Source organism: Zea mays, chromosome 5 (genome assembly GCF_902167145.1).
Source record: "Zea mays cultivar B73 chromosome 5, Zm-B73-REFERENCE-NAM-5.0, whole genome shotgun sequence".
NCBI classification, from domain to species: domain Eukaryota; kingdom Viridiplantae; phylum Streptophyta; class Magnoliopsida; order Poales; family Poaceae; genus Zea; species Zea mays.
This window is the reverse complement of record NC_050100.1, coordinates 13537211-13608374: the sequence shown is the minus strand read 5'-3', so window position 1 is coordinate 13608374 and position 71164 is coordinate 13537211. Positions and strand designations below refer to the sequence as shown.

At 48.2% G+C, this 71164-nt stretch overlaps 4 protein-coding genes and 1 non-coding gene across 7 annotated transcripts in view; 1 reads left to right on the top strand and 4 right to left on the bottom strand.

Annotated features, from left to right (window-relative positions):
- The window catches only part of LOC103628016 (uncharacterized), a 5333-nt gene extending 1186 nt beyond the window's left edge, over positions 1–4147 (bottom strand). Inside the window, exons 1-5 of the mRNA XM_035958950.1 lie at positions 3142–4147; positions 2840–3046; positions 2656–2725; positions 2426–2541; positions 1271–2285 (exon numbers count right to left, since the gene is read on the bottom strand). Of these exons, the coding sequence (XP_035814843.1) occupies positions 1271–2285; positions 2426–2541; positions 2656–2725; positions 2840–2996 (1358 nt within the window). The 5' untranslated portion in view covers positions 2997–3046; positions 3142–4147. The remainder of the gene's footprint in view (positions 1–1270; positions 2286–2425; positions 2542–2655; positions 2726–2839; positions 3047–3141) is intronic.
- Positions 4148–4710: 563 nt separating this feature from the next.
- LOC109939428 (uncharacterized) lies at positions 4711–8573 on the top strand. The gene has a single exon (XM_020537613.1). The coding sequence runs from the start codon at positions 6241–6243 to the stop codon at positions 8152–8154; it is 1914 nt and encodes a 637-aa protein (XP_020393202.1). The 5' UTR covers positions 4711–6240; the 3' UTR covers positions 8155–8573.
- A 17260-nt stretch (positions 8574–25833) lies between these two features.
- Positions 25834–29053, bottom strand: LOC100276944 (uncharacterized). Of its 2 annotated transcripts, none has more exons than NM_001150634.2 (2): positions 28461–29010; positions 25834–26248 (listed from the first exon to the last, which is right to left on the bottom strand). In NM_001150634.2, the coding sequence occupies exons 1-2, from the start codon at positions 28965–28967 to the stop codon at positions 26243–26245; spliced, it is 513 nt and encodes a 170-aa protein (NP_001144106.2). In that variant the 5' UTR covers positions 28968–29010; the 3' UTR covers positions 25834–26242. The 2 variants fall into 2 exon arrangements, 1 of the variants encoding a protein (NP_001144106.2); XR_004858167.1 differs by having other exon boundaries at positions 25835–26248; positions 26638–29053.
- A 4910-nt stretch (positions 29054–33963) lies between these two features.
- Positions 33964–38472, bottom strand: LOC100285426 (PIF-like orf1). 2 transcript variants are annotated; one of them, XM_008645597.3, is made up of 4 exons: positions 38026–38472; positions 35902–36214; positions 34621–35814; positions 33964–34548 (listed from the first exon to the last, which is right to left on the bottom strand). In XM_008645597.3, the coding sequence occupies exons 1-3, from the start codon at positions 38379–38381 to the stop codon at positions 35083–35085; spliced, it is 1401 nt and encodes a 466-aa protein (XP_008643819.1). In that variant the 5' UTR covers positions 38382–38472; the 3' UTR covers positions 33964–34548; positions 34621–35082. The 2 variants fall into 2 exon arrangements, with proteins under 2 accessions (XP_008643819.1, NP_001151791.2); NM_001158319.2 differs by lacking the exon at positions 33964–34548 and having other exon boundaries at positions 35006–35814; positions 38026–38366.
- A 1729-nt stretch (positions 38473–40201) lies between these two features.
- LOC111589513 (U2 spliceosomal RNA) lies at positions 40202–40390 on the bottom strand. Its single transcript, XR_004849910.1, has one exon. It is a non-coding gene; the product is annotated as a U2 spliceosomal RNA (small nuclear RNA).
- Between the last annotated feature and the right edge of the window lie 30774 nt (positions 40391–71164).

Sequence of the window (71164 nt, the reverse complement as noted above, 5' to 3'; positions counted from 1 at the left end):
TATTGAGTGAATTCCAATTCCTCTAAAATGAAGAGATCCAAACGCCCCGTTAGGTCCCGTTTGTTTCCTTTCATTTTGAGAATTTGGAATCTTACTAATGGAATATGCTATTTTTTTAGAATGTGACATTCCATCACTTTCCAAAGTTATCATATAAGCGTATCTCAAATTCATGGGGTGAGAGATAAAAATTGATTCTATAGATTTACATGGTATTTTTCCGATGTATAACTTATAACACACTCTTATAACACACTCTTCTACTTGCTTCGTTATAACATAAATATAATATATAAATATTTCTCTCATATGATTTAGGATAATATACAAATATATTACATATATAAATATACGAACTTAATTAGTTTTGTATAAATTATAATTATTAAAATAGAATTCGATTCCAACGAAACAAACGGGGCCTTACCGATATCAAATACGATTCCAAGAAAGTAAACTATGAAACGGCCAAAACAGAGAGTTTGTTTTGTCATTTTGTTACTGTTGGAATATAATATAAGTGAATTATTCATCTCTTTCCATCAGCCTAAATTGTAAGGTTGTACTAGTTAGTGCATGCAATTTAATATGCTAGAGGTCACTACTTCAAATCCCCGTCTAAGATCGAAGAGAGGCTCGACGTGAGAGAGAGTATTGAAATATAATATAAGTAAATTATCTACGTCTTTCCATCAACTCAAACTTTTAGGTTTTAATTGATGCATACAACTTAGTAGTTCCACACCTCATTCACAACTCAACTCTCTCGCTACCAATTTGGGATCCTGCAGACAGACCTCAAATTCTCTCCGGGCTAGTTTGGTGGTCAGGGATCACGGGGAGATTGGAGGGGATTGATGAGGGAAATTAGTTTATTTCCCTCTCAATCCCCTCCAATCCCTCCGTGATACCATTGTCACCAAATCAACCCTCCAAGTAGGTAGATCCCCGTACTTTGCTAGTATTTTGTTTGATAGATAGAACATGCCAGCTGCGTGCTGGCATTATATGACACCCCGTACAGCGTTTCTGGTATCAACCTGGCTGTTAGCGTTAGGCAACAGCAAGAGCAATGGTCCTCTGCGTTCATAAATACTCTCCAGTACGTACGTGGCTCTTCCCCCAACTCTTAACTCCCTGATCCCAGCCTAAACCAACCCAACCAAATAGTAAAACATACTACTGAAAATATGCAACCAATAACAAATGTTAAGTTATTTAAGCACAAGATTAAGATAATAACAATTAACAGCAGAGCGCAGAGGCATACCTTTCTCTTTCTGCATTGTAGGAAGAAGACCGTTTGAGCGCCGAGTACCTCTCAGCCGTACCATCTCGTTGCGTCTTCGTCTCAACAAGGCTCCCACTGAAGTATTCCTTCTCCTCCATCCTCACTCCCACCAACCTGCTGGGGTTCTCTGACAGGTAGTCAAGCTCGCCCATCGCCATGGCGCGAGAAACAAACGGGGAGGGGAGCTTCATGCTTGGGAGCCTAGGCTTGTATGCCCGAACAGGTCCGGCGGCGTCTTCGTGGCCTTTCACCGAAAGCGAGCCGCAACTGATGAGCTGCACCAGCACGTTCGCCGGCTTCAGCTTCGGGCAGGCACTGAGCACGACGATATCCTCCTCCTCCTCCTCCTCCTCCTCCTCCTCCTCTTCCTCCTCCTCCTCAAGGATCCTGAAGCTGCTCGTCGCGTTGTCCGCTCGTATCAGCGACTCTAAGCTCGCGGACTTGCCACGGGTCGACGGTGTGCTCGGTGGAGTAGTAGACTGGTGCAGGAGTTCTTCCCTGGACACCCCTGGGAGGTCTGCTGACCTGCAAGGATGGCTCTGCCTCTGCCAGCACTCTGTGACTTCACGAACGACGGCGTCATGGTCTGTGCTCCTCAGACTCTTCTTGCGCAGCTCGGGTGTTCTGCGACCAAGATCATCGGTTTGAGTCGCAGCGTCCATGCAACCGGCGTGCTGCTTGTGAACTCTGAACTCCACTGGGCTCGCAGACCCGCTGGCTGGCGGCTGAGCCCTCTCGTTCCTCTGCTGGGGCTCCAGCTCCTGCTGCGGCATGGTCTCCAAGGAGCGATCCCGGCGCGGAGAGGTGGTGTCGTCGTCCTCGTCTTGTGGAGGCACACAAGGTGACCGCCGGGCCTTGGCTTCTCTAACTGTCACGCTACTGGGAGGGCAGGACGGGTGGGAATGGTCTCTTGGCAATGCCTGCCGTGCGCCCTCTTTCGGCCTGCTCTGTTGCTTCTGGCTGCCGTTACTGACAGTGACAGGGTAAAACGGACCTGAACGGCCAGAAAACACTGATCAGCGAGCAACCGACGCTGTCACGAACTGAGGGCAGGCATTGTGAGCACTGGAGTTTTCTATTCCAAGTTCATTTTTTAAAAAAAAACTTGCGAATTTAGAAGAAGAAAAGGCTCACCTGAAGAGGACTGGTCGACGAGCTCGGAGCCCTTGAGCACGTACTCGCCGTCGGTTGCCGGGACGACGAGGTCATCCTCCGCGAGGTCGTGCCACACGAACCCGTTCTTGTAGCTCCTGCAACCCTTCGACCGGCCGATCAACACGGGAACAAACAACCACCCAAAAAGTTCGCCAATAAAAATCACCTCAAGAAAACTGCCACGGAAACCGAGCAACGCTGTGCATTACCTCTTGCAGGACCACGAGTACATCGCCGCCATGCCCTTGCCGCGCACCACGTTGAGGTGGTTGATGACATCTGGAAACCCGCCGGCCGCCGCCCCATCAGGGAAAAAAACCCGTCGTCGTTAAACAAGCACTACTGGTAGAGAAGCTGGAGGTGCTCCGGCGAGGTCGCGTCGCATCCGCTTACCTCTGAGATAGAGCCGCTCCGGCGAGGCCAGCGGCACCTCGACGAAGTGCGGGTGCTCGAGGTGGCGGCTCCGGGTGAGGTAGTACACCACCGGCACCTTCCGCGACGCCGGCCTCTGGCGCTCGGGGCTCCGCAGCCGCCGTCCTCGGCTCTCCATTCTCGCCCACGCCCAGCTCCCGTCAGTTTCACGCTCCTCTTCGAAAGAAACTGAAGTCGCGTCGGATGCAGGAGAAGGGTAATTAAATAATAAACAAAACAGAAACTGAGACTGAGACCACTGCAGCGAAGCGAAGTGAGGGTACCTCGAGCTGCAAGTCCCGTGGAGCGTCGCGATTAGTGGGCTGGTGCCTCCAAAACCTGCATTCCCACGCGCACGAAGACGACACACCACACCACTCGCGCGCCGGCAATCAGAATTGAATTGGGACGACAAGGGAGTGGTCGGCCAAGATAGAATCGGCAGGCAGGTATAGGCACATGAGGGGACGGGACACAGGGGAACTGCTCCCAACCTTCCCTCTCGTATATTTTCTTGACGCGCTCTGGGTGTCCTACATACAAACAGAGGCCTCTCGGTTGGAGCTTTCCGGCCTGTGAGGGTGGGGCGGGAGGCGTGAGGAGGAGGATGAGAGCGTGCTGCGTGCCGTGCGTGGGAGGAGCACGAGAGGGAGCAAGCAGCGGGGCGGGGAGGACGTGATACTGTTATGTGCGACGAGACGAGCTCAAGACGGCATTGAATCGGGGGCGCGTAATGGCGGGCACGGGCCTGCAAAACGAGAGCTTTTTTCAGGCGAGCAGAAGCAGGGAAGGGATTCGAGGGAATGGGTTTTTTTTTTCCTTCTTCCGAGTGCGGCCCAGGGCCGAGCCCGATGCGGGAGGGATTCGCCGCCGTCCTCTCGACTGCGGCCGCAGCTGCGCCTGGTGAAGCGTCAGGTTAATGGCGGGGAAAAGGGAAAGGGGGTGTGGGACTAGTGGGAGCACGGAGCAGGCAGGGGCTCAAGGTCAAACCTCAAACGGCAGGGTGGCGTGGCGCAGGTCGGAGTGTCGGACAGGTGAATAAGCAGCCGGTACTGCTGGGACGGGGGAGTGACGACTGCCGAAGCAGGCGGTGGGAAGAGAAAAGCGGAGTGGACGGCGGTGGCGCCGGGCGGTTTTGATCAGGGGAGGAGGGAGGTGTACGAGGCGGAGCCGGTGGCATTGATTAGTGGAGATCGGAGACGGCTCGGCGGTGATCAGAGGGCAAGGCATCCAGGACGGGGCTCGAGACCACGGCTTGCAAAGTGCAGACACCGGCCGGGTTCATGGGCCACCCCGCGCGGTTGGCCTTGGCCCCTCGGGTGTTTCTCTCTCTCCTTTTCTTTTGCGTGTGGATCAAGGATTACAAAACCGACGGTTTTCGGCGGTAAACCGCTCGGTAAACCGAAACCGCCAGGGGGCGGTAACGGTTTTCCAGCGGTTTTTTTTTGAATTCAGTCCAAATTTAAAAAATTTGAAAAAATTTATAAAAAAATATATGATAAAAAACTACATGCTTTTCTGAGTAATTTGGTATAAAAGATATTTAAATTCAAATCAGTTTAGCCAACAAAAAAAATAGAAACATATATGGACCCGTTATGGACCCGTTAACCCGTTAACAAAAAAAATCTAAAAACTCATCTCCTCCGCGTCCTCCCCAGCTCCCTCACTTTCCCCATTCACTTACGCTCTCAGCCACACACCGACGCCGCCGCACACGCAAAAATCGCCGCCGCTGCGGCTTTTACCGGCGGCTAAGCGCGGTTAACCGCCGGCCAGGAGCGGTTTACCAGCGGTTTACCGCCCGCTTCGCCGCTACCCCCCATCGTCGCCGCAGATCCCCTCGCCGACGGGTTTCGTCGCAAAACCGGCGGTAAACCGCCCACGGGGAGAGGTAAATCGTGTTTTACCACCGGTAAACCGGTTGTGGTACCAAGATTTAGATATTTAGTGCCTAGATTTGGATTTTAAATGTTTAGGTTTTCAGATTTCATTCATATTTGCGTTAATAACTTAGTTAATAACATAGTTATTGTTAGATTCCGTTCATGGATTTTTTAGTTATAGTATATGTAACTCTGCTTTAGATATTTAGTGCCTAGCTCTGTTTTAGTTATAGTATATGTAACTCATAATATTATTTACTACTAATGTAAATATGATTTGGTATTGTTATTATAGATGTGTTGGCTTATGGTTTATGTATTAATTATGGTTTAGTTATTGTTTCAAGTTATATGATATTTTTGCCACATCTGTAGGAGACATGTCGGATGAAGATAGAGATAGAGAAAGAGATAGAGATAGAGTCTGGTTGCACGGAGAGAAGGTTGGCGCAGGTTTCAAATGCAAGTATTGTAGAGAAACAAAGAGCGGAGGGGGTGGTACCCGATTGAAGGAGCATCTCGCGCATAGAGGGAAGAATGTCAAAAAATGTCCCTCTGTTCCTCCAGACATAAAGGCATACTTCCAGCTTGACATAGATAAGACAAAGGAAAAAAAGAGTTCTAGGTTCAGGCAGCAGCTGAGGGCAGATGAGGCAGCACGAACCCATTTTGGGGACGATGAGTATGAGGATGAACTTAAAGCGGCTCTGCATCAGTCACGTGTGGAGCACGAATTTAGTCAGAGGGCTGGTGCAAGGTATGATAGGGGTGGTGGATCCTCCAGCCAGAGGGTACCTGAACGTGTTAGAGACTACAATCTTGCTCAAGCCTCTGGACTAAGGCAACAGAGGATAGATACTGGTCCCTGGACAAGTAAGGGAAGGAGCTCGAAAGAGATTCTTGGTAGGGCTTGGGCAAAGGCTTGTCATGCCATTGGCATCCCGGGTCGAAAGGTCGATAACCCATATTTTAGGGCCGCAATTATGGAGTCCCAAAAACAAGGTAACAAATAACACAATATATTTTGTTGTATTGGATCTATGTTGTTGACATAATCTTGTTGCCTTAAATGCAGGTGTGGGGGTCAAATTACCAACTGGTCGAGAGATTGATGGCAAGTATCTTGATGAAAATGTTAAGGAGTTTCAGAAGGAGATTGACAAATGGAAGATTGAGTGGAATGAGTTTGGTGCGACTCTAATGTGTGATTCATGGACTGGTCCTACACAAAAGAGCATCATTAACTTTTTGGTGTATTGCAATGGGATGATGTATTTTTTAAAGACTGTTGATGCAACTGGAGAGGTCCAGGACCATAAATTCATAATGCAGGTACGTATGTTGTACATACTCATAGTTGCTTCACCCTTTTTTTACTGGCCACTCATACATATGTTGATGTAGCAGGAGATCAAAAATGTCTTGAAGATTATTGAACCAGAGAATGTTGTCCAAATTGTAACAGATAATGGTTCCAACTTTAAGAAGGCTTGTAAGATGCTGAGCAGAGAAGCCATAGAGTACAAGCATATAGTATGGCAGCCATGTTTAGCACATACCATTAATCTGATGCTAAAGGACATTGGGAAGTGGGCACATCATGAAGCGATGATTCAAAGCGCACAAAGGATCTGTAGTTGGATGTACAACTCATCAAGTTTACACAGTATGATGAAGAAAGCCATCGGAGGTGAGTTAGTGAAATGGAATGCTACCAGATTTGGCACTAACTACATGTTCTTGGAAAGTTTCATGAGAAGGAAGGATAAGTTCATGGTATGGTTTATGTCACCAGAATTCAGGCACTCACGTTACTTCCTAACTGAAATGGGAAGATATGCTTTCGACAACATCACCAATGTTGAATGGTGGGAGAACATGCAATATGTTTTAGATGAAGTTGAACCTCTGTACGTGTTCCTAAGATTTGCTGATCAGGAGAAAAGTCCAACACTTGGTGAGGTGCTCATGCAATACACAAACACCAAACACACATATCAAAGTAAGTTTGAAAATGACAGCGCCCGCTACAAAATGATCATGGATGTGATTGATGCTAGAATGAACACTGTCATGACAGACACATATGTGCAACCAGCTTGTGCCTTGCATCCATATGTGAACTATGTCATGGGGACGACGAGCAATCTCATGACAGATCTTCGTAAGGGTGTTGAAAGGATGTTTGATTCAAATACTGCTGCAATGGCACTCCAAGAGTATGACTTCTTCAAGAGGAAGATTGGAGACTTCTCGAGTGATCTTGCAAGGAGAATGGCCGTTGACCGCGGGACTTCTCCTTCAAGTTGGTGGTCCATGTTTGGATCAGATACGCCAACACTTCAACGTGTTGCTAAGCGGCTGCTATCACAGTGTGTCTCGTCGAGTGGGTGTGAGCGCAACTGGAGTACTTTCGCATTCATCCACACAAAGCTCCGCAACAAACTCGGCTACTTGAAATTGCATGAGCTTGTGTTTGTTAACTACAACCTTCGTCTTCGCATCCAACGAGCAACTGGTACACCAGAGCCTAGTGAGTTTGATCCTGCCTTGGCCTTCATGGATCTATCATTACATAGGCATAATGAAGCCATTAGAGATTGGATGGAAAGAGGAAGATCCAATGCACCTCCAACATTGGATGAAGACTCACCTATCAGTGACACTCCTCTTCCTAGCATGCTTTTTACATCGCTTGTACGTGAACAAGGAGGCACAGAGGAAGTGCAAGAATGGGCCGATGAAACAATTGGTGACACCCACCTTGGTAAGCGGAAGACAAGACTTGGTCCATCAGATAGGAAAGGAAAAAGGGTCAAAATCACCGATCAAATCGAAGAGGAAGACGAGGATGAAGACAGTGATGATAACACAACCGACCCTAGTGCTGGTGATGATGGCAGCCATGGTGATGCTGGATTATATGGTGGAGGGAGTGGTGCAGGAGGGAGTGGTATGGGAGGGAGTGGTGCAGGAGATTGGAGGTCCACTGGAGGAAGTCGGTTCACCCATTCCACACAAGATTCTTACCATGATGCACCTCATTCACAGCGGGAGACAATAAGTGGTCGACGTCGTTCGGTTTCATTTCCTGTCCAAGATGGAATCCGTAGCTCAAGTAGCTCTGGTTCTTCTAACTATCCGACTGGACAAGACCCAGGCTATAACCCTTATGCATGGCAATGGCAACCGAGTCAAGGAACCTATGGACCCCCTCCACCATCAGGCGAAGCACCACCATCGATCATGTATGGGTATGGAAACTATGGACCTCCACCACCACCATATTCAAATTTATCAAATATGTATCCACCAGGACCACAATATGGGTATGGACAAGTTCCTGCTGCACCGGTATGTTCTTTTGCTTTGTGGATAAGTATTTATTTGTCGTTCTTGTTTCCTCACTAATGTATCTCATATCTTTTGTATAGGCCTATCACTATCAGTATGACGGATTGGATCAATATCACGACCCTTCCAACATGCCTGAGTACTATCACTATGACTCGAGCTGAACATGTGAGTATTGTGAAATAAGTCGACCTATGTGTCGTTGCCTCGTTGGAGAGGTGTAAAAGAACTTGTATTTGAGTATTGCGAAGTTCGCTGGATGTTTATTGCATGAGAACTAGAGTTTGTGGTTGCATATGTATGTTGTATGTTATTTTGATGAACTCATGTTGTGTGGATCAATTAATATTTACTGTACAATGTGAATTGAGCAAACTACAAATAAACCCTGCCAAAATTTTCATTTTTTCTGCTAAAAACGGTAAAAACCAGTTTATTTCACGATTAACCGCCGGTTTCTACCGGTTTTTCGCCGGTTTTTCGCCGATAAACCAATTCAAATTCAAACTGATTTGGTTTGGTCAAACCGGTCGGTTTTTACCGGTTTCTACCGGTTTACCGGCGGTAAACCGTTACCGGTGGGGGGCGGTTTTTACCTCCCCACCGGTTTTGTAAACCGTGGTGTGGATACGTCGACTGACTGGTTGGTTGTTGTTAGAGATGGTAATGAGCCTGATCTCCGTTTCCAGCCGGAAATTACTCTGTTATATCTAGTTTGGAAACACTTTTTTCTATTTTCTTAATAAAAATAAACTAATTTTCTTTAAAAAATAGAGAGTTGCCAAAATATCCATTAGGGAGCGGGGATGGGGAAGTTTCTTTCGCCACGAGAATGTAAATGGGGGGAATTATTTTTCCGATGGGTAAACAGGGATGAAGAAGCATTTCTCATCATCAATCCTCCGCGGAGATTCATTAAACCAGTATATGTGTCGGGGACCATAATTAGGGGTACCCTCAAGACTCCTAATTCTCAGCTGGTAACCCCATCAGCATAAAGCTGCTAAGGCTTGATGGGTGCGATTAAGTCAGGGATCAGTCCATTCGAGCGACTCGATCACGCCTCGCCCGAGCCTAGCCTCGGACAAGGCAGCCGACCCCGGAGGATTTCCGTCTCGCCCGAGGCCCCCCTCCAACGGCGGACATATTTCCGGCTCGCCCGAGGCCCTGCCTTCGCTAAGAAGCAACCCTGACTAAATCGCCGCACCGACCGACCAAGTCGCAGGAGCATTTAATGCAAAGGTGACCTGACACCTTTGTCCTGACGCGCGCCCCCCGGCAGAGCCGAAGTGACCGCCGTCACTTCACCGCTCCACTGACCGGCCTGACAGAAGGACAGCGCCGCCTGCGCCACTCCGACCGCAGTGCCACTTGACAGAGTGAGACTGACAGGCAGTCAGGCCCTGCCAAAGGCACCATAGGAAGCTCCGCCCGACCCAGGGCTCGGACTCGGGCTAAGTCCCGGAAGACGGCGAACTCCGCTCCGCCCGACCCAGGGCTCGGACTCGGGCTAAGTCCCGGAAGACGGCAAACTCCGCTCCGCCCGACCCAGGGCTCGGCCTCGGGCTAAGTCCCGGAAGACGACGAACTCCGCTTCGCCCGACCCTAGGGCTCGGACTCGAGCTCAGCCCAGAAGACGACGAACTCCGCTTCGCCCGACCCCAGGGCTCGGACTCCGCCCTGGCCTCTGCCGAACGACCTCCGCCTCGCCCGACCCAGGGGCTCGGACTTAGCCTCGGCCATGGAAGACAGACTTGACCTCGGCTTCGGAGGAGCCTCCACGTCGCCCAACCTAGGGCGCAGGCCAGCCACGTCAACAGGAAGCGCCATCATCACCCTACCCCGAGCTGACTCGGGCCACAGAGAACAAGACCGGTGTCCCATCTGGCTAGCTCCGCCAGATAGGCAATGATGGCGCCCCGCATGCTCTGTGACGACGACGACTCTCAGCTCTCTTACGGAAGCAGGAGGACGTCAGCAAGGACTCAACCGCTCCGACAGCTGTCCCTCCGCCAGGCTCCGTCGCTCCTCCGACGGCCACGACATCACACCAGGTGGGTGCCAAAATCTCTCCGGCTGCCACATCGGCATGTACTTAGGGCGCTAGCTCTCCCCCGCTAGACACGTAGCACTCTGCTACACCCCCATTGTACACCTGGATCCTCTCCTTACGCCTATAAAAGGAAGGACCAGGGCCCTCTTAGAGAAGATTGGCCGCGCGGGGACGAGGACGAGACAGGCGCTCTCTTGGGGCCGCTCGCTTCCCTCTCCCGCGTGGACGCTTGTAACCCCCTACTGCAAGCGCACCCGACCTGGGCGCGGGACGAACACGAAGGCCGCGGGATTCCCACCTCTCTCACGCCGGTCTCCAGCCGCCTCGCTCCTTTCCCCCCTTCGCGCTCGCCCCCACGCTCGACCAATCTGGGCTGGGGCACGCGGCGACACTCACTCGTCGGCCCGAGGGACCCCCCGGTCTCGAAACGCCGACAGTTGGCGCGCCAGGTAGGGGCCTGCTGCGTGTTGACGAACAGCTTCCCGTCAAGCTCCAGATGGGCAGTCTCCAGCAACCTCTCCAACCCGGGACGGTGCTCCGTTTTGGGAGTCTTGAGTTCATGTCCTTCGACGGCAGCTACGACATGATACTCCTTCCACCGCCGCGCGACAACGACAATGGCGGCCGACAGCCCGCCCGCCGGCGGCGGAATCGACGACGTCTTCCCCGCGTGGTGGAAGAACAACATTCGAGCTCGCCCCGTCCTCTCCCCCGCCAACGGAGGAGGAGGCGGGGCAACCAAGGCCAAGCGGGAGGCCGCGCCTCGTCGGCTGTCGAGCGAATCGACGTCCCTAGCGCCCCAACGGGGGGCGCGTCGGGCGTCGACCTCGCGTTTGAGACGAAGGCGAGCGCCGTCTCCCCGCAACACGCCAATCCCGAGCAAGCGGACGACGCCAGCACGCTCGCGGAAGGCTTGCTGGGCGTCACCCTCGTACCTGAGATGACGGTGCAGTCAGTCCCCGACGTGACTTCATCGCCGTTCGTCGACCAAAAGGTACCGATCGATTCCCATCCTACGTCATTTAGATTCAGCCTCAACCCGCCTAGCGACCTTGCTTTGGCGGGCACTCTCGTAGAGGCGAGTTCAAACCCTCTGGGGTTTCGCACGCGGTCGCCTTGGGACCGGCTGACGGACGTCTCGACCTATGGGCCCTCCGGGTCCGAGGAAGACGACGACCCCAGCATCTGTTGGGATTTCTCTGGACTTGGCAACCCTAGTGCCATGCGGGACTTCATGACCGCATGTGACTACTGCCTCTCCGACTGTTCCGACGGTAGCCGCAGCCTCGACGACGAGGACTGCGGCCCAAGCCGCGAATGTTTCCACGTCGATCTAGGGGGGTCCCTCCGAAGGCAATCATCTCGGCATGCCGGAGGACGGTGATCTCCCTAGGCCGGTGCCCCGCGCTGACATCCCGCGGGAGCTAGCTGTGGTCCCCGTTCCGGCGGGGGGTCATGACCCATAGCTCGAGCAAGTCCGCGGGGCGCAGGCCAGGCTCGACGAGGGAGCAGGAGCGCTTGAGCCGATCCGCCGGGACGTCGGGCAGGCATGGGCGGGCCAACCCCCGGCCGGAGAAATACGTCACCTGCCCCAGGGTCTCCAGCTCCGCGTCGCCAACGACGTCAGGGTCAGGCCGCCACCCGCATCCAGTGGGGTCAGTCAGAACCTGGCTGCAGCAGCGATGCTTCTCCGCGCAATGCCGGAGCCATCAACCACCGAGGGTCGGCGAATCCAAGGAGAGCTCAAGAATCTCCTGGAAGGCGCTGCGGTCCGACGGGCCGAGAGCTCTGCCTCCCGAAGGCAAGGATACCCCTCGGAACCTCATGCCGCGACTTCCCGATTCATGCGGGAAGCCTCGGTCTACACCGGGCGCACGCGCAACACCGCGCCTGCGGCCCCGGGCCACCTCGGCAACGAGCACCATCATCGCGACCGTCGGGCCCACCTCGACGAGAGGGTGCGCCGAGGCTATCACCCCAGGCGTGGGGGACGCTACGACAGTGGGGAGGATCGGAGTCCCTCGCCCGAACCACCCGGTCCGCAGGCCTTCAGCCGGGCCATCCGGCGGGCACCGTTCCCGACCCGGTTCCGACCCCCGACTACTATCACAAAGTACTCGGTGGAAACGAGACTGGAATTGTGGCTCGCGGACTACCGCCTGGCCTGCCAGCTGGGTGGAACGGACGACGACAACCTCATCATCCGCAACCTCCCCCTGTTCCTCTCCGACACCGCTCGCGCCTGGTTGGAGCACCTGCCTCCGGGGCAGATCTCCAACTGGGATGACCTGGTCCAAGCCTTCGCCGGCAATTTCCAGGGCACGTATGTGCGCCCCGGGAATTCCTGGGACCTCCGAAGCTGCCGACAGCAGCCGGGAGAGTCTCTCCGGGACTACATCCGGCGATTCTCGAAGCAGCGCACCGAGCTGCCCAACATCACCGACTCGGATGTCATCGGCGCGTTCCTTGCCGGCACCACCTACCGCGACCTGGTGAGCAAGTTGGGTCGCAAGACCCCCACCAGGGCGAGCGAGCTGATGGACATCACCACCAAGTTCGCCTCTGGCCAGGAGGCGGTCGAGGCTATCTTCCGAAAGGACAAGCAGCCCCAGGGCCGCCCACCGGAAGATGCTCCCGAGGCATCTACTCAGCGCGGCGCCAAGAAGAAAGGCAAGAAGAAGTCGCAAGCGAAACGCGACGCCGCCGACGCGGACCTTGTCGCCGCTGCTGAGCACAAGAACCCTCGGAAGCCCCCCGGAGGTGCCAACCTCTTCGACAAGATGCTCAAGGAGCCGTGCCCCTATCATCAGGGGCCCGTCAAGCACACCCTTGAGGAGTGCGTCATGCTTCGGCGCCACTTCCACAGGGCCAGGCCACCCGCGGAGGGTGGCAGGGCCCGCGACGACGACAAGAAGGAAGATCACCAAGCAGGAGAGTTCCCCGAGGTCCGCGACTGCTTCATGATCTACGGTGGGCAAGCGGCGAATGCCTCGGCTCGGCACCGCAAGCAAGAGCGCCGGGAGGTCTGCTCGGTCAAGGTGGCGGCGCCGGTCTATCTAGACTGGTCCGACAAGCCCATCACCTTCGACCAAGACGATCACCCCGACCACGTGCCGAGCCCGGGGAAATACCCGCTCGTCGTCGACCCCGTCATCGGCGACGTCAGGCTCACCAAGGTCCTTATGGACGGGGCAGCAGCCTCAACATCATCTACGCCGAGACCCTCAGGCTCCTACGCGTCGATCTGTCCTCCGTCCGAGCAGGCGCTGCGCCCTTCCACGGGATCATTCCCGAGAAGCGCGTCCAGTCCCTCGGACGACTCGACCTTCCTGTCTGCTTCGGAACGCCCTCCAACTTCCGAAGGGAGACTCTGACGTTCGAGGTGGTCGGGTTCCGAGGAACCTACCACGCGGTACTGGGGAGGCCATGCTACGCGAAGTTCATGGTCGTCCCCAACTACACCTACCTGAAGCTCAAGATGTCGGGCCCCAACGGGGTCATCACCGTCGGCCCCACGTACAAACACGCGTTCGAATGCGATGAGGAGTGCGTGGAGTACGCCGAGGCCCTCGCCGAGTCCGAGGCCCTCATCGCCGACCTGGAAAGCCTCTCCAAAGAGGTGCCAGACTTGAAGCGTCATGCCGGCAACTTCGAGCCAGTGGAGACGGTTAAGGCCGTCCCCCTCGACCCCAGTGGCGACGCCTCCAAGCAGGTCCGGATCGGTTCCGGGCTCGACCCCAAATAGGGAACAGTGCTCGTCGACTTTCTCCGCGCGAACGTCGATGTCTTCGCGTGGAGTCCCTCGGACATGCCCGGCATACCGAGGGATGTCGCCGAGCACTCACTGGATATTCGGGCCGGAGCCCGACCTGTCAAGCAGCCTCTGCGCCGATTCGACGAGGAGAAGCGCAGAGCGATAGGCGAGGAGATCCACAAGCTAATGGCAGCCGGGTTCATCAAAGAGGTATTCCATCCCGAATGGCTTGCCAACCCTGTGCTTGTGAGAAAGAAAGGGGGGAAATGGCGGATGTGTGTAGACTACACTGGTCTCAACAAAGCATGTCCGAAGGTTCCCTACCCTCTGCCTCGCATCGATCAAATCGTGGATTCCACTGTCGGGTGCGAAGCCCTGTCTTTCCTTGACGCCTACTCAGGGTATCACCAAATCAGGATGAAAGAGTCCGACCAGCTCGCGACTTCCTTCATCACGCCCTTCGGCATTTACTGCTATGTCACCATACCGTTCGGTCTGAGGAATGCGGGCGCGACGTACCAGCGGTGCATGAACCATGTGTTCGGTGAACACATCGGTCGCACAATCGAGGCCTACGTCGATGACATCGTAGTCAAGACGAGGAAAGCTTCCGACCTCCTCTCCGACCTTGAAGTGACATTCCGATGTCTCAAGGCGAAAGGCGTCAAGCTCAATCCCGAGAAGTGTGTCTTCGGGGTGCCCCGGGGCATGCTCTTGGGGTTCATCGTCTCCGAGCGGGGCATCGAAGCCAATCCGAAGAAGATTGCAGCCATCACCAGCATGGGTCCCATCAAGGACTCAAAGGGCGTACAGAGGGTCATGGGATGTCTCGCGGCTCTGAGCCGCTTCATCTCACGCCTCGGCGAAAGAGGCCTGCCTCTGTACCGCCTCTTAAGGAAGGCCGAGCGCTTCACTTGGACCCCTGAGGCCGAGGAAGCTCTCGGGAACCTGAAGGCGCTCCTCACAAAGGCGCCTATCTTGGTGCCCCCAGCTGACGGAGAAGCCCTCTTGGTCTACGTCGCCGCGACCACCCAGGTGGTTAGCGCCGCGATTGTGGTCGAGAGACAAGAAGAGGGGCATGCATTGCCCGTTCAGAGGCCAGTTTACTTCGTCAGCGAGGTACTGTCCGAAACCAAGATCCGCTACCCACAAGTTCAGAAGCTGCTGTATGCAGTGATCCTGACGCGGCGGAAGTTGCGACACTACTTCGAGTCTCATCCGGTAACTGTGGTGTCATCCTTCCCCCTGGGGGAGATCATCCAGTGCCGAGAGGCCTCGGGCAGGATTGCAAAGTGGGCAGTGGAAATCATGGGCGAGACAATCTCGTTCGCCCCTCGGAAGGCCATCAAGTCCCAGGTCTTGGCGGACTTCGTAGCCGAATGGGTCGACACCCAGCTACCGACGGCTCCGATCCAACCGGAGCTCTAGACCATGTTTTTCGACGGGTCGCTGATGAAGACGGGAGCCGGCGCGGGCCTACTCTTCATCTCGCCCCTCGGGAAACACCTACGCTATGTGCTACACCTCCACTTCCCGGCGTCCAACAATGTGGCTGAGTACGAGGCTCTGGTCAACGGGTTGCAGATCGCCATCGAGCTAGGGGTCAGGCGCCTCGACGCTCGCGGTGACTCGCAGCTCGTCATCGACCAAGTCATGAAGAACTCCCACTGCCGCGACCCGAAGATGGAGGCCTACTGCGATGAGGTTCGGCGCCTGGAAGACAAGTTCTACGGGCTCGAGCTTAACCACATCGCTCGGCGCTACAACGAGACTGCGGACGAGCTGGCAAAAATAGCCTCGGGGCGAACAACGGTTCCCCCGGACGTCTTCTCCCGGGATCTGCATCAACCCTCCGTCAAGATCGACGACGCGCCCGAGCCTGAGGCGCCCTCGGTCCAGCCCGAGGTGCCCTCGGCACAGCCGGAGGCACCCTCAGCTCGGCCCGAGGCGGCCTCGGTTCAATCCGAGGTACCCTCGGCCTCCGAGGGTGAGGCACTGCGCATCGAGGAGGAGCGGAGCGGGGCCACGCCTGATCGAAATTGGCAGACCCCGTACCTGCAATATCTCCGCCAAGGAGAGCTACCCCTCGACCGAGCCGAGGCTCGGCGGGTAGCGCGACGCGCCAAGTCATTCGTCTTGCTGGGCGATGAGAAGGAGCTCTACCACCGCAGCCCCTCGGGCATCCTCCAGCGATGCATCTCCGTCGCCGAAGGTCAGGAACTCCTGCAAGAGATACACTCGGGGGCTTGCGGCCATCACACAGTGCCTCGAGCCCTTGTCGGGAATGCTTTCCGGCAAGGCTTCTACTGGCCAACGGCGGTGGCTGACGCCACTAGAATTGTCCGCACCTGCGAAGGGTGTCAATTCTATGCGAAGCAAACCCACCTGCCCGCTCAGGCTCTGCAGACGATACCCATCACCTGGCCCTTTGCTGTGTGGGGGCTGGACCTCGTCGGCCCTTTGCAGAAGGCGCCCGGGGGCTACACGCACCTGCTGGTCGCCATCGACAAATTCTCCAAGTGGGTCGAGGTCCGACCTCTGAACTGCATCAGGTCCGAGCAGGCGGTGACGTTCTTCACCAACATCATCCATCGCTTCGGGGTCCCGAACTCCATCATCACCGACAACGGTACCCAGTTCACCGGCAGAAAATTCTTGGACTTCTGTGAGGATCACCACATCCAGGTGGACTGGGCCGCCGTGGCTCATCCCATGTCGAATGGGCAAGTAGAGCGTGCCAACGGCATGATTCTACAAGGGCTCAAGCCTCGGATCTACAACGACCTCAACAAGTTCGGCAAGCGATGGATGAAGGAACTCCCCTCGGTGGTCTGGAGCCTGAGGACAACGCCGAGCCGGGCCACAGGTTTCACGCCGTTCTTCCTGGTCTACGGGGCCGAGGTCGTCTTGCCCACTGACCTGGAGTACGGCTCCCCGAGGACGAGGGCCTACAGCGATCAAAGCAACCAAGCTAGCCGAGAAGACTCGCTGGACCAGCTGGAAGAGGCTCGGGACAAGGCCTTGCTACACTCGGCGCGGTACCAGCAGTCCCTGCGACGCTACCACGCCCGAGGGGTCCGGCCCCGAGACCTCCAGGTGGGCGACCTGGTGCTTCGCCTGCGGCAAGACGCCCGAGGGAGGCACAAGCTCACGCCCCCCTGGGAGGGGCCATTCGTCATCGCCAAAGTTCTGAAGCCCGGAACGTACAAGCTGGCCAACAGTCAAGGCGAGGTCTACGGCAACGCTTGGAACATCCAACAGCTACGTCGCTTCTACCCTTAAGATGTTTTCAAGTTGTTCATATACCTCGCACCCGCGCAATGTTTAGTCATCAAGGAAGGGTCGGCCTTGCCTCGGCAAAGCCCGACCCTCCCTCGGGGGCTAAAAGGGGGGGAACCCCCTCGGCGTTGAAATTTTCCTCGAAAAAAAGAGATCTCTTCTGCCAGAATATCTTTCGAGCTTTCTGACTACTTCGAAAAGTGGATCCTGAAAACGACGGAGTACACGTAAGCAGCCAAGGCTGACCGAGCCGAGGGACTCCTACGCCTCCGGGATACGGATACCTCACTCATCACCTTCTGTGATAAGTAACTCGCGTTCGGATAAAGTGATTCCGCGGACCGAACAAGTCTTCACGTTCGGAAGCTCTTCTGCCGAAGCGATCCTTCGAGCCTTCTCGACTGAGTCGGTGACAGGGCCTCATGGACGGGTGAAAGTGCGCGTAAGCGGCAAGGCCGACCGAGCCGAGGGACTCCCACGCCTCCGGGATACGGATACCTCACTCGTCACCTTCCGCGAGAAGCAACTCTCGCTCGCACAAACATCCCTGTTACCGACAAAAAAGTCCAGATACTCGAAACAAGAGGAAAGGAGACGCAGCTTTACAACACAGCGAGGGTGTGTATATTCTGGCCTCAGCGGCCGCAGAAGGCACACGCTACAAGACACTCTGATCCTGCAGGCTCGGGTCTTGACGCTGGAAGGGGGCAGTAACACCCTCGGCATCGACGACGCCTTCAGCAAGGTCCGACCTAGCCTCGGACGGCGACGCGGTCTAAGGATCCCCATTCTGGAGGACGACGTCATCGTCACGCCCGGACAATCGCTGCCAGGGACTTCTCCGGGAATCCGGCCCGAGCAGGCGGCTCGGCCGGTTACCCCTGGGGCCTCGGCCAACCATCTTCCAAGGGCGCCAGCCCGACCCGAGGCCTCGGCTGATCGACTCCGGCGTCGGTCTCGCTAACGGACAACCCGGCTAGGCTCCGGCCAACCAGGTTTCATTTTCGAGCCAACTTCGCCTCTGTTCATGCTGATATCGCTACCCCTGGCCTCGGCTCGTCGAAGAGCGGCCAAGGGGTCCCTTTAACTGAGCTAGAGGAGCCTCAGACAACAAGGCCGACCGAGCCGAGGGACTCCTACGCCTCCGGGATACGGATACCTCACTCGTCACCTTGACACGGGGCGACTCATGCTTGGTGAAGCGGTTCAGACAACTAACAGGCGAGTCTTAGTGCCCGAAAATGAGGAAAAAACTCGGCTCCGTGCCAAAATTACATACATGTTCAGGCCTCGACAGCCGCAATGAACAAAAAACCCTGGCATTCGAAGTGCCATTACAAACAGAACTCCGGTTCCGTCCCCGCGGGTACAAACAACCCCACAAGATTGGGGAACCCGCGGAGCGATCGCGGGCTGACGGGCGACCCGCCGCCGCCCGATCCGGCAACAGCGACAACCACCCCCGCCCCGGGCGACGAAGCAGCTTCAGCAGCGGCTTCGGGGCAGGTGCTACGGCAGAAGGACTCTCACCCACCGAGGACGAGAGCCAGCCATTCAGGCCGGGAGACAGAGACCCAGGGCTACTGGCGGAGTTGGCAATCTCATCGGTAGAGAAGCCATCTCCGGCTGCCGACGCCTCGAAGCGCGCCGGCAGGTCTTCGCCCTAGCCAGAACCGCCCAGAGCGTGGGTGCTGCCCTCGCGGTATGCGGCGCAACCGTCGTCCGGACGGAGGACGTAGTGCTGCGTCCTGGCTGAGTGACGGCGGCCCGCCTATCCCGGCATGGCTGGAGGAAGTCTCTGCGAAGCTGGAGGATGCCATTCTCCCCCGGACGCCAGGGGAAGAAAAGGGTAACCGACCCACGCGGAGGCAGCCCCCCGACTCGCCTCATCCTCCATCTTGGCCTGGATGACGAAAATCCTTGAGGCTGAGGGGGGGGGGCAGAGGCCGCGACCCGGCTCGCTTTCCCCCACCATCAAGCTGGAGGTCACCATCTTGGGTGACCGCCGGTGGAGGGGTGCAGCCGGGCTGCATGATGAAAATCCTTGAAGCCGATCGATGGCTGAAAGGTACCAACTCCTACGGAGTTGCGTTCCTCCAACGATGAGGCGAAAAGACGGCGGGTATCCCCCATCCGGGGGCTTGGAAGGTGGAGGGACGCGATGCATAAGGGAGCGAGAAGACATGGTCGCCTTCCGAAAGGGGTCGCCCTCCTTTTAAAGGCAACTCTCCCTACTTGCGCCCCCAACCGTCACGGGCTGAGTCTTCTCCAACACGCTCCAAGGCCCTCCCCTGCGGCGCGGGGGCTGGGTCCCGCATGTCATGCAAACCGGCTCAGAGCAGAAGAAGCCAAACCGCCGCGCATGGTGCACACAACCGCCCAGCGGTTACAAGTGACCCTCCACTTTTGCCCAGACCAACGGGCGAAAGAGGCGGGTAGCCATGCAGGCGGCATGCAACCGCGCCAAGTGGACGCGCTTCTCCGACTCCCGACACGCCGGCATGGAGGCCCAGGCCCACGCGTCACGCAACCGGCGCGCCGGATGCTGCATGCAAGCAACTGCACCGCCACTTGCGCCACCACCGCGCCTCCTCGATTGCGGAACCAATACCGCGACTCGAGGCGACCAGGCGCACGACCCAGCAGTGCCAGCCTGACGCGGCGGTCAATGCGGCCAAAAGTGGGCCGGCAGTAATGACGGTGGCAGGCGGGCGGGAGCAGCGGTCACGTCGTCAGCCAAGCTCACGTCCCATCCGGGGGCAGCAAGAGAACCCCCTCTCACGGCGTGAAGACAACGCGCCCGTGATCCGTTCCTCGAACGGCTCGCGCACGCGCAACGGCCGCCCCGCCAACCGCTCGCCCCGTCGCATTAACTCCGCGGCAGGACAGGCGGCGCTTCCGGCGGGAGCAGTGGGCGACGCTTCGCCTCCGCCGTAATGACTGCGACAAAAAAAAGAGGTACGCCGCGTCGTTCGATTTCGTATCCTTTTCCTTTTTTCCTCTTTCTCTATCTCTTGCAGCAGGGACCGGGAAAGGGGGATACCCCGAAAAGGATCCTTCCCCGTGAAGGAACCAGGCTCCGAGCCTCCTTACTGATCAGAGGTTCGAAGGCTGGCCCCCCGAAGGGTTTCAACAGCCGCCTCAGATCGCGTGGGCCCTACACCCACTACTAGTCAGAGGTTCGAAGGCCGGCCCCCCGAAGGGTTCCACGGTCGCCTCAGGCTACTCGGGCTCCGCGCCCATTACTGATCAGGGGTTCGAAGGCTGGCCCCCAAAGGGTTCACAGTCGCCTCAGACGTCGAGCGAGGGATGACCAGGGGTACGTTCGATACATAACCAAGGCTCGGGCTGCGCTCCCGAGGTACCCTAGGACATTTCCGAGACCAGCGGGAGCGATCTTGTAACGGAATCCCATCAGAGGGAGGCATCGAGCCTTCGGACCCCGTCGCCAGGGGACCGGGTCCGGCAGATCACCCGCAGGTACTTTTGGGCGTGCCTCTGGGCCCCTAGCCGACCCCTAACGAACGGGGCACGGACGTCCACTCGGATTACCCGCTTGCAGCTCACCGGAGACACCATGTTCGGCGCCCATCGAGGGTAACATGGCGCTTTCCCCCCCTCCTCCTTGCGGAAAGGCGACGCAGGGGCGTATGTAAAAAAGCCGAGTCTGTCCCTGATCGCCCTCTCGCCCTGTGCGGAGGCTCGGGGGTTGCTCTCGCAAACCCGGCTCCGGCCGAACCGTTGACAGCGTCAACATACCAGCCCGAGAGCTTGGGCCCCGACCGTACACCCGGGCTACGGCCAGTTCGCATGAGGGAACAACCAAACCAGCCGAAGCATTACGCGAGGCATTAAGACCTCGAAGGAGTGAAACCACTCCTCCGAGGCCTCGGGGGCTACACCCGGCGGGTGCGCTCGCGCGCACCCACCGGAACAAAATGCAACCGAGAAAGGCTGGTCCCCTTGCAAAAAAGTGCGACGAAAGCCTCCAAGCGAGTGCTAACACTCCCTTCGAGGCTCGGGGGCTACTGTCGGGGACTATAATAAGGGGTACCCTCAAGACTCCTAATTCTCAGCTGGTAACCCCCATCAGCATAAAGCTGCTAAGGCCTGATGGGTGCGATTAAGTCAGGGATCAGTCCATTCGAGCGACTCGATCACGCCTCGCCCGAGCCTAGCCTCGGACAAGGGCAGCCGACCCCGGAGGATTTCCGTCTCGCCCGAGGTCCCCCTCCAACGGCGGACATATTTCTGGCTCGCCCGAGGCCCTGCCTTCGCTAAGAAGCAACCCTGACTAAATCGCCGCACCGACCGACCAAGTCGCAGGAGCATTTAATGCAAAGGTGACCTGACACCTTTGTCCTGACGCGCGCCCCCCGGCAGAGCCGAAGTGACCGCCGTCACTTCACCGCTCCACTGACCGGCCTGACAGAAGGATCGCGCCGCCTGCGCCACTCCGACCGCAGTGCCACTTGACAGAGTGAGACTGACAGGCAGTCAGGCCCTGCCAAAGGCACCATAGGAAGCTCCGCCCGACCCAGGGCTCGGACTCAGGCTAAGTCCCGGAAGACGGCGAACTCCGCTCCGCCCGACCCAGGGCTCGGACTCGGGCTAAGTCCCGGAAGACGGCGAACTCCGCTCCGCCCGACCCAGGGCTCGGACTCGGGCTAAGTCCCGGAAGACGGCGAACTCCGCTCCGCCCGACCCAGGGCTCGGACTCGGGCTAAGTCCCGGAAGACGACGAACTCCGCTCCGCCCGACCCAGGGCTCGGCCTCGGGCTAAGTCCTGGAAGACGACGAACTCCGCTTCGCCCGACCCTAGGGCTCGGACTCGGGCTCAGCCCCAGAAGACGACGAACTCCGCTTCGCCCGACCCCAGGGCTCGGACTCCGCCCTGGCCTCTGCCGAACGACCTCCGCCTCGTCCGACCCAGGGGCTCGGACTCGGCCTCGGCCATGGAAGACAGGCTTGACCTCGGCTTCGGAGGAGCCTCCACGTCGCCCAACCTAGGGCGCAGGCCAGCCACGTCAACAGGAAGCGCCATCATCACCCTACCCCGAGCTGACTCGGGCCGCAGAGAACAAGACCGGTGTCCCATCTGGCTAGCTCCGCCAGATAGGCAATGATGGCGCCCCACATGCTCTGTGACGACGACGGCTCTCAGCTCTCTTACGGAAGCAGGAGGACGTCAGCAAGGACTCAACCGCTCCGACAGTTGTCCCTCCGCCAGGCTCCGTCGCTCCTCCGACGGCCACGACATCACACCAGCTGGGTGCCAAAATCTCTCCGGCTGCCACATCGGCATGTACTTAGGGCGCTAGCTCTCCCCCGCTAGACACGTAGCACTCTGCTACACCCCCATTGTACACCTGGATCCTCTCCTTACGCCTATAAAAGGAAGGACCAGGGCCCTCTTAGAGAAGGTTGGCCGCGCGGGGACGAGGACGGGACAGGCGCTCTCTTGGGGCCGCTCGCTTCCCTCTCCCGCGTGGACGCTTGTAACCCCCTACTGCAAGCGCACCCGACCTGGGCGCGGGACGAACACGAAGGCCGCGGGATTCCCACCTCTCTCACGCCGGTCTCCGGCCACCTCGCTCCTTTCCCCCCTTCGCGCTCGCCCCCGCGCTCGACCCATCTGGGCTGGGGCACGCGGCGACACTCACTCGTCGGCCCGAGGGACCCCCCGGTCTCGAAACACCGACAATATGACAATGTTATCATGTACTAGTTAATGACAAAAATAAATAATTACAAACAATGACCACATTATATATTTTATATGACATTAATAGTCACACAACAATCAACAACAATGCATCACAAACATCTAACATGTAACAAAAAAATGGTTCAACCATGTAAAACGATAAAAAAACAAAGTGGTTAAGTGGCACATGGACGGGTGGACAGGGCAGCTGGTGTGTTGGTCGTCTGGGTTAGGTGGATGGATGCTTAAAAAGGTTGGGAAATATAGGGTTACTTGTTGGGCTTATTGTCTACTAGGCTACACCTAATTTTTTATTAGGTAAATTTTACACATAGATAATCGTGTTCGGATTCTGCTTTTCTATACCCAGGTCTACCATACCCAACAATGGGGGAAGAACTTCGCCGAAATCCGTACCCATGTAGATTAAAATCTTCTCATACTCTAGCTTAAAAGAAAAAAATCCATATGGATTAATGGGTATCGGATATCCATTGACATCTCTAATTTTAACCAACGGAAGCTTTGCTGGGGTATTGTGCGGTGTTCATTAAATTGAATTGAACTAGATCGAATGGTAAGAATCATCTATTACTTCCTCGGATTTAATATACAATAACTATATTTATTTAATTTTAAGTTTTATAAAATTAGTATGTATATAAAAATTAGATATAACATTAGTTTTTGAATCTAATTGATGCATGTGTGTTGTATATAAAGTAAAGAAACCTTTTATTTTACAACTTTGGACATGACCGTAGTTGCCCTGTTGTTTTAAAGAAACACGTGGTGAATTTTTTTTTGTCTAGTTAGTTACCCTGTTGTTTTGGTATCAACGTAGCTTGAAGCCTGATCCTAGGACCCTTCCAAACTGGTGGCTGAGGGAGAATCGTAAATACAATAATTACCCGACGGACGACCAAGAGCGAACAAACAAATGAGAGGAGAGGGGGGAAAAAACAAGCGAGGAAATACCTGTCTCGCTGCTAACGGTAGTACTGTACTGTACTGAAGTGAACTGCTTCAGCTGTGGGGGAGCAGACAAATCGTACCTGACGAATCGATCAGGCAGAGCGGCCGAGACGTAAAGGCAAACGTGGTACCGATGTCCAACGTCCGTCGCTTCCATGTTTAAAGATAGAAGCAGGCAAGCAGCAGCAGTGGTCAGTTCCGGTACAAGGACCACAGGCACAGGCGCACAGCCAGTGAGTGCTCTTGGCAACATTTCTTGCAATGTCTCAGCTAACCACCGTTACCTGAGAAGGATAAGGTTAATAACCACGCGACGTCTAACCCAAGCCACCCAAGGATTAGCTGCTGAACACGGAGGGCACGGCCACCACCCAAGTCACCCAACAAAGGATTAGCTCTGCCTCTACCTACACTGAGGCTGGTGCCAGTGCGGGCGGCAGCGCGGGCGAGAAGAGGCCGCTGCCGCCCGCGCGCGGGCGATAGGCGGGCGAGAGGCCGGCACCGGGCGATGGCGCTGGCGCCCGGCGAGAGCGGGCGATATCGTCTCGCTCTCGCCCGCGCTGGAGCGTCCGCCCGGGCGAGAGGCGGGCGAGAGGGAGGCGAGGCACTGGCGGGGCGAGAGCCCGGCGAGAGCGACGTGGCGCGATCTGACTGGTCCACGTGTCGCGATCTGATTGGTCCACGTGTGCTAGCCGTTGCAACTAGCCGTTTTTGACCGTTTGGAGTCCAAAAAATTCGAAAAAAATTGCAAAAAAATACAAATTTCATCCCCAATCCCTCTATATATATCCCTACCCGGGTGGAGCTCATTTCACACACCATTTCATCTCATTTCTCTCTTCCAAACTCGCCTTTTCTACTCATCTTCACGTCATGTCTTCCTCGAGCACAAACTCAAGTGAAGGAGCCGAAGGGGGAATGTGCAATGCATTGCAAGCAGCCATGGAGGAGGCTATGCTCAACCTCAATGAAGAGTCGTCGAGCAGGCCCAAGCGTCGTCGACGCTACATCAATCGTGGTCGTGAGTCTGCCCATGTTGAGTGCGCTTTTGGAGTGTTGAAATCTCGGTTCAACATTATAGCAGTTCCTGGACGTTCTTACTCTCAACGTACTCTTGGTTTGATCATGCGTGCATGTGTCATTTTGCACAATATGATCATCGATGACGAGCGTGATGCCGATTTAGACGAGACATATGAGACAGTTGATTCTACAGTCGGCCCGTCGATCTACTACAATGCAACCCCGAGCCTAGCAGCTAGGATTCAAATGGACAACGAGATGACGGACACATCGATGTATACACAACTACTAAATGATTTGGTTGAACATGTATGAGGACATAATAATCATTAGATTTATGTAATTTTCTATTAATTATTATGTATTTTTAAATCGTCGTGTAATTTTATTTTAATTATTACGCAATTTGTAATTTTTAATTCAATAAAAATATTATGTTGTGTGTTTTCTGAGCGTTGAAATAAATCCGCGTGAATTACTTAATTTTGAAATAGAAAAGCTGATATGGCTATAGCCTGAGGCTGTAGCCTGCTGCAGCCTGTGCACTGGAGCAGCAGAGACGAGAGTGGAGGCGAGAGCTGACGTGGCAGGGGCGAGAGGGAGGCTGTGCACTGGACTCAGCCTGATCACGTACGTACCTCAGTAGGAGGGCACGACTACTAGATCGACAGAGGAAGCATGCAAGAGGCGGACAGGACAGGAGCGCATGGTAGCTAGTAGGCCAGGCCAGGCAGCACGGCCGGACCGCCATGACCGACCACGCCAGCAGTCGCCGTGCTCTCCTTTTGTCACGGCGTGTGCGTGTCGCTGACAAAACACCGACCTCACGTCTCCAGTACAGCAGCACTAGCTCCCTTTCTGACACAGTCATGGCCTGATCTTGCAGACATTCCGATCTGGAGCCGACTATAAGAGCATATGAGCCCCAAGAGAGATTACTACACTGTAGTCAGCCATTATCCTCCATTTCAGATGCGACGAAGTTTTTGCAGTGTCAGAAAAGAAGAAGAAAAACGGCATAGCCTGCATCATCAGAAACCATAAGGCGGGCACTCTAGCTAGTTGTTGGGAAGTTCATGGTGCCACACACGATGACACGATAGTCCGGGACTACAAGAGACTGAGGAAGGCCTAATTTGCCTACATCCTACGCATGTTCAGTAACAGCATATTATAGACATACATTTCTACAGATCATCCATGTCCATTTGACACCGGGAGCAACAACCAGACACTGGTACGTACAGGCAGAAGCAGAACACACCACGGCTGTCTAGGGCTCAGGCGACACGCGACAGCAGACGGTAAGGTCCTGCGGTTCTCTGGGACTGTATGTGGACTCTCCAACCCACGTTCAGGCCTGGAAGGAGAAGAACACGTATCGTCAAATTTATTAGCACCGAGGCAAAAAAAAAGAAAACATATTCGTGTGAAAATAACTAGATTAAATGATCACGTCGGACACAAAATGTTTGTATCCAACTCGACTTCCATGCGGGATGCCAACTCGATCGGCGCAAACATGTGCAATGGCACACTATGGCAGAGAGGACAGCATCGCAACAAGCGTATGTATGGCACACAGGGCGGAATGGCCAAGCATGAAATGAAACGGAGGGCATCTGTTACTCACGAGTTTATCATCAAAGATATATACTACGAGAAAACTGGATTTCCGGGACTGTCCTAGCTAGCAACTTGCATTCCTAACATGGAGTTCGCAAAAAAATATTATCCAAAACATGTCACCTTTGGTTTCAATGCCATTTTAGACAATTCTGCCCTTCTGCGCCCTTCTGTCCCAACCCAAAATGTGCAGTCCAAAGTGTCACCTCAGCAAAATATCTAGGTAGAAATCACAACACTCACCCCCACAAGTGGATGTTAGCAAGGTATTCATTCTTTCTCTGCTACTACCTATTACCTAACTTGGGACATGGCCAGAGAAGTTCAATCATTGCAACCTACAAGTGGATGTTAAGCTTATGGCCCATAGCTTAACATAGTTTGACTACCTTAACCTTATCTCCAAAATATAGTCACTGCCAACTAGCTCTAGGTGAGAAGATTGTGATTTAAAGTAAAATTTGAAATTCCTGTACTAATGAACATGTATTAATGAACATGTGCCATTTGGCAGTACAGTTAATAAGGACAAGGTGGCTGGCTCCTGTTAACCCAATTATGCAGCACTCATGAACAATACTGATGCCATCTATCATATCTGCGCTAGGTTAAGTTGCATTGTTTTCAACATCTTTCCTTAACAGTTTAGTAACAAACAAATGTTTCCAACATCTGTCCTAAGGATAATTTAATTGAATGGTAATATGAAGAACTAATGGCTGGATCAGACTAGCTAATTCAGTGGAAAATGACTAGGAACACAAGCAGGGACCAATTTTCCTGTTATTAAATGATGTGACTCATGCAAACTAAGACGACAAGTTGTTTTGTTTGGCAGATTATGCTAGCAGACGATGTGGGAATGTGGGATGCGTAAGATGAAAATATAATGTCAATGCTTAGGGGGTGCTTGGTTTCTAGGGACTAATTTGTAGTCTCTCCATTTTATTCCATTTTAGTTCCTAAATTGTCAAATACGGAAACTAAAATTCTATTTCAAATTTTCGTATTTGACAATTTAGAGACTAAGGCCCCGTTTGGTTTGAGGGACTAAAAATTAGATCCTCCATTTTAGTCACATTTAGTCCCTAAATAGCCAAACTGTGAGACTAAAATAGGGACTAAACTGTTTTTGTCTCTAGTCACTCAACGGGTGACTAAAAAGGACTAAATCATATTAATTCCAACTTTTGCCGTCATTTATTTTAGTTGCACTAATGGCCGAAGAATGTTAAGGGGCATTTTAGCCTTCTTACGAGTCATTTGATGCATTCTGAATATTTTTAGTCCTTGCAACCAAACAGTGTAGGAACTAAATTTTAGTCTTGGACTAAAGAAACCAAACAGGTTCCAAAATGAAATAAAATGAAGGGACTAAATTAGTCACTAAAACCAAACACCCCCTTATATACCTAACATCTACATTCAAAACATTCCTTAAATGTAAGTTGTCCCTTTTTTTTAAAGTTCACTGGGGGTGGGGGGGTGTTCCCACCTGTGTCCCACTTGAACTCTCGTCCAGGCCCTCTGGAGCGAAGGAAAAAAATGGCGCATAAAGAAATTATGCACCATTGGACTCGTGAACAGTACAAATGTACAATGAGATCCATCTAAGTCAACAACTGTAGGTAAAGCTAAAACTAGATCTTCAATTTCAAGTGGTCATGATGTGAAGGTCCGATTGGATCTATAAGTCTCAGTGTGAAATTGAAATCCAAGCACCAAGAACTTGCAGATTAAACTCCTAACTGCAAATTTCTATGTAACAGACCCGCAGAACTACTAAACATGAAAGAACCTTACTGGCAGTGGCAGAGATCACCAGCCAGCTAATACTTCTATCTTACGATATCACATCAATCAAGTCAAGCAAACAAAATTGGGACTAATTCCCGTTCGATACTAAGCAACTTAAAACCTATATAGGAGTTGAGACGTAAAAATACCTGTGCAACGGGGAGCAGCCCAAGCTCGCCGATCACCCCAGCCGCGCCGCGCAGCTGCGCGCCAACGCTGGAACCGCAGGTGGGCACCTCGTCAAACATCGAGGCCGATAGCGACTCCGAGATGAAGCCGGCCTGGAACTCGATGGTGCCCTGGTCGGGGTGCGCGACCATCCCCGTGACGTAGACCCAGAGGAAGAGTTTCTTGGCCTGGACGCCGGAGAGGTCCGAGATGGCGCCCTTGGAGAGCTTGCCGGTTATGGTCCTCTCGTAGTAGACGAGGTGGGAGCCGAAGTGGACGTAGCAGGTGCCGGCGAGGTGGATCTCGAAGGCGCCCGTGGCCTCGTCGAAGCTGTAGGAGGCGACGGAGTCCGGGATGAGCCCCTTCGGGAGGCCGTACTTGGGGAGTAGGTCGTTCGCCGCGCCGCTGAGCGACGTGGCTGACGCCGTGACCGCTGCGGCGGCGGCGGCGGCGACGGCGAGGAGCACGATGCGGGGCAGCGGAGACATTGCCGTTGCGGATATTGGGATTTTTTTTTTGTGCTCGCTCGTGTTTTGCGTTTTGGGATGTGCAAGACTGACTATTAGTCAGCTTTAAACTGCTTCTTCACTTGTGGGATTAAGTTTTTTTTTCTTGAATTCTCTTTTATTTTATACTCCTTCCCCTCTTTTTATTTATTGTATTTTAATTTAAAAATAAATTAGCGTACTATAAATATTCGAGAATGAAAATAATATACATCAAGAAAGAAAGTAGCTACTCCATCCGTTTCGTTTTAGTTGTCGCTGGATAGTTTAATATTTTACACTATCCAGCGACAACTAAAACGAAACGGATGGAGTATATCATAGAATATGTTCACACACCACATCGTGTTTATCAAGCAAAACTGTAAGGTTGTACACTTTGTGCTACCATGTTAACATCCTTTTCATTCGGAAAAAAAAAGTTAGCGCTCTTTTTTTTTATTTGTTTTTTTTTCTTTTTTGTCCAATAGTGAGTTTCCTAAGGGTACACCATGCGATTTCTAGATTTGTAGGAGCAGGATTTATATATATAAGCAGAAATTCAAAAACTGTGGAGACAATGTAGCGCTTTTCCATTCGACGTTAAACCTTTGTTGATCAGCCTGACCAAGGTTTAGCGGCGGCAATTCTTATTTGGCTGGCCCCAAAACCAAGCCATGCATGCCTTGTTCGCATTTGCATTATTAATGTTTGGTCGCCTTCCAGAAGCAGCGCGCGGGCCATTATGCTACGTCGTTATCGTTTCAGCTGGAGGGGACCGCTCCTAATCTCTTCTTCGCCGGCCGGTCCAATTGATTTCAGCCATCAATCAGCTCAAGATTCTTCATCTTCACGGATAGAAATAAATACAAGATAGAAGTATTGAAGGCGGCAGCGATCAGGTAGCAGGAGTAGTTGTAGTCTTGATCGCTAATCCTGTCCTCTAGCTCTGGCTCTAGTAGTTCATTGTTTGGAGCGCATAAACTTTACAAGATTAGTCTATGCAATCCGTGTGAAATGGCAATAATTCTAAGTCTAAGAGAGCAAGGATTCTAAATCCAGACGTTGTTTGTTTATTTTCAGGATTATATAGTGCATCTTATAGATTATATAAGCACCTAATGACCTACTTATAGATTATCATAATCTATACATCTAGATTGTATAATCCACCTAATAATCTATATTTTTTATTTACCTATCAACTTATTTAAGATAGATTATGTAATCTAGAGAGTAAACAAACAGAGTCTCACTTGAAACAAAAAGACACTCTAATGTATTCTAAAAAAAGGTATTTAAATGTGACCGTATTCCCTTGATTACCATGGAATGCCAAACGTGGCAAAATTAAACCCCCTCCTTGCATAAATAGATTTATTACAATACGATTGGGACATTTCTATTGCGACATCAATAAGTTTTCATATTTTCCCAAGCAAAGTTGCCCACTCGATATTACATTTTTTTTATGGTTTGCCCGCCCACGCACCATCAAACAAGGGATATAAACTCCCTCTTTTATCTCTCTCTGTAAACTGCTGGACAAGGGATTGGGAATAGAAGTCAAATTATCACGGCGCGAGTGCTTTGGGGTACCGGTGAGACAGGTGGGCTTGAGCTTCCTACTTTTTCAAACCCATGGAGACTCTTAAAATTTAAAAGGTACATAGTACTACCTAAACTAAATTAGGTATCTAGATAATCGACATAATTGTGACGTCACTAAGTAATTCCGCCACAAAACATAATGACCAAATCTAAATTAGGGGTCTAGATGCTTTTAAGAGCAACCAGACTTGCTCTCTAAATCAACATTTGGAGAGCCTTCCGAAGGATGTTTTTTCACTAAAAATTCAATTCTTATTAATTAAGAAGGAATATAAGAGTATAAGGATGGTTTTCTTAGTTGCTCTTACCATCCGACAACCTCCCAATGTTACGAACTCAACATCATAAAAATTGTACTTGTACAAAGTTACCAACACAGCATCATGCAAGTTGTACACGATATTTTGGGCCGAGACGACATCCTATTCCTGTACGAATATAGTGAAATTGCTGTATTTCGTATTCCAAGGAGGTCTTTAATGCATGACGGCTGTATGCTAGGTGCTACAATCCGATGAGGTTCATATTCTTCAATACCGCTCTATAAATCAAACGGTTTGTATTCACGAACTAAAATGGAACATCTACACGTTTCAATGTGCCTAAACCTAGGGGGTGTTTGGTTTCTAGGGACTAATTTTTAGTCCCTACATTTTATTCTACTTTAGTTACAAAATTATTAAATGTAGAAACTAAAACTCTATTTTAGTTTCTATATTTGTCAATTTATATACTAAAATGGAACAAAACGAAGGGACTAAACATTAGTCCCTAGAAACCAAACACCCCCTACTCGACCATAGTCAGAATTAGTTATATTTATTAAATCTAGAATGTTGGGTAGCAAAAGTGAGGCAACCGGAGCTATCCAGCAATGATTTACAGATTTACATGTACCGCAGTCTCCGCCTTTTCCCCCCGTGTTTAGAAAGAAAGGACTACATTAGCACCACGGATTCGAACGGGAGCAGCCAGTTGTCAATGAGTCACCTGCCCCACCTAAGCTCGGATGATGGCGTTTCAGCAGAAGCTGTGATAATCGACAGCGGCTCTGGTCTGAAATCTCAAGGAGTCTGGTCCTGGACTCCTGGTATGGTTACCTCTCAGCATCCAAATGACGGTTAGCTGGTTCTTGTAAGCGTTTATTTCAGGCAGCGTGAGTCAAAAGAGGCTGGTATTTGGTGTAATCTATCCCATTCAACCTAACACAGCATAAGATTTGTTCCGGCAGCTCTTCAGCTTTATTTCCCTGCAGTTAGAAGTGAACACAGTCAGTAAGTGACCTGAGAGCGATTCTCTGGGAAAATACAATGGTAAAGAACGAGGTTATCGTTTACAATTGGGATACCTGAATAGTTAGCCCAACATCTAGAACACATGCTTTTAGCCTGTCCAAAAATGTTTCAAACCCTTTCCTCGAGATGTAGCTAAATCTGTGCATATCAATGTCGATCTCGAAGTAGTTATCACCCTGCATAGAAGAAAAGGATGCTTCAATATTCCCACCAGCAAGTAATCAAACTTCGAAGTATGCCTAAAAAGAAGGGCAACGACTAATATGCAAGCAGATACTACGTGCAAGCATGCAAACAGATATTTTTATCCGTTAGATTTGGATCCAACGACATTATCATATTTAGCACTTAAACCCTTCCACCACCATCTGGTATAGCTTTATAAAAAAACTGCCTAACAAACTATAATTGTATGTACCGTTGGATACAGATCTAACGGACTAAAAAGTCTACTTGCACACTTGCATCTAGTACCTGATTGCATATTAGTCATTGCCAAAAAGATGATATTTATATTGTCGCATTTATTTATCAGATCGCGGGCTCAAGAAAGTAGGTGAATAATACATAACTACAACAATTTTCTAGAAATAAGCACAACTAACCAGGTAAAACAAATGTTGTGGTCTAGAAAGGACAGGCTTCTCGTTATACGCATGCATTAGCTTCCTCTCCGCTGCACTCAAAGGAAGATCCTCCAGATTAGCCACCCTGCCAAGTATCTTCAGCCGTTCTCGGAATGGTATAGTCGTTTCCATTGGAAATGCTTTTATCTTCTCTACATGATCGTCAATTAACCTCTGTTGGGAAGGAAAAGAAGTATCATTCACTGATAATAACTAGTACTGAAACATAATTAGCTTTCTACTCCATATCTCTGGGAACCGCCAAAGCTGGCAATTAACATTATCACCAATCACATAAGTTAACCATACACATTATTGACTTAACAATATAAAAGAACCAGAACCAATGTACATATCCTAAACCAATTCCAATAGCTGAATCTGCATTTTCACATGCAAAACCCCTTATCTTTTCTCTTGTGAAACAGTCAGTGCTATGCATCTTTTCTCTACCTTGAACGACTATATACCTAAGAAGTTAAATCCGGACTCTTAACTTCAAAGAATGGCAGGACCCCAAAGGGTTCAGCTACAGTCCACCTAAAGTTTGTGACCTTGAAAACGTAGCCCCCCCCAGTGCAAGACTCTACATAACCTAACAAAATAACCATTGAACCCTGCAACAAATATTCATGAATTCATATGAAGTACTATATATGAACTACTATTGTTTATTTCATCCAGCTAGATACTTTTTGTTCCAAGGCTTTCACTGCTTCCAAAATAAATAAAAAGGATACATATATTCAATGACTAAAAGTACATACCTGTATTATTATATATAAGAAATACAAAAAAATAGTAACAGAAACAGATATTACTGAAAACATATAAACAGCAGGAATAGAGAGATACAGAGAGACAACACAGAGAAGAGGAATAGAGGCGAAGAACAGGTAGACGATAGTGGATAGTAGTATTCAGAGTCTGGTTCATTCATGCTCCTTCTCTGTGCCAAGTTTGGCTTATATATTATACTCACAGCACGCAGGCCGGCCTAGCAACTATTTAGCCCATTTTGGCCCATAAACCCTTGTGCTTGGCCTGCGAGTCATGTAGCTTCATTGTCTGCTGCATCTCCTCGAACGTGCTCCGCTTGACCTCCAGTGAGTGACTGATGAAGGGATACTAACAATTCTCTAGCTCCGAGAGCTGATTCTCTAATGGAGTGATTCTAGGCGATTCTCTGGTATGAGTGAATTTGTTGATGAATTGCGTTTGGCTGCTAGTTGTAAAGTGATTCATAAAGCAATGTTGGCACATCTTGTCACCGGTCGTGTACAGGAAAAGGAGTTGTTTTCACTTGTGCATCTCGTCACTTTGCTTGATGTATTTTCTTGTTGTTTACAAAAATGATTTTCTGTAATGTGCACAACAGGAAAACAATAGGGTTTTTTTTATATTTTCTATATTTTCCCATTGCGCCAGACAAAAGCAAGCAGAAGAAAATTTCTAGATTCTATTGAAGATCGAAAGGGAACAACGGGGCAGGATGCATCCATTATTGTTCATTAAGGTCCAACAAAATACAACCACATGCCCAAAAGGAGGCTAAAATAAAATCCAAATATCCTTAAGCTTATGCCCTAGATGAACTAATAGCAAGAGCAAGATCATCACGGAATCTGTCCATTGTCCTGTCATTAGCATGTGATGTGGTATCCAATAAACTTTGAGAAAGGGCTTGGTTCCTATACCTTGCTGGTATAGTGGGCACATAATCTTGGTCTCGGTCACATCTCTCAAAATCCTTGTCAAGTGCATGATGTTGACGAATAAAGTTGTGGAGACACATGGTAGCTGCAACAATCATCTTTTGCTTTACCATTGGATATTTTGGCATGTTGAGAAGAATTCTCCATTTCATCTTCCATACACCAAATACACGCTCAACAACATTGCGAAGACTTGAGTGCAAATGGTTGAACATCTCTTGCTCGCCACTAGGAGCCGGGCCTCTTCTCCACTCTGGAACGTGGTACCTTTGACCTTTATATGGTGATAAGTATCCAGGTCTATTCGAATATCCAGCATCAACAACATAATATTTCCCTAAAAGATTTAAAACATCAACATAGTTTCTAAAGCATGAGATAAATAATGAAAGGTAGAAGATGCAATTACCCAGAGGTGGATGTGGGAAGATATCTTCATCTATTTGTAGAGCATTATAGAGAACACTTGTATCATGCATGGAACCAGGTTGACCAATAGAGGCAAAGGTGAAACGCATGTCAAAATCAACAACTGCCATCACATTTTGTGTTGCTTTACCAGATCTTCCTAGGTACCTAAGAAAATCTTGTGGAGGTGGATTTGCACAAATATGAGTCCCATCAATGGCTCCAATGCAATCTTTAAAGTGTGGCCATATCCTTGGATCATTTCTTATCCTATCGTGCACATTACGAAAGTTTGGATCTTTAGGCCTTGTATATTGGTTGGACATGCCCACCACACAACAGAAAATTTCCATAAATTTTCTACTAATTGTTTCCCCAGAATGTTTGAATTTATTCTAATAGATAAGTTTGGTAAGGTAAAAACAAAAAATGACACGATAAATGCATAACAAAGTAGCTCTAACTAGCCCTTCTTGTTCATTGTCATCCATTCATACTTCATTGATAACCACTGAAAGCGCTCCTCGGGTGTATCCAAAGTCAAGAACATTTCTCTTTCATTTTTTTTTGTAAAGACTTGAGTTGCAATGAAGTGCTCTTTGCTGCCAGCTATAGCACCACATGCCTTCACCAATTGCATAACATCTTTTATGGAAGATCCAGGTGTCTCTTGTGTTCTTGCCAGGAACATAGACTCACAAGATGTTGTCTGCTTATTCAATTCAACAAGTTTAGACATTTGGTCTTGCATCCATTGTCCTCCCGTAGTCTTCGGTTTTTTACCTTTATCTAATTGCATAACATCTTTTATAGAAGATCCAGGTGTCTCTTGTGTTCTTGCCAGGACCATAGACTCACAAGATGTTGTTGTCTGCTTATTCAATTCAAAAAGTTTAGACATCTGGTCTTGCATCCATTGTCCTCCCGTAGTCTTCGGTTTTTTACCTTTATCTGTCACAACCACACGACGTCTCTTGGATGTGGAACTAGATGGTGTGTCTTCCCCACAATCACTAGCATTTTCATCTTCAATGTTGATGGCATCGTGTATTTGTGCTTCAGTGTCTTGGGGTAGCTCACCACTGGTTGGGACCCAGTGATCATCACCGGTGTTCCGAAGATCTTCAAACATGACACTCAATTCTTCTGCATTTTGAAGTGACTTGTCTTTAAACTTGCTAATGCCTTTGAATTGCTGTAGTCATAGTAGAAGCAAATGTCAGGTATACACAATATGTGCTAAAAGTAGGCATGGACATAAAACAATTGGACAATAACTTACTATGTTTGCCTTCTCCCACCACCAATCTGGAGCAACATACAACTTCTTGTTAGGGTCCCAACCACATCCTGTCTCTTTTCCCAATTGTTTCCAATTACTATAATCTTTTTTCAGCTTGTCCCATTTATTTTTGAACTGTAGCTCGCTGTAAGTTTTCCCTGTCCTCTCTTTGAACTTGACCATTACATTGTTGTACCCAAGCTTGTTTAAGTGAGAACCTGATCTGTTCTTTGCTCTTACTTCCTCAGCAAATATTTCACAAGCTATCTTAACATTTTCATCGCACCAGTCTGCATTATCCTCCTCCATGGTTCTGTTATTGCCACAACCATGAATAATAAAGAAAAGATAAATCAAAGTGCTAGCTCTTCTAACATGGAAAACAACAGGTATAAAGCAGCAAGCATAGATTGATGATGAGCTTCTCGACTTGTGATTTTATTTATTTTTTCGTGCAGAACATTTCTAGAAACGGTGCTATTGGGCTGGACGTGTGAGCTTTGAATTTTCACAGCTACTATACTCGTGTGCAAGGATTTTCTTAAAAATGATTTTCAAATCAAGAAACCAATAGAGACTGCAGGAGCTTGAGCAGAAGGAAAAAACACTTGCGTCCTCAGTCCTCACCTCAACCGGCTACAGATTAGAGGGAGAGAGGAATGCAACTTCACCTTGCACACTAGAAGACGGGAGACGAAGAGATGGCGTAGTAATGGACGGAAGGGGCGGCGGCCTGGATCTCCAGCGTCCTAGGCAGTAGCGGCTGGTAGCTTGGCGCCGCCGCGCCGCCTCCAACGCTAATGGCCACGGCCTGGACAAAAGCCAGGCTGGGCTTGTGGCTGGATGCCCGAGCGGGTGAGGGAGCCGGTAGAGCAGGTTTTTTTCGCTCCCATGTGCCAGTACAATTATTGGACGCGATTCGCTCCGCTCCCTCGGTGAAGCGTCTGGTTTTTTGACTGTTTGGCATATGAGAATTGATTCTGCTTCGGAGCGGAGCTGAAAAAGCGCTACCAAACGCAGCCTTATATTGCTCCTTGTAAAGATTTAAGATGGTTTATATCAAGATATTCCTATCATATTTTATTGGCGCATACTTCTTAAAATATGGAAAATAAATAGTGAGCTAGTGGCTGCCTGTCAGAACTCATATAGTATATGAGCAATGCAATCTGCAAGGTAATATGGGCTATATATGCTGAAAATACATGTCATTAGGAAATGCAATATTTTACATAAATGTATTGATACACCAAGAATGTTCATTAACACATGCATCTACATTCACTGCTCACTAGACAGATTCAGTGAGAAAAAGACAGAGAAGTCTTTAGAAATAATATAACACTTCTCATTGGATAGCTCTAATACTGTCTGAAAAGGGGACAACTCTCTTAATCAATGTGACATGTGTGGAGTTAATTTCGGTTCAAGTAATGTATGACTTATGAATTACTTTTTGATATTCCAGTTACCTTCTTATGTTCAGTAGAGTCAGCAAAATATTAAATTCATTATTGCATCATACACTCAGGGTCGTAGATTACCTATTTATTCACTGCTGATTGTGAACACATAAAATTTGTAAACCCCTGCTCTGAGGGCAGCATGTGTGCAGTCACTCTACTATTTCTAAAAAATTCACATCATTAAGGCGTTTTTTGACAGACAAAAAAGAGATTACCTAGTAAAAAGGGATTAAAAAATAAAACCTACATCAGCTAGATATAATAACAAAGGTTAATAAAAAAGATGGAGTGCCAAACTTTGCAACAAATATGATAGAGGCAATATCAAATTAGTGACACAAACTCCGCTTATGTTGTCTCAACATAGCAGTCACAAGCCCTGTTAAAGGGAGAGTGTTGTGATATGCTTGGCGAGCCAACATTAAACCTAGTCATTCTAGGGCGTAACCCAATCCGCAAGTCCACTCAATTCCACTAAGCGTGGCAAATAAGACTCGACCAGACATTTTTTCGAGCACTTGGCGATCACATTAGAACACATTCCAATTCGTCACCGCAATCCACTAAATATCTTATTAACAAATCAGCCAGCAAGAGATGGCAAGCACAAGCGGTGCGTTAACAGGTACAGTAGTGGTGATGGGAGGGTGGCCCTGACCTGATCTGCTTGATGACGATCTTGCGGAGCATGAGCTCCTGGGAACGGACACGCTGCATAAGCTCCTTAAGCGCGAGCAAGCGGTTCTCCGAGTCCTTGATGTCGAGAAGGGTGTGCGCCCGGATGAGGCGCTCCGTGCCGCTGGACCGCATCTTGCGCTCCATGATCGACAGCGCCGGCTCCAGATTCCCGTCCCTCACCTGCACCACGATGCCCCGAGCTTGCTGCACCTGCCCGCTGTGCCCTGCCTCCATCACCGACGGCCGCGCAGCCGCAGCCGCAGCCGCGAGCCCACGCGCCGCCCGTGCCACCGCCGCAGCCGCGAGCCCACGCGCCGCCCGTGCCACCGCCTGCATATTTCTCTTTCGTCTCCTCCCGCCGCCACCGCACACACTCGATGGAGCGTCGGATTCGGTATGTTGGGTCCAGCCGTCCAGGTACTATCGTGACCATTCGTTTTTATTTCTGTAGTTTTATAGGGCTACATAAGAACCAATTTGCTATATAATCCGTGAGTCCCAAATATAACTTATTTTAGACTAATCATACATTTATTAAGTAATATATGAAAACAGTTTGCATGTATATCTATATTGATCTATATTGATAACACTTGAACGAATGTGGATGAAAAAAGTGAGTTAGAAAAGAACAATATTTTAATACGAAAGGAATAGTTTGTAGGGCAAAATGGCAAACCAAAGCCGAACAAATTTTGTTTAACCTCGATTTTTGTGATTGTTGCCGTGTCGCTGTTTCAGAAACCTCAATTAGTAATTTACGTGTTTTGCGTGTCCGACCAAATAGCGTGCAAGGGAAACAAAGATTTTATATTAGTTCAGGCAAAAGGTTTCCCTACGTTCAGTTAGACACCTTGCGTACTCTGCACTAATGTCTGTAACAGGGGGTACAAACTTGATTGAGGGAGCTCGATATTCTAGACTCCGGTGTAGTGAGTGCAGTGTTCTATGAGATTACAAGTGTATACTACTCGTGATGGCTTGTTTGCCTCCGCCCTCGTTGTAAACTCCAACTTGTCTCCAGTGCTAGAATTTGCATGCCCGATTTCCATATGTCATGTGCTGCCATTTGGTCTACTTTTATGTTAGGGCATGTTCTAGGGAGTGACTACCGATACTCCCCTATTTAATCCAGGGAGTTGGCGCACTCCCAACCCCTAGCCCCTAGGTCGAGCGAGGCGATCGCTTCAGGACTTCTTACTGTATCCCAACCCTAAGAGGTCGAGATTGGGCGAGACAGAGCTACGTGATCAGTTTCAACCTTCGCGAATTTGTTTAATCGTGTAACTTTAGGGCTCATATGTAACCCATATTACTCATTCTCAGGGCTCTTTTGTATTGCATGATTTTTTTTGCGTTTTTCTTATGAAAATGAACCGATTCCTATGAAATTCCTAGATGATTCCTCTGTGATTCCTGCATTCCAAAGGAGCCCTCAACGGTGCTAAACTCGCGAAACCGTTGCTATAGGTTTTTGAGGCTCAACCACCAAAGCATCACAAATGGCATAATCAAAACACATCTCCCACACGTCTTGGACATGTGTCTTGCTAGTACTCGACCATGTCGGCGACACGATGTGCTCCACCATATCCTCATGCTTGATAGTATCCCTAGGTTTTAGCAACCACAACTAGTCACTAGAATTCTCTAGTCCCTTAATTAAGTCTTAATGTTCATCGTTAATGGCTCCTGGTCCATGGTACTAACATGCATGGCAGTCATCTTCACCGTCGACCGCCACATTCACAAACCAAGAGACATGTTACATACACTCACACCCTAGTTAATCCACCTGACTCAACCTAAAACATTACTCGTTTATTAATCACCCATCATAAGCTCAGATCATAAGAACACATATCAAATTTGTGTTCGTAGAACCAGTGTCTAGATGAAATGCACGGATCCATGCCATTTAAATTTACCCTTGAGGGCACAGTACCGGATCAATGAATTCCTATTCGACCATCACTAACTTACAAACAAGGCTTAACTAGCAAAGTGTTCGTACGTTGCTACAATTTTTATCTATGCACATGGTTCAAATTTCAATTTATACAAATTTTTAACTTATTCATCATTTAAATGTGAGAGACACGACGACGGTGGGAACTGTAGAATCGTGAAAATTAGTGCACATATGTTGCGATGGTACACAATCATATTTGACACCGAGCAGCAGTGCAATAGGTGAGAGCATAATAAGTCAGTATGATGGACCATCTCTAAAAAACTATACAAATAAATTTAATACCATAGTGAACATATAGTCTAAAACTAGATATTAAACTGATGAAAACAAACATTACACTTTATTTTAGCCAAAAGACAGAGAAAGGTATGATTTAAAAAGGAGCCAGACCCCTTTTTATAGCTCGCTCTCTTCTTCAGTTAGTGGGATTATACTATGTAGGAGCGCTATGTTGAGTGCGGTCTCCTGTCGTGTTGGATTTGGATGGTTTCTCACGACTCATATATGGGATAACGATCCACGGTTAGTCAAGAGGGGGAGGGTGAACCGCTCTGTCGTGTTGGGTTTTAGTTGGTTTCTCACGATCTATCTATGAGTTGGCTCACTGGTAAGCGGGAAGTGAGGAGAAAGAACCAGATATGTGTTTCACGCGTGACGTAGGACGACAACTGGTGTTTTATATAGTAGACTAGGTCCGTGCCCGTGCGTTGCTACGTGAGTAAAAAAATTGTGTGAAACATAGATACGGAACGACAAACTTTTCTATGACATACAAAATCCGTGTAGCAAACATTATCAATATCACTTGAAATTATTTCTAAAGAGTTATGTTGGCCTAAAACACAAGCAACACAAATTGTCTCAAACAACATAGAGCACCAACTTGTGCTGCCTTTAGTTTTGTGTCTATGACCACACAACAACACAATGCTAATTTGATAAAAAAACACAGACACATAACTGGAACTGATCTCCAATTCTTAGATAAATTTCACAACAAAGCATCAGTACATGTTACACTCATAGCAATGTTCATACATCATAAGTTCACAGCCAAATAGCGATGTGCCACTGAATCCAAGGCATTGGCTTCCTCGGCGACGACACTGGCCACAGGAACGACGACAAATCCCACCTTGTCCATAGCGATGGCGGCTAGCTTTGCAGTAGTGGCGGTCTTCTTCTCCATCTCCCTGGCGGCAGTGCGCGCTTCCTCGGCAGTGACTGCAGTGGCCCTCGTGGCGTCCAGAGCTTCAACCACGCCTAGCGTCGGGGAACCATGCCTCATCCCACTGTTATAATAATCTCCTTCATCCCCCACTCTTCATTGTAGCCATAAGCAGATGGAGGGGCTATTGCTAATACATGTTCATATTCAAAAGACAAATTAATAAAAACATATTTCTTTTTTAAATATTGCCGATTTTAGAAAATAAAGTGTATGTGCTAACTTCAGTTTATAGATGGGATATCCTAGACTGAAACTTGGATTGTAGCTACAGTTAATTAGTTTTACATGTTGTAATTGACTAAATGCAGCTCTTATGATATTGAGCATAAAAGCAGGGATAAGTAGCAAGTACAAGGGTCTAGTAAGCCAGGTCACTTGTTTTCTGAAAAAACAGAGCGAAACAGTGGTCGCGAGACTGATATGTTGGCCACCCAACTCCAGTTGTACCATAACTCAAGCACAACATGACAACATATCAAAAGAAGAGAATAGACCATGTTACCTAAGCCTGAGAAGTCCCACAGAAGTAGATCACTCACATAAGAAACAAATGTTGATCCCATGAACACTTAAAACATATTAAATACAACTAAGAGGAACACTTGAAAAAGCAACATGGTTCATGGGCAACACGAATGGAAGGACAATAACAAAGCAATGCTTCACCTTCAGCTGCTCAAGGGTAAAGCCTCTCCCAGCCCTTGACTTCATGTTGTACTTTAGAGTCTGGCATTGAACAATGGAGCGAAGAGGACCAGCAGTCGGGCATGGGAATATCTTCACAGCTTTCTTTTGCCAAGCAGCATACAGAACATAGCAGGGTCGAATTAGAAGTGTAGAAGCAATTATTGAGTGAAATCAAACTTTAATTTTTGGTTTCTTCATCAATATCATAATAGTAGAATAACAAGGGAAAACAATGCATTGCAAAATCTTTAATTTTGGCTTAATAGGAGTCTTTCTAAAAACGAAGAACTATATAGTTTACAATAAATTGAGAGGTAATTCTAGAAATATAATTTCATCTCAAATTCCTATATTAGTATATTGTCTTATAGACCAACTCAACCTTTACTTGGTCTAACACAAATTCTTCTAGAGTTGTGATCTCAATGAAAGTGCTGAAGCTTGGAAGAAAGATGGGATTTAATAAAATATACAAGAGTAAGAGTTCCAACTAACAAAGAGAAACATGCAGTTTATTTAAATGCTTTCTAAATTAGTTATTTGTATTAAATCTTTTAAGATTCTAGCCCATTCGAGAATACGAATTAATGAACTTTATTAGCTTCTGATTCTTAGCTACTGCTAGTAATAGAATTGGATAATAACGATTCTTTTAAACTAATATAATATATTGAAGAGGATCGATCGCAAGGGGCAGAGAGGGATGATGTACGCACCTTAATCAATTTGGAGATGGAGACGATGGAGAGTGAGTAGGTACTGTTGTGAAAGTAGCCTAGAGGGGGGTGAATAGGCTACACCTGAAAATTTTCACTAAAAACTTCGAAATAGGTTAAATCAAAGTTGCACAGGTGCAAACCGGTTCAGTCGATTTTAATCACAACTGAGCAAGTTTGAACCCGCTCAACTTAAATTTGATAATCTATTGAACAAATGCGAAGTAGGGAGAATATAGCTAAAGATTTGCCTTAAACAAAATCTACTCAAATGAATAATATGAACCAACCACTGAATATAAAACGCTTGACAAGAACACACAAGAACACGCGATATAACCTGAGGTTCGGCAACCACCACAAAGGTGTCCTACTCCTCGTTGAGGAACCCACAAAGGGCCGGGTCTTTTCCAACCCTAATCCTCCACAAGCCGACCACAAAGGTCAAGGCAATCTCTTCTCAAATCTGCTCAAGGAGCGGGTGATACAAACTTCTTGGGGTCGTCCACAAATTTGGAGACTCCCAAGCAACCTCTAACCGTCAAGGAACACGAGGTTCCAAGAGTAACAAATCCGCACACGGTTAAGTTTGCAACGAGCTCAAGAACAAGAGAATGGAAGAATCGAGATGAAATTGACAGCGAGTTCGATCGAGTTCACCTCACACCAAGGGTCCTTCAAATGATTGAAGGAGATGCGATTGCGGGTGTGAAAGGTGAAGTGAATGCTCTTGTTTGAAGGTTGGTTAGCCCAAGATTCGTGGGAGAGGCAGGAGTAAATGAGAGAGAGAGTGTGAGGGGGTATATAAAGGATCCCCCAAAAGCTGGCAGCCGTTGGGAGAAAATGGGCAAAAACCGGTTGAACCGGTTTTGAAACCGGTTGAACCGGTTTCTGCCAGGGGGATCCCGGTCCACTGATCTACTCAGCCGGACACTCGACCGGTTTCAAAACCGGCTGAGTAGGGACAAAATTCGGCTCAACCGGTTTCTGAAAAATATCTGCTGCGACTTTCTCTGACAGCTCTGACTGTCAGATAGGTCAGAGCAGAGGTGGCAGGTGAACAGTACCAAAACCGGTTGAACCGGTTTCAGGACCGGTTGAACCGGTTTTGGGGGCTGAAACCAAACTTTGAGAATTTTGAAGAGAACAGAAGGGAAGACTTTGTGGGAAGTAAAATTTGTTTTTCTCAAGGGCATTCATGATCTGGGAAAATGATCTCCAAGGAGTTTTCAAAGGATTTTGAACTTGGCTCGTTTCACAACTTACTTAACCGTCGCGGATCCCTCTTAATTGTACGGCGATTCCTATGACTCAAGAATTATAAATTTAGCACCGCCGTTGTTTCTTAGCACTTGGAGCACGCCATTTGATGTGGAATTTTAAATCTGTTGTGCTTTATACTTTTATGCTCGTAAGATCTGTGCTTCTCCTGTCTGTAGAGATACTGTGTACATACTAGGAGCAAACTTGTTAGAATCTTAGTTTGTTTTGTCATTAATCACCAAAACCCTCAATTAGGGTTGATTGCACTTACAATCTCCCCCTTTTTGGTGATTGATGCCAAAACAAACTAGAATGGAAATAAGAATTAAAAGTTACAAGTACTTGCGATATAAAATCTTTTGTGTATGTGTAGCTCCCCCTAAATATGTGCATGAGTTTTGCGATATTAACATTGACTTGATATGTCAATTTGCAACATATTTAGAGAGAGAGAACAATCAACACCATACACAAAAATGATGAGGTATGAAACATAATTGAATAGAAAGAGTAAAAGCACATTCAAGCTCATTATTGCATAGCATATGATAAAAAAATTCTACAGCTATTACAATAATGAGAGCTCGTCTCATCACATCATAAAAGTGTTTATGGCATTCAAGCCATACATGCATCAAATAGTTATTACAGACCAAGTGTTCATTACAAAAATAAAGGGGCATAATAGGGGCATAATAAACTTTCTCCCCCTTTTTGGCAACAAGAACCAAAAAGAGAGAAAAACGCCGATCCAATGATCACCAGTGGGGAGGAGGATGATGAGGAGCGAAGAAGTGTTGCGCCAGGTCGGAGGCAAAGTGTTCCTCTCCAGACTGGGCCGGAGGAGGAGCACTGCCAGACGGGTCCTGGGGCGGAGGATAAGAGGACGATTGGCCCGGATCCCCGTGATATGGGGGCGGGACAAACTGCTCCGGATCATCAAAATAAGTTTCTTCTTCTTCGACGTCATCAGCTGTTGAAAAAGGTACCCCATATGCCTGCTGGTACCACTCGTTGACATCTGGAGGAGGAGGGTGGAGAGGTACATCAGGAGAGCGAGGGGCGAAGGGAGTACCCAAAGCGGAAGCTTGACGACGTAGGTTGTCGTCGGTCTCCCACTGACGTCGAGCCACCTCATGGACATCTGCAGCAATATTTCGGCACATGGAGAAGAAAGCCGCAAACCCGTGGGCCAAGCGGGCACCCATCCCACGGCCACGACCTCGACCACGACCACGACCACGTGGTGTGGGAGATCCGCGGCCAGGGGAAGGGCGCGAGGCACCACCAGCAGCAGCAGCACCAGCACCAGCAGACGGACCAGCAGATGTATGACCACGAGAACTGGAGGGGGCTTTCCTGAGGCGCCCAACTGGATTGTTGGGATCAATCCAGAAAGGAGTGTATGACTGATGTCGGGTACCTTTGTCAAATCTGAACTGGGTCACGACCTCAATCATCTTCATAATGAATGGAGCATGAAGACACCCCTTCAAAGGAAAGCAGGCTGCATGAATAATTTCCTGCCATATCATGTCAAAGACATTAATCCTTTCTGAGCTGTTGGGTTTCATAAAAGAGAGCAAGACCTTGCTCTCCCCAAGGATGTTCATCTGATTTCCCCCTTTTGGAATGAGGGTCATCCTGCAGAGGGAGTTGATATAACGATAATACTTATGAATGTTGGTCGACTCCCAAAACTTTCCAGACTCAGACAGATGAAGATCCTTGGCTTCATCTCTTGTGGGCTGCCGGAAATCATGAATCTTGATCTTGTCTCCAGATATATCATCGTCAGAAAACCCAAGAATGTGAGCAAATCGACGATAGCTCACCTTGTACCAACTACCTTCAATGAAGAAGTTTAGATAGGGGTAGTTGTAATGACTCTCCTCGTCAGCAAGCTTTATCCAGAGAGTGGAGTAGAATTGAGCAATCACTTCATCATTCCAATCATATTGGAATGTCATGATATTCTTCATTTGTTTCCTTTCACAGGCCCTCAGTGCCTGTGACATTTCTAGGTCCCCAATGGCTTCACAACCTTCCCAGTTAATATATCGTTGATGCAGGATGGGTTGATGCTTCTTGGGGAGAATGACGGAATTATAGAAATCTACGTGGTGAAGAGTCCAAAAGCGATTTCCATCGATCCTGGCATCACGAATACGCAATACAGGATTTTGGAAACGAAGATCCTGGAGAAGAGCAGAGCCTCCACTGGCAGTGAAGTCAGTGACTGGCTCATTGCCAGCACGCCGAGCCTCTGCCCGGTGGAGGACCAAGCCGCGAATCACAGGAGCGTGGGCTGGGGGAAGATCAACTTCATCGTCCTTCCCGCCATCATCATCACTTGCAGGCTCCCACGCCTGCGGATTCGTCGCAGGTCGAGACCGACCGGAAGGATTCCGGGAAGTCCGACCGCGAGCACTTTGAGACCCGGAGGCCTCAGCACCCGGCATGACATTGCCGCTTCCGCGCCCTCGCTTGGATCGAGAGCGAGGTGGAGTATCTCCGTGGATTTCCTGGTCATCCGAGGAGTCGAATTCGACCACCGACGGGTTCCTTCGACGCACCATTCTAAGAAATAAGAAATAGAACCTATGATGAGCAAGGATCAAACACGTTTGAGTAGAAACGCATAAGATATTGAGCATGCACTTCAACCGTTCATATGAGCGGTTCAACTACAACGAACAATATCAAATCGCTAATCTCTAACAATGTTTGTGACAAAATGAAGATAATCTAAGTGTTGCAATCCCTTAAACTAAAATGTACCCAACGAATGATACATTAGATAATCAAGAACGCGTAGGATCGAGTACAAGAAAATAACATAGGGCAATACCTCGATCCGAAGATTGGGTCAAGAACTCCCAACGAGATGGAGGAAGATGGTGGAAACACGCCGGGAAGAACGGATCTCCAACCACTCTTCCAAAAGTGTGAGGGCACGAGAGAGTTTTTGGAGTGGAGTGTGAAGGTGAGAGAGAGGAGAACGAGAGGGCGGCGGCGGCTGGAAAATGAGTCTGAGAAGGGAAGAGGAGAGAGGGAGAGACATAAAAAAAGGGGAGGAGTCGGCCGCCAGAAAACCGAAAACCGGTTCAACCGGTTCCAAAACCGGTTCAACCGGTTTCGGGTCAAACGGCGCAGTAAAAGCGCGCAGAAAACGGTGTTGACTGCGCGAAAATCCTGGCAGTCTGACAGCACAGACTGCAAAACTGACAGCGCAGACTGCGCGCTGACTGACGGCGCGACGGCCAAAACCGGTTCAACCGTTTTTATACCGGTTCAACCGGTTTCCACCAGGGAGAAACCGGTTGAGTGGTCTACTCAGCCGGTTTACTCAACCAGATTTCAAATATTGCCCGGAAGGGCTGTAATAGCACTTAGCAAATATGACATGAAATATTTTAAAGATAAAAATGATATTTCTCATTTCATATAGCTTAAACAATCAATTTTCAACCGTCAAGTTTGATCAAAATTTTAGTTATTAAGCCACGTTTCGAGAATCCAGGATATTTAGCTCACTCCTAAGAAAACAAAACCTAGTCTCATCAAGGGGTTTTGTGAAGATATCGGCTAGTTGATTTTCGGTGCTCACATGAAATAGTTCGATATCTCCTTTGGCTTCATGGTCTCTCAAGAAGTGGTGTCTGATGTCAATATGTTTAGTTCTAGAGTGTTGCACCGGATTGTTTGCAAGTTTTATGGCACTCTCATTGTCACACAAAAGTGGAATTTTGTTAAACTCACAACCAAAATCTCTAAGGGTTTGCTTCATCCATAACAACTGTGCACAACATGCCCCAGCTGCTATGTATTCAGCTTCTGCAGTGGAAAGTGCAACACAATTTTGTTTCTTGGAACTCCATGACACTAAGGACCGCCCAAGGAATTGGCAAGTCCCAGTAGTGCTTTTTCGATCTACTTTGCAACCGGCATAATCTGAGTCAGAGTAGCCAAGCAAATCGAAAAGGGAGCCTTTAGGATACCATAATCCTAGGTTTTGGGTGTGGACTAAGTATCTTAGAATTCTCTTAACGGCTACAAGATGGTAGTCTTTAGGATTTGCTTGAAAACATGCACACATGCAAACACTCAACATTATATCAGGCCTAGATGCACATAAGTAAAGCAGTGATCCTATCATTGATCTATATAATTTTTGATCTACAGGTTTACCTTCCTCATTTAGGTCGAGATGTCCATTTGATGACATTGGAGTCTTGGCGTGCTTTGCTTTTTCCATGCCAAACTTCTTGAGCATATCTTGAGTATATTTAGTTTGGCATAGAAAGGTACCTTCCTTGAGTTGTTTGACTTGAAATCTCAGGAAGTATTTAAGCTCGCCCATCATAGACATCTCAAACCTGTTCGTCATTACTTTGCTAAACTCTTCACAAAATTTTTCATTAGTACTACCAAATATAATGTCATCAACATATATTTGGCACACAAATAATTCATTATCAACTTTTCGAGTAAATAAAGTAGAGTCAGCTTTTCCTATTGTAAACCCATTTTTAATTAAAAAATCTTTAAGACACTCATACCAAGCTCTAGGGGCTTGTTTAAGCCCGTAGAGTGCCTTGTGAAGAAGATAAACATGATTTGGCTTCTTTGGGTCTTCAAAGCCCGGTGGTTGCTCCACATATACTCTCTCTTGTAGTGGTCCATTTAGAAAAGCGCTCTTGACATCCATTTGATATAGCTTGAAATCATGGTTAGTAGCATAGGCAATTAATATTCTAATTGATTCTAATCTTACTACCGGCGCATATGTTTCACCAAAATCAAGTCCTTCCACTTGAGTATAGCCTTGGGCAACCAACCGTGCCTTGTTTCTTGTAACCACACCATGTTCATCTTGCTTGTTCCTAAAGACCCATTTAGTCTCAATCACATTTTGTTTGGGTCTTTGGACTAAGGACCAGACTTCATTCCTAGTGAAGTTGTTCAACTCCTCTTGCATGGCAATTATCCAATCCGGATCACCCAATGCTTCTTCAACCTTAAGTGGCTCAAGAGAGGAAACAAACGAGTAAAATTCACAAAAATTAGCTAAACGAGATCGAGTTGTTACCCCTCTCCTGATGCTACCCAGGATGTTGTCCACTGGATGATCCCTTTGAATTGTTTGATGGACTCTAGGATGAGGCACTGATGGATGTCTTTGTATTTGCTCTTCCTCATCAGTTACTTGATCAAGAGGCACTTCACCATCAATATTTTCTTGTTCATCTTCTACCACTGTTGGCATCCTTTGATGATTTTCTTCATGGCTTGGATGACTTGAGGTTGATGGGTTTGCTTGGGTGGAGACTTTGTCACTCACCACCCTTGCACCCACATCAACTACCTCATTGGTCATCCACAAGGTTCCTTCTTCATCATCTCTTTCTTGAGGTCTCACCTCACCTATGGCAAGTTTCTTTATGGCCTCACAAGGTAGTTCTTCATTTCCTGCAATGTCATTAGAAACATGCCCTTGCGAGCCATTAGACTCATCAAATGTCACGTCTATCGCTATTTCAACAAGACCGGTGGAATTGTTGAAAACACGATATCCATGCGCATTTGATGCATAACCAAGCAAGAAGCCCTCGTCCACTCTAGGAGCAAACTTTGAGCTCTTGACTTTCTTGTTAAGAATAAAACATTTACAACCAAATACTCTAAAATAATCAACTTTAGGTTTGTTACCAGTGAGAAGCTCATAAGCAGTCTTTTTGTAGATCTTATGAAGATAGAGACGGTTGATTGCATGACAGGCGGTGTTGACCGCCTCTGCCCAGAAGTTGTCAGGTGTCGTGTATTCATCCAACATGGTTCTTGCAGCTTCAATTAGAGTTCGGTTCTTTCTTTCCACAACACCATTTTGTTGTGGAGTGTAAGGCACCGAGAACTCATGTTTGATTCCCTCTTCTCCTAAGAATTCTTCGACACCTGTGTTCTTGAATTCCGTCCCATTATCGCTTCTCACTTTCTTGATTTTGAGCTCAAATTCATTTTGAGCTCTCTTCATGAATTTCTTTAAAATTTCTTGAGTTTCACCTTTGTCACTCAAAAAGAAAACCCAGGTGAATCGAGAAAAATCATCAACAATAACTAAACCATACTTACTACCACCAATGCTAATGTAGGCCACAGGTCCGAAGAGGTCCATGTGAAGAAGCTCCAATGGCCTCTTTGTTGTGACCACATTCTTTGATTGATGTGGGACTCCATGTTGCTTTCCTGCTTGGCATGCGCCACAAACCCTATCTTTCTCAAATACAACATTTGTTAGTCCAATGATGTGATTATCCTTTTGAAGTTTGGCCAAATTCCTCATACCGACATGGGCTAGCCGGCGATGCCATAGCCAACCCTTGTCGGATTTTGCCACTAAACAAGTCTCAGGCGTCACTTTACTTGTTGTGAAATCAACAAGATAAAGCTTGCCCTTCAAGCGACCGGTAAAGGCAACTGAGGAGTCCTCCCTTCTAAGGATCTTCACATCCACATCCGAAAATAAGCAATTATAACCCATTCCACAAAGTTGTGAAACGGACAACAAATTATAGCTTAAGGAATCTACTAATAAAACATTTGAAAGTGATTGTTGGTCAGAGATAGGAATTTTACCAATACCAATCACCTTACTCTTGCCACTATCTCCAAACACAATTTCTTGTGCTTCTTGAGTTAGTTGCAATGTATGAAACATGTCTTTCTCCCCGGTCATGTGATTTGTACATCCACTGTCAAGCACCCAACTTGACCCACCAGAGGAGTAGACCTGCAAAACAAGTTTAGGCTATGCTTTTAGGTACCCAAATTGAATTGGGTCCTACAGTGTTAGTTATAGCCTTGGGTACCCACACACTTCTTTTCATGACTTTTCGTTTAGTGTAGGCACCCACATATTTCACAACCAATTTCCCTGAATCCCAAGTCAACATATAATCACAAAGATATGATTGGGAAATGGGAGCATTAGATTTTTGTCCACTTGAGGATCCCACTTCCTTCATCTTACTCTTTGTGGAACTCAAGTTAACCTTTACCTGAGATGACTTGTCATTTGAGGAGTGGATCCTCCCCAAGGCATCATATAGAGTGGTTCCCTCTATGAACTTGGGGGATCTCCACCCCTTATGCACTGTGCTAGGGTTTTCCTTGGATGAGTTGAACCCAAGCCCCCTTCTTCCATTGTTGGGCTTAAGGGACTTGTACTTGGGTTCAACTTTCTTTAACCCATCATTGCTAGAGCATCTTTTCAAAATTTCTTTGACCTTCACCTATGGGCTATGCTTCCTTGCATGGTTAGTTAGACAACAAGAAGCATGATATTTGGCACAATGCTTGCAAGAATCATCATTAGAGCTAGACTTAGATTCAAATACTAAAGAGGAGGCATTGATGTTCTTGCATTTTTCAAGTTGCACTTGAAGTTCTTGATTTTGAACATTCAAGCTTAACATGCTTGATTCAAGTGCATTCTTCTCATTTGCAACATGTTAATTACTTCTTTATCTTTATTGTGAATCAACTCTTGAAGCTCTAGGTTTCTTTCCTTTTCAAGGATAAGCAAGTCTTCTTGAGCATCAAGAGTTGCTTTTCTTTTATCTAGCTTTTCCATTAATTTTGTGATAACATTGTATCCATTTAAGCCAAATTCTTTAATCATTTTATTTTTCATGGCAATTTGATCATCATCATCATCATTTGAAAAATCATTACTAAATAAGGTTACCTTATCTCCCTTTGCCATGAGGCAAGTTGGAGTGTAGGAGTCGTCTTGAAGGTTGGTGAAGAGTTGCGCGCTTGATGTAGATTGGATGGCCACATTTGCCACCACTTCCTCTTCCTCGGAGCTAGAACTCTCTTCATCGGAGTTCCATTCTTCACCAATATGAGCTTGACCATACTTCTTCTTCTTGAAGTATCCCTTGGTCTTGCCTCCCTTTTTAAACTTGTCCTTCTTGTATTCCTTCTTGGCTTCTTGTTCCTTCTTGTTAGGACAATCCGCTATGAAATGACCGGTTTGGCCACATTCATAGCATGCCCTCTTCTTTCCTTTCCTTTGGAACTTGTCATTCTTCCTTACAAATTTCTTGAAAGTTTTGCTGAACATAGCTGTGTCTTCATCACTTGAGCTATCTTCATCACTTGAGGTCTCGACCACTTTCTTTGCTTTGTGGTCTTTGCTCTTCTTGAGATTGTCTTGTTCATTTGTGATCAAGGCATGAGAGTCTCTTGTCTTGATGGGGGCTTCTTCGGACTCGTGTTGTTGAATTTTTGCAAATAATTGATGAGGCGTCATATCCTCATAGTCATCACGATCCCTTATCATCCTTGCAAGACTTTTATCCTTCTCTTTATAAGCTCTCATGAACAATCTTGTGACCTTGGAGTCACTCCAATCTTCACTCCCAAGAACTCTTATTTTGTTGACCAATACCATCAACCGATCAAAGAGTGATTGGAGCGACTCACCCTTTGTCCAATCATATCTTGCAAGCTCACTTTCCAAAGCTTCAACTCTATGTCTTTTAGCTTTGGGATCTCCTTCATGTGACATTTTAAGAATATTCCAAATGTCACGGGCATCTTCTCTTCCTTGAACTTTCCGGTATTCTTCCGGACAAAGACTTCCTTTAATTATGCTCACTGCTTGAGCATTTCGATGAACCTCTTACATCATTTCCGGAGTCATCTCTTCTCCTTGGGCGGGCTTATACATACCTACATTAACAATCTCCCAAAGACTAGGATGCACACCGATTAAACGCGACTTCATCTTGTCGGCCCACTCATCATAGTTCAACTCACTAAGAGTTGGTAACTTTCCAAGTGGGGCGGAAGAGAAGTTGGGAATATAATTTCTAGAGTAATCGAATTGAACTTTGCTAAAGTCATTACCTTTGCTTTTGGTAGATGATCCTTCGGTGTTGAGACTTACCTTGCTCAATACCTTAGACACCAAAAGATCCACTAGATCGTCATTATAATCAAATGTTCCCTTACCTTTATCTTCTTCGGCCTTTCTTCTTGATTCTTCTTCTTCGGCCTTTTTCTTAGCATCTTCCTCTTTCATTTTGAGGAACATTCTCTCGGCAATCTTCATGGCGAGGTCGAGGACCTTGGGGTCCACTTCCTCTCCGGAAGATGTGACGGGGATTTCCTCGAGGAGAGGATCCACATGGTCCCGTTGTGTAGACATGATCGTTTCCTCACGCGGTTAAGCGTAAAACGAGGCACGCACCTTTGATACCAATTGAAAGTAGCCTAGAGGGGGGGTGAATAGGCTACACCTGAAAATTTTCACTAAAAACTTCGAAATAGGTTAAATCAAAGTTGCACAGGTGCAAACCGGTTCAGTCGATTTTAATCACAACTGGACAAGTTTGAACCCGCTCAACTTAAATTTGATAATCTATTGAACAAATGCGAAGTAGGGAGAATATAGCTAAAGATTTGCCTTACACAAAAGCTACTCAAATGAATAATATGAACCAACCACTGAATATAAAACGCTTGACAAGAACACATAAGAACACGCGATATAACCCGAGGTTCGGCAACCACCACAAAGGTGTCCTACTCTCGTTGAGGAACCCACAAAGGGCCGGGTCTTTTCCAACCCTAATCCTCCACAAGCCGACCACAAAGGTCAAGGCAATCTCTTCTCAAATCTGCTCAAGGAGCGGGTGATACAAACTTCTTGGGGTCGTCCACAAATTTGGAGACTCCCAAGCAACCTCTAACCGTCAAGGAACACGAGGTTCCAAGAGTAACAAATCCGCACACGGTTAAGTTTGCAACGAGCTCAAGAACAAGAGAATGGAAGAATCGAGATGAAATTGACAGCGAGTTCGATCGAGTTCACCTCACACCAAGGGTCCTTCAAATGATTGAAGGAGATGCGATTGCGGGTGTGAAAGGTGAAGTGAATGCTCTTGTTTGAAGGTTGGTCAGCCCAAGATTCGTGGGAGAGGCAGGAGTAAATGAGAGAGAGAGTGTGAGGGGGTATATAAAGGATCCCCCAAAAGCTGGCAGCCGTTGGGAGAAGATGGGCAAAAACCGGTTGAACCGGTTTCTGCCAGGGGGATCCCGGTCCACTGATCTACTCAGCCGGACACTCGACCGGTTTCAAAACCGGCTGAGTAGGGACAAAATTCGGCTCAACCGATTTCTGAAAAATATCTGCTGCGACTTTCTCTGACAGCTCTGACTGTCAGATAGGTCAGAGCAGAGGTGGCAGGTGAACAGTACCGAAACCGGTTGAACCGGTTTCAGGACCGGTTGAACCGATTTTGGGGGCTGAAACCAAACTTTGAGAATTTTGAAGAGAACAAAAGGGAAGACTTTGTGGGAAGTAAAATTTGTTTTTCTCAAGGGCATTCATGATCTGGGAAAATGATCTCCAAGGAGTTTTCAAAGGATTTTGAACTTGGCTCGTTTCACAACTTACTTAACCGTCGTGGATCCCTCTTAATTGTACGGCGATTCCTATGACTCAAGAATTATAAATTTAGCACCGCCGTTGTTTCTTAGCACTTGGAGCACGCCATTTGATGTGGAATTTTAAATCTGTTGTGCTTTATACTTTTATGCTCGTAAGATCTGTGCTTCTCTTGTCTGTAGAGATACTGTGTACATACTAGGAGCAAACTTGTTAGAATCTTAGTTTGTTTTGTCATTAATCACCAAAACCCTCAATTAGGGTTGATTGCACTTACATGTTGGATCAGAGATCATATGATATATTGTTGGCTAATGGAAACCTTTGGAACGACGAACCATCAATCTAATATAAGACACCTTGCCATCGTACAATACCTTGCTTCGTGGTGCTGCCTAGCTAGCTCCATATTATTAGTTGGGATAGGTAGTTGGTATATAACTAAGTACAATATCAAACATAACCAATAATAAGCAGGAAAACTAAAAACAATGAACAACAATTTACGAATTAGGAAAAGCAAGGTGATCAACTCTGAAATTCTTCTGTGTTTGTAGTGAGAGGATAGGTTTTTGACTTACCCTGGAGATGATGTATCCACAGGCTTCTTCGACAATGTCATGGTGATCATCAACATATGGCGAATTGTCTCTAGTCTGGGTACAAAAGTGTGTTAGTGTTTCAATTTCCTATTTGAAGGAATATAAGAATATCCTTATGGTAGAAAGACCTTTTCCCAAAGGTTCCCATGTGTCTATGATGTCAACGGATTCAGTAGCAGTGTCTGATGAAGACCTCCAACCCTTCTCTAGATGAACAATCAAATGACAGATATGCATCTTACAAATTAGGTAAATGAATGCAATGCAGAAGCACATATAAGGAAACCAAATACGAGGCCTATTTTGGTTAGACAGTCGCAGCTAAAAGGCAGCTATTCCAGGTAGCTCTGGTGCTGCATCTGATGTTTTTTCAGTTGCATATGATCCATGCTGTGTGACTGATTCAGCACAACATGCAGATCTTACTTTATAGTTTTGTGAACAATGAGGACTACTGATTTAACTGAACATCTGCAAAGGTGTCACTATCCTTTTTTGAAACAACTACTGCATGCTTCATCTTCTCAAGAAATGAAAAAAAACTGAAGCATATCAATGCCTCACTAATGTTGTGTCCAGTATGCTTGTAAACCAAGGTTCTTGGAGGCTTTAAACTGGTCTGGTATCTTAGAGAGAGAGAGAGAGACCTAAGCTACTTTTTTTCTCGAGCGATTCTCTAGGAAAATACAATGGTGAAGAACGAGGTTATCGTTTACGATTGGGATACATGAATAGTTAGCCCAATGTCTAGAACACATGCTTTTAGCCTGTCCAAAAATGTTTCAAAACCTTTCCTTGAGATGTAGCTAAATCTATGCTTGTCAATGTCGATCTCGAAGTAGTTATCACCCTGCACAGAAGAAAAAAGGATGATTCAATATTCCCACCAGCAAGTAATCAAACTTCGAAGTACGCCTAAAAATAAGATATTTATATTGTCGCATTTATTTATCAGATCGCGGGCTCAAGAAAGTAGGTGAATAATACATAACTACAACAATTTTCTAGAAATAAACACAACTAACCAGGTAAAACAAATGTTGTGGTCTAGAAAGGACAGGCTTCTCGTTATACGCATGCATTAGCTTCCTCTCCGCTCCACTCAAAGGAAGATCCTCCAGATTAGCCACCCTGCCAAGTATCTTCAACCGTTCTCGGAATGGTATAGTCGTTTCCATTGGAAATGCTTTTATCTTCTCTACATGATCGTCAATTAACCTCTGTTGGGAAGGAAAAGAAGTATCATTCACTGATAATAACTAGTACTGAAACATAATTAGCTTTCTACTCCATATCTCTGGGAACCGCCAAAGCTGGCAATTAACATTATCACCAATCACATAAGTTAACCATACACATTATTGACTTAACAATATAAAAGAACCAGAACCAATGTACATATCCTAAACCAATTCCAATAGCTGAATCTGCATTTTCACATGCAAAACCCCTTATCTTTTCTCTTGTGAAACAGTCAGTGCTATGCATCTTTTCTACCTTGAACGACTATATACCTAACAAGTTAAATCCGGACCCTTAAATGGCAGGACCCCAAAGGGGACTTCAGGTACAGTCCACCTAAAGTTTGCTCTTATACATAAAAGCATGATGAGAGCCAGAGTGAGACTTCCTAGAATGAATTTTCCTTATTTTGTGATCGGGATAACCGGCTGGGTATAAAATGTATCCCTCGTTATCCTGAGCCATGGGAGCTTTGCCCTTAACAAAGTTGAACAATTTCTTGGGGGCATTAAGCTCGACATTGTCTCCCTTTTGGAAGTCAATGTCATCCTTAATGTCTGGGCGTCTCCCACTATAAAGCATACTATGAGCAAATTTAAATTTCTCATTTTCTAATTCATGCTCGGCAATTTTAGCATCTCATTTTGCTATATGATCATTATGTTGTCTAATCATAGCAATGTGATCATGGATAGCATCAACATTAACATCTCTACATCTAGTGCAAATAGAGACATGACTAACGGTAGATGTAGAGGGTTTGCAAACATTTAATTCATCAATCTTAGCATGTAACATGACGTTTTCATTTCTAAGATTAGAAATAATATCATTGCAAACATTTAAATTTTTAGCCTTAATAATCAATTTTTCATTTTCTATCTTAAGGCTAGCAATTGATTCACTCAACTTGTCAATCTTAGCAATTAAATTAGCATTATCATTTTTAAGTTTGACAAGAGAATCATCACAATCATTTAATTTCTCAACCTTAGCAATCAATTTAGCATTCTCACCTCTAAGGTTGGAAATGATATCATGGCAAGTGCTTAGCTCACTAGTTAATTTTCACACTTCTCTACTTCCTGAGCATAAGCATTTTTAACTTTAACATGCTTCTTATTTTCCTTAATAAGGAAGTCCTCTTGGGTATCCAAAAGTTCATCCTTCTCATGAATAGCACTAATCAATTCATTTAACTTTTCTTTTTGTTGCATGTTAAGGTTGGCAAAAAGGGCAAGTAAATTATCCTCATTATCACTAGAGTTCTCCTCATCACTAGATGTTGCATATTTAGTGGAGGCTCTAGATTTTACCTTCTTTTTGTCGTCCCTTGCCATGAGGCACTTGTGGCTGACGTTGGGGAAGATAAGGCCTTTGGTGACGGCGGAGGAGGAGTCGGTGGAGCTCTCATCGGAGTCCCACTCCCGGCAAACATGGGCATCGTCGCCCTTCTTCTTGTAATATTTCTTCTTCTCCTTCCTTCTTCCCTTCTTGTTGTCGCCCCTGTCACTATCACTTGATAATGGACATTTAGCAATGAAATGACCGGGCTTACCACATTTGTAGCAAACTTTCTTGGAGCGGGGCTTGTAGTCCTTCTCTCTCCTTTGCTTGAGGATTTGGCGAAAGCTTTTGATGATTAAAGTCATCTCCTCGTTGTCGAGCTTGGAGGCGTCGATGGGGAGTCTACTTGATGTAGACTCTTCTTTCTTCTCCTCTGTCGCCTTGAATGCGATCATTTGCATCTCGGGTGTGGAGGAGGCGCCTTGCTCAATGATTTTCTTGGAGCCTTTGATCATTAATTCAAAGCTCACAAATTTTCCTATAACCTCCTCGGGAGACATTAGCTTGTATCTAGGATCACCATGAATTAATTGAACTTGTGTAGGGTTAAGAAATACAAGTGATCTTAGAATAACCTTGACCATTTCATGGTCATCCCATTTGGTGCTCCCGAGGTTGCGCACTTGGTTCACCAAGGTCTTGAGCCGGTTGTACATGGCTTGTGGCTCCTCTCCTTGGTGAAGCATGAAGCGACCGAGCTCCCCCTCGATCGTTTCCCTCTTGGTGATCTTGGTCACCTCGTCTCCTTCGTGCGCGGTCTTGAGTACGTCCCAAATCTCTTTGGCACTCTTCAACCCTCGCACCTTATTATACTCCTCTCGACTTAGAGAGGCGAGGAGTATAGTAGTGGCTTGGGAGTTGAAGTGCCGGATTTGGGCTACTTTGTTCGAGTCATAACCTTCATCCCCCATGGATGGTTCCTGCGCACCAAACTCAACAATGTCCCAAATACTAGCGTGGAGTGAGGTTAGATGGTGTCTCATTTTATCACTCCACATACAATAATCTTCTCCGTCAAAAACCGGTGGTTTGCCTAATGGGACGGAAAGTAAAGGAGTACATTTGGAGATACGAGGATAGCGTAAGGGGATCTTACTAAACTTCTTGCGCTCATGGCGCTTAGAAGTGACGGACGGCGCGTCGGAGCCGGAGGTGGATGGCGATGAAGAGTCGGTCTCGTAGTAGACCACTTTCTTCATCTTCTTTTTCTTCTCACCGCTCCGTTGCGACTTGTTGTGTGAAGGGGATCCCTTCACCTTGTTGTCGGGCTCTCCCGATGGAGCCTTCCCGTGGCTTGTGGCGGGCTTCTCGCCGGTCACCATCTCCTTCTTGGCGTGATCTCCCGACATCACTTCGAGCGGTTAAGCTCTAATGAAGTACCAACCTCTGATACCAATTGAAAGTCGCCTAGAGGGGGGTGAATAGGCAAATCTGAAATTTATAAACTTTAAGCACCACTACAAGTCGGGGTTAGCGTTAGAAATATAATTGAGTCCGAAAGAGAGGGTGAAAACAAATCACAAGCGAATAAGAGCGGATGACACGGTGATTTGTTTTACCGAGGTTCGGTTCTTGCAAACCTACTCCCTATTGAGGTGGTCACAAAGACCGGGTCTCTTTCAACCCTTTCCCTCTCTCAAACGGTCACTTAGATTGAGTGAGCTTCCTTCCTTGATTTCCTGGGTCACTTAGACCCCGCAAGGACCACCACACAATTGGTGTCTCTTGCTTTGCTTACAAGGCTTTGAGAGTTAGAATGAGAGAAAGAAGAAAGTCAACCAAGCAACAAGAACAACAAAAGAACACAAGTCGATCTTCTCACAAGTCCTAAAAACTAGAGTTGAATTGTGGACTTTGATTTGATCAGAGGCTTTGATTTGTGTCTTGGAGTGTTGTGTATTGCTCTTGTATTGAATGAGGAGTAGTGAATGCTTGGGTGCCTTGAAGAGTGGTGGTTGGGGGGTATTTATAGCCCCAACCACCAAAATGGCCGTTGGGGAACTCTGTTGTCGAAGGGCGCACCGGACAGTCCGGTGCGCCAGCCACGTCACCCAACTGTTAGGGTTCGGCCGTTGGGGCTTCTGACATGTGGGCCACCGGACAGTCCGGTGGTGCACCGGAAAGGTCCTGTTCACTGTCCGGTGCGCCATCTGCGCCTGCTCTGACTTCTGCGCGCGTAGTCCGCGCACTGGAGCGTTGTCAGCCGACCGTTGAACTCGACCGTTGCGCTGGCGACCGTTGCTCCGCTTGGCACACCGGACAGTCCGGTGAATTATTGCGGAGTGGCTTCCCAAATTCCCGAAGGTGGCAAGTTTGGAGTCGATCTCCCTGGTGTACCGGACACTGTCTGGTGGTGCACCGGACAGTCCGGTGCGCCAGACCAGGGCTGCCTTCGGTTGTCTTTTGCTCTTTTTATTTGAACCCTTTCTTGGTCTTTTTATTGGTTTGTGTTGAACCTTTGGCACCTGTAGAACTTATAATCTAGAGCAAACTAGTTAGTCCAATTATTTGTGTTGGGCATTTCAACCACCAAAAACATTTAGGAAAAGGTGTAAGCTTATTTCCCTTTCACTCCCCACCTCGTCGCCGACCTGGCAAAGAAAAGGTCGACGATGGCGAGGTGGCCGCGGCTGAATAGGACCTCAGGTATCAGTCACCCGAGGGGGACCTGAAGGATGTCTTCGCCGGAGGCTCCTACTCCGGTGGGGACAACTAGATGGACCCCCAGAGGGACCCCGTGCTCCCCGTTCTACGGGGCCGAAGCCTGCCTTCCCCCGGAAACCCTTCTGGACTCCCCACGGGTCCAGGCTTCTGACAAGTCCATGCAGAAATGGCTACAGCACGAGGACGAGGACTCCCTCATCAAACGCAGATGGGAACCCAGGGTCGGGACCTAGTCCTACGGCAAGTACCAAACCAGGAAGGGCTCCGTAACTCTCCCCCAGCTGGGAAGGACCCTTCAAGGTGACGGGAATACGCCGACCCGGGGGTGATTATCTCGCTATGACTGAAGGAGTACCTCTTCCTGGCCACTGGAGCATCTCTGTAAGTTCTATCCATAGGAGCAAGTCTGAGGGGTCGAATTTGTTTCCCTTTTATAACTAGGTAAAGCATACGTGTACGCCAACCCGGTGAGGTCCGCCCTCATAAGCCCGGCCTGTTGGTCTGCACCTATGCATGACAGGTTATAAAGAAAAGATTTACCCCCTCAGATGTGCCTCTATGATAGTTTTATCCTACTGCTCCATGGTCTTACCTTGCAGTTTTCCGGATGTTATTTTATCTAACCCACCCGAACAGTTCCCTTTACATCAGACATAATGACATTCGAATTGAACAACCAGGCTTGCAGTTTAGGACCTCTCTACGAAAGCAGGAGGGCCCGACAGCCTGGGGGCCGGTTCTAAAGAACGGGAGCCCGTTCCATGGGGTGGCCCGGAGCCTGTGTCACCGCTTAGCCTAGTCCCGTACCCGAAAGCCTGCACACTCCACCACTCCATGACGGGTACCCTAGTATTTGGAGCTATAAGTCCTGTGGGTCCGGCAACCTGGGGTCCGGAACTAGAGAATGGACACTTGTCTCCTGGGGTGGTCTGGAGCCCGTGTAGCCGCTCAGTCTGGTTTCGTACCGTGGGCCTGCACAATCCACCACTCTGCGACGGGTATCCTAGTACCTAGAACCACCTTCCAGGGGGTCCGAACGCACAACTTGGCTTCCTAGACTAGACCCTGTAGATCCCGAGCGTGTATCAAAGGATGGCTAGTGTCAGATGACGGGTCCTGTGGGTGTACTACTAATGCTCCCTAGCCGAAGCTGTGTGCAGGCCCAGGTCCCAGTCGAGGCTACCTCCTGGGGGCCACCGCCAACTCTTTCTTAGGTATGCTGGTCTGCAGCCTCGACAAATCGAGCCTATGTCCCAGAGGGGCCAGGTACCAAGGAGGAATAGGTTACACCACACACAACAGGGACAAGTGGTACACAGATAAGTGCTAATACTGCTTGATAAATAGTACTCAAAAGTACCTTAGAAAAAGCAAAAGTATTACATCCGCTTTCAAGTGGAGTCCTAGCTCCATCTCTACTCTGCAGGAATGGACTACTCTGCACCAGCAGGGTCGCGTTAGAAGCTAGCTCCGGGCAGCCTCACCAGCGGCGGCGACCACCTCTACTCCAAGCGGCTCGCCAGTGGAGGCGGTCACCTCTGCACCGACGGCTCGCCAGCGGCGACGACTACCTCAGCTCCGAGTGGCTCGCCAGCAGAGGCAACCACCTCTACAACGGGCAGCCTCACCAGCGGCGGCGACCCCCTCTGCGCCGAGTAGCCTCCCCAGCGGTGGCGACCACCTCAGCATGCGCGCCATGGCGAAGAGGTCCTCGCCTCCGTCCCCCTACGGGGGTGAGGACAAGACCATCCAAGCCATGGAGCTGAGAGCACGGCGGAAGGCGGTGCTTGCGGTCTGGCCGGGACCGCGTAGCCGAGGTTCGCCTCCTTCACAAGGCTGGTGATCATCCTTTTCCTCCGAATGCTAGAGGAAGAGGCGAGCACCAGCCCATGTGGGAGGCGAAGCCGCGACTCAGCTCGCTCCCCACCACCGCGAGGCTGATGAACATCCTTGAAGCCAAGCACCGGTGGAAGAGCGCTGCTCCCACAAGGCCGCGCACCTCCAGCAGAGGAAAAACAAGACCGGTAGAATCGGCATGCTGGGGAGGACAAAAGGCACAAACTCTCTAGCGGCAAGCTCATCGGGGTGGATAACACCGGTGCAAATCCTTTCGCCGAGCGTCGGCGCATTCCATCCAAGCAGGCGGTATACCATTTCGAGCACTCACTCAGTCTGGGCACGCTCGGGATGAAGTCACAAGGCCATGGCAAACTACGACAACGCGAAGCAGAGACCTTGAAGGCAAAGGGGCGCAGAGAGCTCGGAGGCGAAAGGACACCGCGAGTGGGAGAGAAGCAAGGCATGGCTACTACTCGAGGGATGAACCCCTCTTTAAAGGCAGACTCCCCTGCTCCCGCCTCGAAGCGTCGCGAGAAGCCTCCCCCGATGTACACCGGGGTATCCATCCCATGACACGAGGGCCCGGTCCCACAGGTCATACAGCTAGCGCGCTGGCCTTCGAGTGCGAAGAAGGCGAACCGCCGCACAGGAAGCGTGCTATCGCCCCGCGGTAGTACGCCCCCTTCGTCTTTGCTACGACCAACGATCAAAAAGGCGAACCACCGCACAAGGAGCATGCTACCGCCCCGCGGTAGTGCGCCCCTCATCTTTGCTACAACTAGCGGTCCAACCTCTAGCATGGGGGCCCAGGCCCACATGTCACGCACCCGGCGCGCCGGTTTTTGGGTGCAGAGAAGTCGCACCGCCGCTCGCGCCAATATCGCGTCTCCTCGGGGCCGTCGCAGAAGACTGAGAGGATAAATTTTCAAAACCAATGCAGCGACTCGAGGCACCCTGCGCATGGCCCAACAAAGACATTAAGTGCGGAGGTCATGGGTCAGTCAGCCGCGGGGACAGGCGTGGCAGTCGGCGTGACCATGGGCGGACCGGCAGTAATTGCATCAACGGGTGCGCAGGGGCAGCGAGCCAATCGCCAATCAAACTTTGGCCCCACCTGCAGGCTTGTATCCTCCCCTGAGGCGGGCCCGGGTGCCACTGTCGGTACCCTGAATCAGGGGTACCCCTTACTGAAGTATGAAGACACAGAGCCCGTACGACGTTCTCTAGCCGCACGATGAACAACACCCGACCCCACCACGTGGGCGGCTCAGGGGCACCACGTGGCGAGAAAAGTGATACATCCCAGGATGTATCAGTTGGACCGGACCACCGCAAGAAAGCACCGGACCCCTGTACGCACAACCCGGACCCCCGATTACGGCCCGAAACTCCCAAGTAAGCATGTCGGGTCCCTTGGATGGGGTCCAGATCCCTCCGAGTAAGGTCCGGGCCACAACGAGGTCCCGGAACAGGGGAGACCCTGGCATAAGCAAGGGTCCGGTACTGACACGTGTCCAGGCCTTATCCTGTGCGTAGGGATGAAAACGGTTTCAGAATTTTTTGGAATTCCGGAAACGGATTTCAAATTTTTTCGATCGGATTCACCGGTAACGGTATTTTTCGAAAACGGAATCGGTTTTCGGAATTTTCTATCGGAATCGGTATTGGAATCGGCGTGGTGTTTTACCGACCGTTTCCTTCGGTTACCGGTTTTTGTCGGAAATTACCGGATTTGTGTCTCGGAATTTTCCGGAATTGTGTCTCAGAATTTTCCGAAATTGTGTCTCGGAATTTTCCAGCATGTGATTTTTGGTATCGCCTGTACGTCTCTAGATAAGGATTACTTATTTTTTGTATTTTTTGGACGCCTTAAGATTTTTTTGGGATAGATAGTGTTGGAAGGCAGTTGAGATTAACGATTTAGTCTTTTCCACACACTAGGTTTTATGGTTTTCCTGTGAGGTTGTGAAAAACTCTTTATGTGAGGAAAAAATATTTCATAAGTAAGCATGCCATGTCTGCTAGATCGAGTGGATATTCTGAAATGTGAACTTTGAGTCTGTGAACTTGTGATCTTTATGAACTTGTTATATTGTGAACTTGTGATCTTTGTAAACTTTTTATATTATAAATTTGTGATCCTTGTGAACTTGTTATATTGTGAACTTGTTATATCATGAATTATGAACTTGTGGTCTTTGTGATTTTTGTCAACTTTGTTGTATTGTGAAGTTTGATATGTTTACCGATCGTATTTTAGATTCCGACCGTTACCGGTGTATTTTCCGCACCAAACTTTCGTTTTCAATGTTTCCGAAAGACCGATATCGTTTCCGTTTCCGGAGTTATCGTTTTCGATTTTGTTTCCGATAAAAAATATGAAAACGGTAATGGTTTTAATGTTTACCGACCGTTTCCGACCGTTTTCATCCCTACCTGTGCGCTTGCGCTCCCCGCTCAGGCGAAGACCCGATGCTGCCACGTAGCTTGTTGCCCGTGACATAAGCCAGCGGGCGGAGCCTGACGTAAGGCCTCTAGGCCGCGCGGTCTCTGCATTTATTGCGAAGAGGACGCGCCGCCTGTCCACCCTGCTGACAGGCGATGTGCCCCCTCAGCATTTAATGCGTCCTGTCCACTCCGCTGACAGGCGGCGCCAGGGCCATCCTGCAGACGGCGCACCTATTCAGTCCATTGTCAAACAGTGCGCCCGTGTTGTGCGACGCACTGGGCTCATCATCCCTTATACGAGAAGCTTCCCATGCACGACGATGCTACGCAGATCTCGGATGTCAGGGCGCAAGAAGATTGCTCGAGCGGGGAGCATTAGTAGCCCCAAGTACTACATCCGTTATTTTCCTGAGCCCACATGTCGGGGCTCAGTACCCTTGTGCATGCCCCCCTTAGCTATAAAAGGGGGGCATGCAACGTTACAACACAGGTTCTGTTAGACAAAAACTTAGACTCTCAGCTCTCAAGCTTCCACAGCAATCCAATACACAGTGGAGTAGGGTATTACGCTCCGGCGGCCCGAACCACTCTAAATCCTCGCGTGTTCATGTGCACGGTGATCGCTTAGCAAGACAGGCAAAACACTTAAGCCCCTTCCTCATCTTAGGATTTAGGGCGGGTGCATTCCGCCACCCGGCCGGAGAATTCCCTCTCCGACATAATCTAAATTATATAATCCAGATTATAATCTAGATATATTATAATCTACATGTAGTTGTTTGATAGTTTAGATTATACAAATGTAGATTATTCACAAAGACAACATTACCCTTGTTTGTTTATTTGAGATGAGAAAAGAAGGATGACATATATTGTAATTTCTATTTACATAATCATGGGTAGTGGGTCTTTTGCCAAAATAATCTCAAATAAGCTACTCTTGGGGAGATTATGAGATTATCATAATCTGGGCTTTAGATTATATAATATGAACCCATAATCTAGTTGTTTGTTTACCTAATAGATTATTTGCGCTATATTATATAATCTGGAGAGATTATAATTTGAAACAAATAGGGCCTTATTTAAGCTAGATTATATAATCTAGAGGTAAATAACAGGGCCTCAGTTGGGGAAAAAAAAGACACTCTAATGATGTATTTAAAAAAGGTATTTTAATGTAATACATGACCGTATTCCCTTGGTTACCATGGAATGCCAAGCGTGGCAAAATTAAACCCCCCTCCTTGCATAAATAGATTTGTTACAATACGTTTGGGACATTTCTATTGCGACATCAATAAGTTTTCATATTTTCCCAAGCGAAGTTGCCCACTCGATATTACATTTTTTTTGTGGTTTGCCCGCTAAAACAAATATGCAGCCGTGACTCTGCAAGGCGTCCGTTGGCGATGTCGTCGGCTGACATAACAATACATTCAGAGATGTTGCTACTAAAAAGCAAGAGAAAAATCATTGACGCTACAAGCTCTTCCATTTTGTACTCTTTTGCAGCGCCCACCGATTTATCCGGTTCCCTTGCCACCGATTTCTCTCTCGCGTCGATACGCCGACCCACCCACCACAGACGGTTTCCCATTTTCGCTGCATATTTTTCGTCCCTTGCTTCCTTCCAAAGCTTCGCTGCGGACCATGAAAGAGGAAGAGACATTCGACAAAGCTTCACCAGCAGGGTTTCAAATGTGATTGAGATGTTAGCAGACACGTCGAGAAAAAGTGCTCAAAAGATGCTATATACTGGCGATACCTGCAAGATGAACATTTCAGTAACATGATGATAATTTAAGAAACAGTAGCATGCGATCATCGGTACGATTCTGCTCAGTCCTGCAAATGCTAGTCTCATATCATAGCTGACAGTCAGCAACCGACGCTACAAGAGTAGGGTAGCAAGAAATCTAATGCTTGATCTTAAGCAGCTTATCTATCACTATACTTATATTCAAACTCCAATTTATAAACAGTGCAAAACAGCGTGGATACGGCTATACTTGTGTATGACCAGACTGCCACAACCACCATTCCCTGTTTGACTTGGCTACAAATTCTTGTTTATCGTTTTTGTTTATGACGCGCTATACTATCATCGCTGACGCACCCCAAAAAAAAACGTGTTCCAATTCACACTGCCAGCACGAACCAGAAATCGACTATGAGGCTAAGGCAAGATGAGCAGGTTGGCACTACCATACGATTTTGTGTAACTTGGGGTAGATTTAGAACTACACATTGAAATGGTGGGTGCCTTCGTTTTCCAAAAATTCGTCAAGCAATCACTCCTCATTTTGTCCCAACTACTGCCCTACGTTTAGCTTAAAAAGGCTCGAAAGGGATGGATCTCAGGATACTTCTTTGGTGTAGAGGTACGGGTACCAGCTGCACACACACCATTCCATCCAAACACTTGTTCCATACAGAAACCAAACACATCACCAAGACAGCATCAGCGTCATAAGAGTCAATTCGCTATAGCGAGAGTCTTGAAGCAAACAAAGACCTACTACTAATGTTTGGTCTCAACCTTTCTCTTCTGTAACAGCCTGTCCAACGAACTGTCTGCATCGCCCTGTCAGCACAGAAATGTGAAATCAGAGCCCAGCAATGTAGATTTGCTCGTGTATGTACACGAGTTTTTTAGTTGTCCTTTGGCTTCTACAACATTGGCTATTGTATTATAGAAAATCATCGTAACATCTAACATACAAAAGGACCGCCACGGTCAAGGCATATTTCATGGTGAATTTAATGAAACTAATTTGTTGGTGTACATGTGCATTATCTACAGACACTACCGGAATCCGGCCCTTTGCCGAGTGCCGGCGTCTTTGCCGAGTGCTTTTTATCGGGCACTCGGCAAAGAGGACTTTGCCGAGAGCCGCACTCGGCAAAGTACGGCTCTCGGTAACGAGCTAGTTTACCGAGTGCAGGACACTCGGCACAGGACCACACTCGGCAAAGAAGGTGCTCGGCAAAGGGCCGTCAGCGGCCGTCATAAAGCTGACGGCCGTCAGCCTTTGCCGAGTGCCACATAGATGGCACTCGGCAAAGAACTCTTTGCCGAGTGTCTTCTATAGACACTCGGCAAACCATATTTTTGTTTTTTACATTTTGGCCACCAAACTTTTTGTGGTATGTAACTACACTATGTAGACCTACATGTACTATTTTGGGACAAATATAACAGTGTTTGCAATAGCTAGTAGATTTAGTTCGTTTATTTGAATTTCTTCGAAAAATTCAGATTTGAACTGCGGGTCACTCAAAACTTGGAAAACCGTGCATGGAAAAATGATATCCATGCTACTTAGCACAAGTTACGACCGATTTCAGGAGCGGACCTGAAACTTCGAGCACCATGCTCACTCAACATGGTCGTGAACTTGCCATCCAGGTGTTTAAAATTGTATAAAACACAAACAAAGTCAAAAAATCATGAAACCTGTCCACGTGTCATGATATCATATGTAGAGGCTATGATAAAAATTGAAAAAAGTTTCGAGAAAGCTGTGACGCACTATGTGTACAAACCTAAGAGATCCACATTGAAACTCCATGATTTCATGTGTAGTTCTCTTAGGTTTCTACACATACTGCCTCACAACTTTCTCCAAACATTCTCAATTTTTTATCACAGCCTCTACATATGATATCATGACACGTGGACATGTTTCATGATTTTCTGACTTTTTTGTGTTTTATACAATTTTTAAACACCTGGATGGCAAGTTCACGGCCATGTTGAGTGAGCATGGTGCTCGAAGTTTCCGGTCCGCTCCTGAAATCGGTCGTAACTTGTGCTAAGTAGCATGGATATCATTTTTCCATGCACGGTTTTTCAAGTTTCGAGTGACCTGCAGTTCAAATCTAAATTTTCCGAAGAAATTCAAATAAACGAACTAAATCTACTAGCTATTGCAAACACTGTTATATTTGTCCCAAAATGGTACATGTAGGTCTACATAGTGTAGTTACATACCACAAAAAGTTTGGTAAGGGAAAAGAAAAAAATAGAAATATTCTTTGCCGAGTGTCTAAATGTGACACTCGGCAAAGACCTTGTTTGCCGAGTGTCTGACGTGGAGCACTCGGCAAAGATCATAAATATATACTTTGTCGAGTGCCTGTCCTCTGGCACTCGGCAAACAACTCTTTGCCGAGTGCCTGCGATCTGGCACTCGGCAAAGACTATTTTTAAATTAAAAAAAATCTTTGCCGAGTGCCCGCGATCTGGCACTCGACAAAGCTTAAAACATAACGTATACCGAGCCCTTCTCTTCTCCTTCTCACTCTCACTCTCACAAACCGAACGCCGCCGCTCACCACGCCGCCGCTCACCGCCGTCGCGCCACCCCGCCACGCGCCACCACGACCGCCGCCGCGCGCCACCACGCCGCGCGCCAGCACCTCCCCGCCTCGCCCCACCCCACGCACGGCACGCCCGCCGCGCGCCATCGCGTGCCACCACCTCCCCGCCGGAGGCCGCCTCCTCGCGCGCCGCCACCGTCGCCCGGCCACGCCACGCGTACCATCGTCGCCCCCACGCGAGGTATAAACTTGTTATGCGTCAATTTTTATTTATTATTGATTAGATGATATAATGTATAACTCATGTAAATTGGTGAATGATAGGATATATAAATCATGTAAGTTAGGCTATAGTCTCGTTGAAAATTTGTGAATGAAATATGTAAATCATGTCGTTCAATTATGCGTTCAAATGTCATTGGTTTGACCGTCAAGTGACGAGACGGACACATTCTAATCTTGGGATAGTCGAAATTCGACAAGATTCCACCTTACTAGGAGACGATGTCTATATCGTGGCCCAACAGGCCACACAAGTGTATTATCTCCCATATGCGTGCCAAACGAAAGAATATCTTAAGGGTTGGGATGTTGTGTATGAGGTATCGCCGCACGGGAGGTTACCTGTTCCTAACGATAAAGATTACAACTTAGACCCGGACACATATGATGGAGAGTTCTTCCAAGAAGATGGGCTAGAAGGGCGATTTGAGATAGACTTAACCGAAGCTATCGGAATGGATGTAGATATTGAAATGGTTGTTGATGAGGAGGATGATGAGGTGCAAAATAATAATGACTTAGTAATCCTTGAAGGCAATGACATTAATGACGAACTTGCATCTTCCGATGGTGTTGAGATTGAAATGGTTGATAGTGATGATGAGAGTTATGATCCGGCTAACCCCGACACATATGAAGATTATTTTTAATCGATGTAATGCTATATGACTTTTTATTTCACACCTGTTTTTAAATACATCTTTTTATATGTGCTTATTTGTTTACTCTTAATTGCAGATTTTTGGACAAATATGGTCGGCGGTAATTGGCTGAGGAGGAGGAGGGGGAGGAGGAGTAGGACGGCGGACGAGGCAGAGCATGCGGCGCCTTAGGACGACCTTGTCCAGCAGCAGGCGGCGCCTCAGGACGACGACGACCAGCAGCAGGACGACGACGACCAGCAGCAGGACGTCTCAGGTTCAGGCGACTCAAGTTCGAGGAGCATCTACCTGTGAGGCCCCGTGAGTCTCCCTCAGCGTCCCATACTTCGGGACAGGCGGCCGCTGATTTGGCCGGAAGGGGAGAGGTATGTAACTTTATGTTCTTCATTCTTGTTCATATTATGTGTTCAAAATCATAATATAAACTAATACTTTTTATTTATCACTTGGATAGGTCTTGGACGATTTTGGATTATGCTGGGGGTCATCGTCGCCCCCCAATGGCATCCTCGGCGTGCTGTGCAGGGAACACTTCCCTGGACTTGTGGAGTACGCCGGAGTGACGGGCCCAGCCTTCACGTTCGACCACTACGCTGTCACCCCCGATGCAGTAGACCGGGACGGTCGGGAATTCAATAACAAGGCGGAGCGGGTAAAGCAAGAGTTGTGGGTAAGTCTTAGTATAATGTAAAATATGTCGCATTCGTTGCAAATTCTTGAAATAATGTATGGATACATCGTTTTTGTATGCAGGATTTCTTCAGATGCGAGGCTGGATACGAGGCTAGGGCGGATGTGGTGGCCACCACGAGCTGTAAGAAGCTCGTCGTAGACATGCACTATGAGGCCCGAATCCAGGCCATCGTCAACTACCACGGCTCCGTCCTTGGGGAGAGGGTGACCAAAACTCAAGCCCGAACCATGTCGTTGACCAGGGAGCAGTACCTGCAGGTAAAGTCATGCATGTTTGGTACCAGTACTCCATGCATGAATTTTATTTTATCTTCTGATATGCACTTTACGTGTTTACTTTGTAGATGATTCCACATTGGTGCGCCCCACATCCTCTGTGCTGGGAGCAGATGGTGGATAGGTGGTGTTCGGCTGAGTGGGACGAGGCGCACACCTGCTAGCCGGGAACAGCGTATGATGATGCAAGGTCCCTCCCACCACCAAGGCAGCCGAAGCCTGGGCCAATATGCCGAAGCATGGGTACGCCCTCTTATTTATTTAGGTATATAGCACTGGATTAGATATTATTTCTAACTATCTCGTTGGTTTTCTTGCAGTCGGCGTCACATGGTGGCCGGCCTTGCTCCACCTTCTCGGCCTATGCTATGGCCCATAAGGGCAAGGCGACGTCCGACGTCACCTAC

Bases quoted from the DNA above. Each gene is read 5' to 3' on its own strand.
- LOC109939428 (XM_020537613.1), top strand. From the start codon at position 6,241: ATGCTGAGCAGAGAAGCCATAGAGTACAAGCATATAGTATGGCAGCCA.
- LOC100276944 (NM_001150634.2), bottom strand. From the start codon at position 28,967: ATGTCTCCGCTGCCCCGCATCGTGCTCCTCGCCGTCGCCGCCGCCGCC.
- LOC100285426 (XM_008645597.3), bottom strand. From the start codon at position 38,381: ATGCAGGCGGTGGCACGGGCGGCGCGTGGGCTCGCGGCTGCGGCGGTG. The intron at 36,215-38,025 runs GTCAGGGCCACC...TGGCAATAACAG, and splicing joins ATCGTCATCAAGCAGATCAG to AACCATGGAGGAGGATAATG. The intron at 35,815-35,901 runs GTAAGTTATTGT...CTATGACTACAG, and splicing joins GGTGGGAGAAGGCAAACATA to CAATTCAAAGGCATTAGCAA.